The sequence below is a fragment of the Fringilla coelebs genome, assembly GCF_963513975.1.
Source record: "Fringilla coelebs genome assembly, chromosome: 5".
In the NCBI taxonomy this organism is placed as follows: Eukaryota; Metazoa; Chordata; class Aves; order Passeriformes; family Fringillidae; genus Fringilla; species Fringilla coelebs.
Window position 1 is genome coordinate 24,244,844 of NC_140033.1, and position 71,884 is coordinate 24,316,727.

At 40.9% G+C, this 71,884-nt stretch overlaps 3 protein-coding genes across 5 annotated transcripts in view; 2 read left to right on the forward strand and 1 right to left on the reverse strand.

Annotated features, from left to right (window-relative positions):
• Positions 1-528: 528 nt before the first annotated feature.
• On the forward strand, positions 529-31,956 carry ASZ1 (ankyrin repeat, SAM and basic leucine zipper domain containing 1; the record flags this gene model as incomplete). The annotated part of the gene is made up of 13 exons (XM_084205433.1): positions 529-633; positions 2,222-2,318; positions 4,947-5,069; positions 7,978-8,089; positions 12,915-13,026; positions 13,262-13,396; positions 15,708-15,820; positions 18,711-18,786; positions 19,137-19,193; positions 24,070-24,182; positions 29,366-29,471; positions 29,890-30,003; positions 31,810-31,956. The coding sequence occupies 13 exons, from the start codon at positions 529-531 to the stop codon at positions 31,954-31,956; spliced, it is 1,410 nt and encodes a 469-aa protein (XP_084061559.1).
• A 7,005-nt stretch (positions 31,957-38,961) lies between these two features.
• On the forward strand, positions 38,962-54,147 carry WNT2 (Wnt family member 2; the record flags this gene model as incomplete). Its single annotated transcript, XM_084205656.1, has 5 exons — positions 38,962-39,041; positions 40,399-40,622; positions 43,604-43,881; positions 46,710-46,974; positions 53,918-54,147. 5 exons carry the CDS (start codon positions 38,962-38,964, stop codon positions 54,145-54,147), a joined length of 1,077 nt encoding a protein of 358 aa, XP_084061782.1.
• Positions 54,148-60,921: 6,774 nt separating this feature from the next.
• Positions 60,922-71,884, reverse strand: part of ST7 (suppression of tumorigenicity 7) — a 136,122-nt gene continuing 125,159 nt past the window's right edge. For all 3 annotated transcript variants that reach the window (XM_084205589.1, XM_084205590.1, XM_084205591.1), the window contains exons 12-15: positions 70,821-70,971; positions 66,436-66,528; positions 63,357-63,496; positions 60,922-61,224 (exon numbers count right to left, since the gene is read on the reverse strand). In XM_084205589.1, the coding sequence (XP_084061715.1) occupies positions 61,129-61,224; positions 63,357-63,496; positions 66,436-66,528; positions 70,821-70,971 (480 nt within the window). In that variant the 3' untranslated portion in view covers positions 60,922-61,128. The remainder of the gene's footprint in view (positions 61,225-63,356; positions 63,497-66,435; positions 66,529-70,820; positions 70,972-71,884) is intronic.

Here is a 71,884-nt window from a genome sequence, read left to right on the forward strand (position 1 = left end):
CCCACAAAGCAGCGGAGCCACGAGTGAGCCATATCACAGCCCACGTGCTAAGCGCACCACTGTCACTGATTCCTTGTACCTGGAGGGCTGGGCTGGGCTGGGCTGGGCTGGGCTCGGCTGGGCTGGGCTGGGCTCGGCTGGGCTGGGCTGGGCTGGGCTGGGCTGGGCTGGGCTCGGCTGGGCTCGGCTGGGCTCGGCTGGGCTCGGCTGGGCTGGGCTGGGCTGGGCTGGGCTGGGCTCGGCTCGGCTCGGCTCGGCTCGGCTCGGCTCGGCTCGGCTCGGCTCGGCTCGGCTCGGCTCGGCTCGGCTCGGCTCGGCTCGGCTCGGCTCGGCTCGGCTCGGCTCGGCTCGGCTCGGCTCGGCTCGGCTCGGCTCGGCTCGGCTCGGCTCGGCTCGGCTCTCTCCCGTCCCTTTACCCGGGCCCGGCTCCGCCCACGGGGCGGGGCCGGGGGCGGAGCGCGGAAAAGCGGCCGGCTCGGCCACGTGCCCCGCCTGTGCTGAGGCGACGCGCGCGCGGGAAGGGCCGATATGGCCGCCGTGATGTGCTCGTTCCGTGTCGTGGCGGGCGGCGATGAGGGCAGCGACAGCGATGACGGCGACTGGGACATTGGCGTCGTGCGGCAGGAGCCGCAGGTGGGGCTGAGCCTCCCTGTGCCTGGGCCCGCCAGCCCCGGCCGGGCGGTCTCGGGTCGGGGGCGGCCTCAGCTTGGAACCGTGAGGGGAGCGGGGCGCTGTGGGTCGCAGGGGGGGTGCGGCTGGTGCTTCCTCTCAGGCTGTTTCCTGCCAAAGTAATGGTAGTGCACCCTCAATCCAGTCAATGAAACCTGGACTTTTGGGGTTTATCTTATTACCAAAACCCTTAATGTTTATTTGAAAACTCTTTCTCTGCTTAAGTAGCAGACCCTAGTACTCATGGTATTTCAGTATGAGAGTAAATTTGAAAGTTACCGGTAGCCTGTACAGCTGTTTTATATCTTAAATTTCTTAAGACTGTTTCTGGCTAATTTGAAGATTTCAGTAGTTTTATTGCATCTAACAGGTGTGAAGTATCCATCAGTGTGAGGTTGAGGAGAGAAACCCTCACCATCTGTGAGGGTTTTTAAGCATACGTTTGTCTCATGACCAGAATTGAAAAATGGAAGTATAACTGAATTCTTGAGGTCTTAGGCTAAAGGTTATAGCCAGTGTTTAAAAGGCCTTGACCTTTAGATAAATGTTCCTATACAAAGATGTGTGTTGTTTGAAAATTGTTGCCTGAGTAAAATAAAAAAAGGGCTAAATTGTTCTGTTGACTGTTTCTCACCTATGGTTCCCTAGACACTTTTGTTAGTCTTTACAAAAGTTATTGGAAAGATGGGCTACAATGTGCTGTAAAATTTGTATATTTCTAAGTTATAAATTGGGATTTTAAAACTTATGATAAAAGACAGTTTCATTTCATACCTACTTCTGTCTCTAAGGAAACTAGTGAATAATCCCTCCTCTGCTTGCCAGTGTATGGAAATGTTTTGTACACTTGATATAGCTCCAGCAGCAATCTTCAGCTGCATCCGCAGCTTTGGGACATTGGTGTCATAAATCTATGATGCTTTTGAAAACAAATTAGGCAGCTGTCTGATGCATAAACTAGTCTTTTGGTCAGTGCTTTTTTCAGCCAGAACTTTAATGATGCAGCATTACAAATCCTTCTGTCACCACAGATTTAGGGTGACTGAGGAGCTGTAACCCTTCACAGCACTGGGCTTGTGCTGTTAGGCCAGACAGTCACTGAGGTCCCTTGACTCAAGCTCAAAGTTTCATATCTGTTAGTTGTATTTTTTAATTTTGTACTTCACAATATGTGAAATGTACCAAAATAAAAAGGTACATAAATGCATTGCAATTTTTTTCTAGTGTCATAAGATGAAAAAGAATCTTAATTGAAATCAAATTATGGTAAGTAACACTGAGAGCAGCATGGGAGGATAGAAGGTCTGTTGAGAAAGACGATATTTCCATTTTCAGAGAATGGGACCTCTTAGAAAATTTGATTTTAAAGCCTAGGCTTTATAGTAGACCCAGGTCTATGGAAAGAACAAAAGTTACATGATGCTTTTCTCCCTCTTCTTCTGTGCTGTGTCCTTTCAGAGATTATCAGTGCTTTTATGCTGAAACCAAGCTATATTGTTATTGCCTTGAAACAGTCTCCAGATTTTGACTTAATTTTTCTTTGTTTATCTAGCAGTTGGATCAAATGTTGCAGGCAGACAAGAATGAGGCATTAAAGAAAGCTCTGTTTCGTGGTGATGTGGCGTTAATTGAAGAACTCTTAAACTCAGGTGAGGAAAAGTCAGTTACAAAGTTGAATATTTTATATTGAACTCAGCAAAAATTTCAATTCTCATTTAAAAAAAGACTTCATATCCTTTACTGGAAGCATTCACATGTTCCTACATGCATTCAGCACATTATTTTGAAAGATTATATTACTTTTTCAGTGACTCAGATTTGGTATTCCAGCACATTCCTTCTAATATATGTTCCTTGTGTCAGTCAGGAGACCTGAAAAATTAAGAAAACTGTGTTTGAAACATGTTTCTTTGTTTTCAGATGCATCTTTAACATGCAAATAGCAATTAGAAGCACTGAATTAGAGGTTTAAATTGAGGGGAAAAATTCAGTGGGTGGTCATTGGTGTTGAAAGTTGTACAGCATGGGGTAAGAAGGGGAGGCTAGGCTTTTTATTTTCATGTTTCCCCAATTTGGAAATTCCTTTTCCTCTTTCTTTTTTTTTTCCTTTCCTTCTCAGCACTGGTAAGTGTCTGGTATGTGCCCTATGTATAACTGCTGTCCTGGCAACATGAGCTGAACAAAGATTTTGTGATTCTGAAATGTCTAACAGACTTTTTGTGGCATTTGTCACTAAAAAGTAGTCTGTTTTAACACTGAAAGCCTTTTTCTGTGTTCTGTTACTCAGTATTTGTCTTTAATGTGTTTGTTAATCAGTGTTAGGAAGATTGGATCACTTATTCAAGCATCCAGGGCAATCAGAAACTGCATAGCTGAGTTGACCTGCCTAGTGATAATTGTCAGGAAGTTCTGCTTCAGCAAGCAAGGAGAATATAGTAACCAAGAGCTTGTTCTCTGAGAAAAATTTGTCTTAGGGAAGAAAGTAGTTTCTTGGTTAGCAATGGTCTTTTCTGAGTTTTGAAACAATGACATTATTTGCCCTTTTAGATGCCAACTGTTTCTCACCACAATGGGGGAATGGTTTTCTTTTTAAATTAAGCAAAATTACTGCACGGACTGAAACACAAGAAGTGCAGTACAGGCATGAAATACATCTGTCTTGCTTTTAGAAAATATATTCTTATTTATGACTAGAGTTCTAGTGATGTGTGCACCTCAGCTTGCTTATTTGTTTTGCTACACCATCCATTTAAAATTGTTGTATTGCAGTGAAACAGCAATAGTTCACTTTCTGTGCTGATGCCTGCTACACAGTGGACATGTTTGTGCTATTGGAAGATGATAATAGGTTTCTGTAAGAACAGAGATTTAGGCTGAGAATTCATGTAGTCTAGTTTCTTGCCTCCTGAAACAAGGCACTATTATAAAAGAATGTGTAATTCCCTTAAAATGGGACCAGCAGTATATTCTGACCCATCCAGTACTGTTCTGCAAAGCAGTAGAACACAGTGCCTATTATGGAGGTCTTCCTGAAGAAAGGTGGCATTATCCGTCTGGGGATCTGTGCTCAGTTTAAATCTTTGCTACCAGCAATACCTTTAGTATAGAAGAGCTTACTTATAGGAGGCTCACTACCAGCAGTCAGCCAAACTCAAGGTTTTTGTTGGAAGTGGATTTCCTAGCAAGAGTTGGGGCTGTTCCTTCAGGTAGAGTGAGACTGTGTTGTTTTCTGGCTTGGTTAGATGTTGCCTTAGTATTTTTGATGTTGAAGCAGTTTTACTGAGCTTCTTTAGGAGATGGATGAGCACTATGTTTTTCCTTACCACTGGTAAATGGCAACTCAGGAAAAGGTTTCTGAAGTACGTGTCACAAAAAGTAATGCAAGCAAGTAGCGCCTTCAAAGATGATTTGGACGTTTTGGTTTGCTTTAGAAGTAAAATGCTTAACACCATGTGTTCCATTTCCTAAAATGGAATTAGAAGTTACGACTCATGACAGTTTAGGCTGATCAAAGATATAACTACAGTTAAATCCTCCGTTTTCCTTCAGCAGTTTGTTCCGCTTATATCTTTGAATGAGTGCTGGAGCTCATCTCATATTTTGTGAGCCAGTTCAGGGAATTATAAGTAGTAGTAAACAACAGGAATGGGAGTGTGCCCAGTGTGTGAGAATAATTTTTCAGCTAGTTCAGGACATTGAACCCTGAATCAGGTGACCACCATAGCTGGCCCAGCAGAGGGAGACATCAGCAGCTCTAATAGGACTCAGCTTTAAGGTTGTGTGGGGACAGACCCTGCAGCTGTCTTGCAGGACACAGAATAAAAGGAGTTGTATAGCAGGAAATCCTAAATGTTGCGATCCTAATTGTCTGACAAGCAGTTTGCTTCCACAGCAGTCTTCCTGGCTTGGCAAGAGTCAAATTTTTTCATTTTGATTGAAGAAGGCTGTTGCAGAGAGGTAGAGAAAACAGATTCTGTGTGCTTATATGAAATTATTTTTGCAGCTAAATTTTTGAGGTTTTTACTGTAGTTTTTCTGTGGTACTTGACTCCTTGGGTTGAGAACTGGGCTACATTGATGTCAGTTTTAAAAGTTGTTTTCTGGTGTTCTAAATAAAGGTGTAGTATAAAAAAGAAAATGCCATAAGAGATTTCTCTCTCTTGTGCTAAATGCAAACAAAGTGTAACCTTTGTAATGATATATATTGAGAGTAAGTTTTATAAAAAGCATATTTGTAGTAATGCAGTTTGATGATTGTAATTTCTTCAATTGTGACAGGTATCAGCATTGAGACTAGCTTTCAGTTTGGGTGGACTCCCCTGATGTGTGCAGCCAGTGTGGCTAACTTTGCAGTGGTACGTCTTCTTCTGGACAGAGGTGCTAATGCATGTTTTGAAATAGGTAAGATGGGAATGAAAAATACTGGCTGGTAATGCTCAGTACCAGACATTGTTCTTATCCTTATTCCTTGTTTATATGTGTAGGGAAAACAAAAGTTCACAGCAGAACTGAGACCCACTCGACCTTTCATGGCTTTGAAGGAAAAGTAATAGTTTTAAAGTTAAAATTGTGTTCTTGGAATTGATCTGGAATCAGTTGCTGCTTTTTCTTGCACTTTCTCTCTCAATTCCACTTTCTCCCACAGCTCCAAATCCCAGGTACTTTTTAAAAAAGTGTTTGGAAGTACTTGTTCAAAAGTTGTAGGATAAAGTTGTACAGGTAAAACTTACTGTATTTGATCCTGTTATGAACTATGTTTGTGCAGAAACCAGATAACATCTCAAATAACATGACTTGCTCTCCAGTTCATGGGAAACTAATGTGGGCCTCTCTAAAACTATTTCTGTTAAGAAAACTGTTCTTCAGTGTGTTGCTAGATCACCTTTTTCTGCAAGAGTTCAGTGTAGCTTCTAAGTAGCATCAGTTCTTCTGTCAATTTTATTGGCATAATAATAACTCCTTTTCTACTTAAATTGGGGTTATTTTCAATCTCTTCCCTTGCACTGGAATATTTATCCCACAGTACTGCCAAGTATGCAAGAGCAGTAATCATATTTTCCAGTAACTTGACAGTAGTTGCAGTGGTAGTAGAGTGAAATGCAGATGGTACAAATCTGGTTCTGAAAATTTTCTCTAACCTCTTAGCAGTTGATCAGAGTATGAGTTCAGAGTAGATTGCCTACACCAAAAGCAATAGTGCCTTCTTCTAATCACTGTCCTTGTAGCCATTTTCAGAGAACTTCTATGTGTCTGCCTACAGCTTGTACCCATTCCTTTTTTATGGCTATGGAAAGCTATAAATGGGGCAGAAACTGCTATGGGCAGTAGTTTAGGCTGACCAGGTAGCCAAATGCATGGCATTTTTTCATGTGTGTGTTCAACTATCTTTGCCCAAAGTGGCACCTCACTAGGATCCTATTTCTTGGCTTGTTTCCCTGTTAGACTGTGTAGGGAAACTGTAACCTGGGCATATGGGCAGCAAAGTACTGTTTAGCCAGGAGCAGTCTTGTAAGTCATTGATTTGGGTCAGGTCATGTATGTTCAGTAAAGCTGTGCTATCCTAAGGGGTACTGAATCTCACCAGCCCTCCTGCTATTTTTCATGTCAGCAGGCAATCATACAAGTGATCCTATAAAAATAACCCTTTAATGCCTGTAATCCTAATAAACAGCTATACTGTTAATCACCTCGAGTCACGCTTCAGTCATTCTCTAACTAGTTACTTAATTTTACCCTTTTTGGTAGTCCACAAGAACTAATGTCATTCACTATGTGATGGGTTCAAAATGTTGCATCCTTGAGGAACAATTTCAGCAGAATTACTGGAGTTTTCATCTAGTCTGAACATAAACTTATATTTTTGCAGTCTTTTAGCAGTTATTCTCTGTAAAAGAGAACTCTAAGAATTCCAAGGTGTTTCTTTCCTTTCGACTCTTACTCACATTTATGAGCAATAGGTAGGCTGACTGAAATTAATTTTCCATTTTTCACTGCCTGAGATAATGAACACAAATACAACTGCAGGTCCCTCCCAAATACCATTCCCAGACTAACAGTGCTTTATTTAAAGTCCTGCCATCTTTCCATTCTTGTTGTAGTTGATAATCAGGTTAAACATTTTGAATAAAAATTTGTCAGCATATAAAGTAATTTCTTCATGAGGCAGTTGAAAATTAAACGATGGTATATTAAAAAACCAAGTGAATTTAAATGTAGAACTGAGTAGTAGAAGTGGAGGACAAGAGGTGATAAGAACAGTGGGGATAACATACATGACAAACTTTTAATGTCTAAATATAATGAAATCTGACCTCACTGAAGAATGAAGATGTTAATTATGCAGGTCTTAAAATTTCTAAAAGAACATTAGAAAATATGTTGTAACACTTGATAGGATATGTGGCTAATATTACACTTCTTAAATGGATGAAGGCATGTTGGAACTTGTGAACAAGTTTGTGCAATAAACAAAATGGGCAGTTACTCAAATGGCAGTCTTCTAAATGACACTGGGGCCAGCTAACTAAGATGTTATGTTTCCCAGATGGAAACATGGTAATCATGGGAAAGGAGGTCTCCTGTGTTCTGCGTGCAAACAGCAGTGGTACAGTTTTGATTTGTGAGCCAGGGTGGTATGTAACACTCAGCTGATTTCAGAGCTGGAGAAGTAAATATGCTGGTATTCCTATGGACTGTGTAGGTGCTATTTAAATCCACATCTATATGGATGTGGATTTTAATACTTCTAATACTTCTGCCACTGTTGGACCATAGTAAGTTAATAAATCTAATTCTTCCTTCTTAAAACCTATCATGAAGCCCTTTTGCTTCCAGTGTCTTTTGTATGGGCCTCTGTTCTCCCCAAAATTGGTGTCACTGTGTGTTCATAATGCATTTCATGTACCTTTTTCTACCCATTGCAGCTGTTACTTCCATTTACTGGAGGGGAGGAACAGGGAGTGACTCTACTGGTGTGGAATGTGTTTTAAGAAATAAGCATCTATAGTTAAGCTCCTATTGTAGCTTTGGGGTGCTTTCAAGCAATTTAAATTTCAGTAGGAATAGATGCTTTACTATTGTGATTCACTCTCATGTTTCTGAGTATCTCCTCAGGTGCCTTTTTCTTACCTGATCATTCTAGTGGTTTTCACAGACAGGAAAACAAAATTGTTAGCCTTTTCCAAACATCGTAGAGTATCAAAATCTCAGTAGCAACTCTAGCAAATATAAAGACTTTTAAAGGAGCTTCTGGATTAGCAGGGTATTTACCTTTACATATGTAATTCCCTAACTGCAAATTTCCAAACAGATAAATACACCGTGTTGATGGCAGCATGTACTGCACAAGCTTCAGAGGAGAACATCTTGAACACTGTTGAACTGCTTTTGTCAAGGAATGCTGACCCTAACCTTGCTTGCAGGTATTGAAAACCTCACAGCTGTGAATACAGTACAGAATTTAATATTATGATACAGAGATGTGTTTATAGACATAGCTGTTGGTGGTGGTTGACATGAAGTGTACATACTTTGTGTATAAGAAAATATTAGTACCCAGGAACTCATACCTGTTAGTACAGATGTTAATCTGAGTAAATAAGACTGTGATCAGCTTTATCAGATTTTAAGTATATTCTTCAGCTGAAAAAAATAAAAATTAATCCTAATTATTCACTTGACTGAAGTATAAGGTCAAGAAATATGTCCTCTGCCTTTCCTTAATCATGTTGCTTCTTCTGCAGAGGGATGGAAGTCAAATCAATTCATTCTTTATTTAAGTTCATACCCTACTTAGGAACTTTTTTGTGGATATCTGGCTATATTCTTTTCACAGAGTGCTTCCTGTGGAAAACAAAATTCTGTAAATAAAATACATTTATTCCACTGCAATATGGAATAATTTGGATTAAAGAGGTTAAGCTCCTTTTAGAAACAAGTGATAGTGTCCTTCTTCAATGACACTTTTGTGTCTCAGCAGTTTGATGCAGTGCATTGTGAGATGTCTGTAGTTTTACAGTCTGATGAAATGTTTCATTTTACATCAAAAAGAAGTAAATTCTGGACTGACCCCAGGACGCACTGTCTAGCCTCTGCTAAAAAAATACTGCTTAGGTCAACTAGTTTTTCATCTAACAGCATTTTTTTGTACTACACCTCTTTCATCGCATTACCTGGGATATACTGACTGAGTAGCTCTCTAGAAACAATAGAATTGAAGGCCTTTGATTTTTCTTAGTAGAATTCAATTATTCAAGGCCCTGAACCCTCACTATGAGTACAGTACTGATAGAAAAGGAGGAAACAGAGTTCTGCTGAAGTGCAACTGATGGCTGGTACCAAATTTAAATGCCATTCTTTTATCAGAGAGACTAGAAATTCTTCATGAGAGAAGAGAAAGCTACATACTCTGAAATAATTATATATTGTTGTTGTCAGATACCTGGGTGTTAGAATAAACATCCTGCCTTAAAAAGTAGGGGAAGGCTTTGCATTATTGACTTTGTCTTGGGTGTTGGAAATGGAAGCAAGAGTGCAGAGCTGCAGGTTTGCATTTGGACAGGCCTTTGGCTAAACTTTGGGGGAAGAGAGTGTGAAAGCTAACAGAAGAGGTAGGAATTCTAATTTTTAAATTTTATTTATAAACTTAGGGTGTGTTTTGCATGGTTGATCTTTATATACAAATATTTGTTTGCTGCCTTTTTTTGTCCTTAGACCTTGTGCTAACATGACCTATTCATGCATACAGCAGATATGGTTGTGGCTTTTTCACTTTTGCAGTAGTAGTCTTTCTCAAATTAAAAGATAAAATGAAAAGTGACAATCAGAAATGTCATATTTTTGCTAAATAAAGCAGATACTTGAAAAATCCAGACCTTGTAATCTCAAAGCTTTGAGCTGCCTTTATGCTTTTCCAGTATTTGACATATGTGCATGTCACTCCATTATTGGGTCTGCTCAGCCAACAGCTGCTGCTTCTCATGGACTTCTTGCTCTGTGTTCAGAAATGAGAACAAAATACAATAAACTGCCTTATGTGATGATAAGGGATCAAACAGCCCCTCTCTGTGGCACTGCTGTCCCATTCCACCTGTTTCATTAGAGCAAGCAGGATGTTCTGTGGGAGTGATCAAGAACTGTCAGTGAATTGAGGTTATAGTGAAAGTACTTCCTGTGTGATCAGCTTACAGCAGGTGAAGAACTAAGGTTTCTCATTAGTCTCATGGTTTTCTTAGCATGTAAGAACCAGAATGATTCTAGGAAGCTTCCCTTTTGTCCATCAGCCGCTGGAAGGTGTGTGAATGCAAAGCAGAGTAGTTAAAATTCATGTAAGCAGGGTTTAATGTTTATCCTTTCTCTTTTGCTCCCTCAGGGCAACCAGTAGGCTCTTTTATTTCATGTCATCTGGAGGTGATATACAGAAACTTGGAGGGAGTGGGTCTAATTTATGAAGTGTGTGTGGAGTAGGAAAGGACTAGTAGGAAAGATGTGTGATTTTTTGAAATGCAAAGAAAGGAGGAAAGGAGGTGAGTTTAGGAATGTATAGGTAGATTGTTTCTTTGCAGGGGGATATTGTTCTGAGCAGAAAGTATTTAGTAGCATAACTTCGGATATTTTTGTAAAATCAAAATTGGGAACTGGATACTGGTGGCTGTAAAAACAGTTTTGTTGATGAGAATGTAGTGTATCAAAGCATAAGGGGTAAAGGGTTTTGAAAGTCAAACAAGTAGAGTAATGGCTAGGTGAGAGAAGGCATTGTAAGACCTGCTCTGAATAGCCTGAATGCTTCATTTAAGTGATTGCTACCTTGAGAAATTTGTTTTACTTACCTTATGACATTCGCCTTCCTCTTGCTCCAAAATGTAAATGATATACTTTATCCCTTTGTAAGGCCTTGAAATCTTTAGGTAGTGTTTTTAAAAACCCCTTTTAACCTGCAGTGCTTTCCTAAAGTTATACTAAAGTATGTTCTTCCAATATTACAGGTTATATAGGATTTCCCACTTCATCATTAAATCCCACTAAGCCAGAAAATGGGCAAATAGAGTATGTTCTGTTGCTGTGAACACACTAATTAATTAATTAATTTCTTCATTCCAGGCTTAATGTGTAGCACTTGAGTGGGGAAACTGGCTCCAAAAGCTTCTGAAGATGTTTCCTGTATAGACAGCTCTATATAGAGTCCTGTAGAGATAGTGAGATATCTGGGTATCAGTTATTAAGTTGAAGATGGAGATTATAATCTATCTCTATTTTTATAGTAATCTCCATAGGGTAATTCATGTCAGAAGGGATTTCAGGAGGTTTCTAGTCCAACTTCTTTGAAGCTACGTCTGCTGTAAAATTGGGCTAGGTTGCCCTCTGGTCAATGAGATTGGAGAGTAAAAAATTCCTCTGAGCAGCCACTTCCACTGACTGGCTGTGCTCCATGGTGAAATGTCTCCTCACATACAGTCAGAACTTCTGCTTTTGTAGTGTTGATGAACTAAGTTAGAGACTAGTTCTAGAAAATAAGAAATAGAAAATAGAAAGAAATAGAAAATCTTATTTTCTGTTCTAGACTGATGCAAGTCTTTTTGCTTCATTACCAAGTTACTTTAAGTTGTTGACTGTATGTCTTGAAGGTCTGGTTACCTTTCATTTTGCCTGTCTGTTGGTGATTTTTTCCCCTAGCATAAGGTTGTTTCAAATTTGTAACATTACTGGGTTTCATTCAGTACAATTTTAACTCCGTTTGCGTAATACAAAACATTATCCTTGTATGAATGATCAAAACCAAAGAAAGATGTGCAAAGCCTTTGTTCTAGCAGTATTCTCTGGAAGGAGGCAGAAATTTTAAGGCAGTTGTTTTAAGACATATGAATTTGGGGATCCCTCTAGTGGCTGATGGACTTATTATTAAGAAACCCAGTATTGGGAAGAGCAGTCCTCCCATCAGGTACATCCTAGGAAAATAGAATAATCTTTAGAAAGCAGGTTTTCGACATGGAGCTATACATTACAAGCAATACATAATTTTCATTAAAACTATTGCTTTTTAAAATGCAATAGATTTTAATTAAAAAACAGTAGTAAAATATTTTACCTTAAATCTTATTACTTAGTAGCAACCAGAAACTCTACAATCTTTTTCCTCCAATACTGCCTTTTTTCCCCTTAATTCTGCTGTTTTGTTCCACCAAAAAATGTGTCAGGCATCTGGAAAGATACTTTGCAGACAGAAGCTTTTGAGCAATATTTCATAATGGCTTCATCTTGTAAGCATATATAGAAGTATAAGATCATGTCTTGGTTTGAGATACTTCAGAGGAGAACACTTTGAAATGAGTCCTCTCATTTCAGTATTCCAAAAATCCCTTCCCACCAATAAGAAATAAATAATAATAGATGAAAGAGAAAAAACAGTGGTTTATTAACAAACAGAGTGCTGAAAGGCATGGGGGAAAAAAGTAAATAACTGCTAAACCTCATACCCCGCAGCAAAAGAGAGACCCTGGAAGGCAGGAGCCTCACAGAATTGTTCCAGCAGCAGACAAAGAGCTTCCCCACAGCAAGGCACTGCAGAGTGGGCGCAACAGGTGAAACAGCTGGGCTGGAGCCACTCAGTGCATCCTCTCCCCAGCTCCATGCAGTCAACAGCGTCTTGGGCTGGGGCAGGGTGGCTCTGCTCCACTTCTGCCAGGATGGTGCCCACTTGGTTTTTCAGACAGGCAGCTGCAGAATTCACCCTCAAGGTGGCTCAAATATTGCTCCTGCAGCTTCTCTGAGCCAAAGGGGAAAACAACCAAACAGAATGGCCATTACCTGAGCAAAGATCAAGCAGGCAGCGATGCAAATACCACACTGGGAAGACACCCAAGGAAACCTTGCTGTAGAGCTTTGAAAAACTCTGGCATAAAAGCAACCTCCACACACACACTGACACACACACAAGGTCCCTTGCTGCAGGGTCTTAAAGATACAGATACGTTGCTTACACTAATTCTACTAGAGAGGGTTTTGCATGTATGAACATAGTTGTTGTTTTTAATAATCTTTCTCTTAAGTATTCAGTTGTAATTTACATCTTGCCCTCTATGAAACTGCACATTTTTTCCAAACTTTGGATTGAAATTGTTCTGCATGTAGAGCACATCACTTAGGCAGTGTATTTTAAAAATATTTTTTTAAATAAAAATAGAAGTGTGCCAACTTTTTTTTTTTTTCCATTTTGACATATTTGATTTCACCTGGCACCTTTTCTTTCAGGAAACAAATGACTGCACTGATGTACGCAGCTAGAAAAGGCTATCCTCGGGTTGTTGCTTTTCTTGTTGCTCATGGATCACACATAAATGCCCAAGATGAAAATGGATATACAGTAAGTGATTTGTGTGTTGTATTTAATGATAAAAATTTAAAAAGTGTGTACCCACTAGCTTGTTTCAAAGTACAGCTTTCTGAGAAATATTTTTCGGAATTTTCTCCTTTAGCACTGCTTTGAGATCCTCTTGCATTAATTGTCTTTGTTTCCATATTGGGCTGTATTTTATTGATTGAAAATGTTGGGTTTTGCTTCATTTGTAAGACTGATAAAACAAAGTTGTTCTTTTCAGGCATTAATATGGGCAGCACAGCATGGACATAAAAGTGTAATTTTGAAGTTGCTTGAGCTAGGAGCTGACAAAAATCTACAGACCAAGGATGAAAAAACAGCAGCAGACCTAGCAAAAATCAACAAACATTTAGAGGTATTTAATTTCTCTTAGAAATGCAAATTCTGTGTTCTGTGTCAAAAGTGTTTTCATTAATCATATAATTTTCTGTAGAAATATTATTTTAATAACTACATAATAGCAGGTAGTTGAATTCTAGTGCTGTTACATTTATGTTTATAACAGACTGTTTTCTGCTGTATCATGGCTTTTCGTGGTGCTGTAAAGGCTATATTGTAGTGTTTTGGAAACCTTTTTTCTTTATTCTTTCAGAATCATTAACTTTAGATGTAGAATACAAAACAAGGGATTATTCATGTTTGCAGTGTTGATACGAGAAGTAGAAAGTGTGTTTTAACCTATATGCCAAAGTATGTGAGAGAATGCAGATAACAAACTGATTTGTAGTGTATAGCTTCTCATTGAGTTTTGAAGTGAAAAGGATAAAGCCAAAAAAAAGAGTAGTTGGTAGTGGTCATTTTCAATGTCCATTTTCTGGAGTAAGGTGTGAAATAATGTAAATTTGCCGTCAGATCATGAAAAGAGCAGCTGCTAATTACCAATATAGAGAGCTACTGAAGATAACATGTATTCTCCTAAAATAAATGTTTACTGCTGTTATCAGATGATACATGGTGGATCAGTCAGCCCATATTCCTGTGTATTTTGAGTTGCTCTTGCCAGTGATGTGGCTTTTTACACAGGCTCTTCAAAGATGTATAATTCATTCTTATGAATTGTAATTTACAGCTTCTTACCTCTTTTTTTTTTTCCCCTGCCAGACTCAAGGGCTAGGCGGGAGCAAAAATGATAACTATGCACAGAGCTGTCAGTGGAAGCTAGCAAGATCTGTGTCTGAGGCTCAGTGATCTGCTAGCTCAGGTTACTAAGAAGGGTTACAAGTGCCTTCTGCCTTTGATAAACAACTTGTTCAACAGGTTGCAGCCATGTAATCTTATAACATGACTTTCTCTGACATGGAGGAATACAGGCTTGTCACACTTGAGAGATGGCTCTTGCCTCTTGACCTGAAGTGCTAACTTTCACACAATTGGTGCAAAGTCTTGCAGATGGTATTGGGCTATTTAATGGTCATGAGCTTCTTCCAGCTTCAGAGTCTGCCTTCAGGCTGTTGACAACCCACGGGGCTGTCATACTGACGATGTCTGCAGAAACTGTTTCTGGGAGGGAAAATATTTTTCTTTTGTACTATTCTGGATTTGACTGGGAATTATTTTTCTTCTAAACAGCCTGTATGGTGCTCTGTTTTAGGATTGTGACCAAAACAGGGTTGATAACATACCAGTGTTCTAGCTGTTGCTGAGCCGTGTTTGTGCAGAATCAAGGCTATCTTTATTTCTCACTCTGCTCTCCGTCTCTTGCAAGTAGGCTGAGAGCGAGCAAGAGGTTTGGAGGGGGAGCCGCCCTGGGCTGCGCACTCCAGCTGACACATGCCCTATAACATCATGCTCAGCAATAAAATTGGAGAGTGGCTGAGCATAGGTCTGGTGGTGGGAGGTGGGCAGTGCCTGCTTTTGCATCACTTAGCCTTTGGGTTTGTTTTTTTGTTCCCCTTCACGTATCAAATTGTATTATCTCAGCCCATGAAAAGTTTTCTCAATTTTACCCGTCTCATTCTCCTCCATCCTGCTAGCCTTAGTGGGGACTTCTTTTCCAGCCAGGTTCAAACCACATACTTGTATATGTGTATAAAACTGGCCAGTCCAGTTTTAAATTCTAGGCAAGTGATTTCACCATTCTTTTAGCTTTACTGAGGGTCTACTTCTTTTGCTGAATTTTGTTGTAACTATCTCAAAACCCACACAGAGGCAGTTCAATGTCTGCAATCCATCACCACTGCGTAGTGATGCCTACCAGAAGGCTTCTTCTTTAATCAGTTAAAAGAACCCCTGTGTGTCAGATATAGTTAACTTAGATTGTGGATTGGTGAATCTTATGTTAATATATGCACTGGAAGTGGAGATGTTTAAAAGAGTCATGTGTCTTTTGTTCTTTAGAGAACTTATTGCATAGAATTCTTGTCTACAAGCAGCAAAAAATACTATGTCGGTGTTTGGCTTTTTCTGTAGTGGCAGATGATTTTTTTAGACCATGTGATAGATACCACTGTGCTCAGTGTTCATTGGTGTGCTGGAATTTGGTTAATTCAGAAACGCTCTTGGTAAACTCTTAGTTTAGTCTTAACTTCTCATTATAGATGTATGCTTTAGAGAAGTGGCAGTTTTTCCATGTTCCCTGTAAGTAGTAATTGATTTAATCTTACTCCCATGTATTTTTTAATACATTTTGAGTTTTAATAATAATTAATTCATTTTGACTGTTCCAGATATTTAGTTTGCTCTCGTTGGCTGCAAATCACTTGCAAGGGAGATACTATAAAACGGCTGAGCAAGAGGCTATCTGCAAATTTCTGACAGCTGTCTCTGACCACAGTGTTGGGTAAATACACTTGTAGTGTAATTTTCACTTATAAGCATCCCTAAAATATTGTATTTGTCCATATCAATGATAAAGTTGTTCTGATACATAATGTGTCTTGTTTGGAGTGCTGCCAAGACTCCAACGTAAGTATATTAATGTACTATCAATTTTTTAAGATTGCAAAGTTCCTTGGCAGTATAAACAAAGAACACGTTCTAGATTTTTCTTCCCTCTCATTTAGTGTAAAGTGTAGGAGAGCCATGGTCCAATGTCACTTCAGTTCATTTCAGCTCTGTTAAATTTGTATGCTCCCCTGTTGCATACTTCTTGTTCTGTGCTTATCTTCCTTTGATGTCACATTTTTGATGCTTTCACTGAATGCCTGTGTTCAGCTTCATTGCCACCAAGACCTATGCCCTTCTATTTTTTCTTTAATCAGTTGGAGAGTCAAAATTAAGTTTGAACGCTAGTTAAACTCTGGAAGTTTTGGCAGAGTGTGCCCCTGACCCTGAGGCTTGAAGGTGCCCTGAAATCAGCACCTGCTTCAGCAACTTCAGAGATTTCTGATATGATTTTGTACAAGAACTTGGCTAAGAAGTCCTCAAAAAACCATCTGCTTGTGTCCTCCAGCTTGAGCTGTGTGGTCTTAAAAATACAGCCTGTAGTGCCCATAGTCTGTTCTGATTGGTCAGATTGCCCCTGCTCAGCCAGTCCTGCTGAATTTGGAATACTCTAGTTTTGTAGAGCAGCTCACAGGGTAGCAGTTCACAGTGAGGTAGTCTCAGACAGAGTACTTCAGGTAAAGCCTCATCAGATTCTGTTTTTAGAATCCTAGAATTAATTAGGTTGGAAAACACCTCCATAGAGGCTGACTCTTGACCAAACACTACCATGTCAACTAAACCTTAATACTAAGCACCATGCCCAGTCATTTCTTGAACTCTTCCAGGGATGGTGACTCAACCACTTCCCTGGGCAGCGTGTTCCAATGCTTGACCACCCTTTCAGTGAAGAAATTCCTTCTGATGTCCTGCCTGAACCTCCCTTGTGTCAGCTCTTGTTTTGTTGCTAGTTGCCTGGGAGAACAGGCCAACACCCCCACCTGGCTTCAGCGTCCTTTCAGGTATTTTTAGAGTGATGAGGTCTCCCCTGAGCTTCCTTTTCCCCATGCTAAAGAACCCCAGCTCCCTCAGCCACTCCTCATACAACACACTTTCTAGACCCTTCACCACCTCCATTGCCCTTCTCTGGACACACTTCAGCCCAGCCCCTCAATTTCTTTGTTGTAGTCAGGGGCCAAGAACTGGACCCAGAACTTGAGGTGTGGCTCACCAGTGCTGGGTGGAAGAGGACAATCTCTTCCCTAGTCATGCTGGCCACACAATTTCTGATCCAAGCCAGGATGTTATTAGCCTTCTTGGACACCTGGGCACATGTTGGCTTATATTCAGCTGTCAGTGAGCACCCCAAGGTCCTTTTCTGCTGGGCTGCCTTCCAGACATTGTTCCCCCAGCCTGCAGCATGCATGGGGTTGTTATGGCCAAAGGGCAGCACGCAACACTTTGCCTTTTTGAACCTGATACATTTGGTCTTTGCCCATTGCTCCAACCTGTCCAGATCCCTCTGCAGAGCCTTGTAACCCTCCCAACATTCTCACCCTGCTTGGTGTCATGTGTGAACTCACTCAGGGTACCCCCGATCCCCTCATCCTGATCATTGGTAAACTATTAAACAGGACTGGCCCCAACACAGAGCCCTGGGAAATACCAACAGTGACTGGCCACCAATGGATGTAACTCCATTGGCCACCACTCTCTGGGCCTGGGCATGCAGCCAATTTTTAACCCAGTGGGCTGCCAGCTTTCTCCAGGAGAATGCTCATGAAGACAGTATTGGAAGCTTTACTGAAGTCCAGATAGACAACACCCACAACCTTTCTCTCATCTGCTAGGTGGGTCACCTTGTCTAAAAAGGAGGTAATGTTGGTCTAGCAGCACTCATCTCTCCTAAACCCATGCTGGCTGGGCCCAATTCCCCAGCTGCCCTGCATGTGCCATGTGATGGCACTGAAGATGCTCCTTCAGTCTTTGAGGGGAAGAAGAGGCAGACCTTCCTTTCAGGGCCTGCACCAAGACAGAGCAAAGTATGTCATAACTCAGGATTTTGGCAAAAGATTTGTTGTAGCCAATACAGTACTCCTTTCAGGATTTTGTAAGATTTGCTCTTCCGTTTAATTCTTTACATTACAGTTCATCTGATTGTTCAAAGCTGTTTAGTTATTTTTCCTGTTATATTTTTATATCCCTTGGTAGAGTAGGGTATCAAATTTGATATTTTATATTTGTTTATAAATGTTAAACTCTGAACTTATAGTTCAGGGTTAACTACTTCCTCAGTCTACCTTCTGAACAGTAGTCTTCTGACAAGTTTCTTGATGGAGTAATTTCCACTATTTTTAATTACACGCAGTCCTGTTTTCTTGAGAACCTCTTTTGGCTTAACTGGAATGGGAAAGGTACCAGTTGTGGACTGAGTCCAGTTAATATGAATATTATGTACATAGTTGTCTTCCTTAACCCCACTTCCACATTTTTCAGGCTTTTGTGACCCAACTTTAGGGTTCATTTGGAATGTTTTGTTACTTAAAATTACCTTTATGTATGAAAGTCATCCCCCTTTGGTCTCAATTCAACTTATTAGACAGAAAAGACATCTAAAAATTTTTGATAGATTAAGTTGTATGTGTATGTTTGTAAGGTACTTCTGTCATCAGCAGGTGTGTGCAACTCCAGGTTCCTCGCAAGTGCTGTGTCTGGGGAGCTTTTCTGTAATATTTTGTTATGGATGTATTTTTTTTTTTTATAATTTCCACTGTTTCTAACTTCAATCTCATTAATTATATTTACAGTTCCTATTCAACTTTTCATGACATGGAAGTGTTTTTACATGGTCTTGGTCTAGAACACATTAGAGAATTATTGCAGGTAATTTTGTGGTATATTTTCTACCTGTGAAGTAATGAATGAAAGTAAAATGAACCTACTGCATTAAAAAAAAAGTTATATTACCATTAATATATTCAGATAAATGCCTTAAACAGATTTTTTTTTTAACTTAGTCCACTGCAGTGGGCTAAATTGGTTTTCTTGATTACATGCATTTGTCGCAACATTTGATGTTTCTAAACTAGACAGATCTTTCATTGCTTCAATAATGATGTTTAGTAGCTGGTTTTGTTCCTGAAAACTGAAGTAAAATGGGGAAGAAAATCAAGTTTGAAACTGTTTTATTCTGAAATTCTTTTTCATGGCAGAAACCCCTTTGTTTTATGCAGGAACAAGATATAGCTTTAAGACAACTTCTGACCATGCAAAAAGATGACTTAATACAGGTCAGTTTGCAACTTAGAATATAATTTAATTTTGTCCTCTTTTTCTTAAAGTGTTTTTAATGTCTTCTCATTATAAATGTCTAACTTTGCAAGAATTCTTTCAACATCTTCTGCAACTTCTTGAATTTTAATGTGAATATAGACAGGCTTTTTCTGAAGTATGTAATCTCACAGATCAGTAAGTGATCAGGGATAAGCAGAAAATAGTTCTAGTTTAAATGTTAGTTGTTACCATTTTTAGTTTTTAATTGTGATTTCTCTGGAGGGAAGTCAGTGCTAGGATAAGCAGTAGATAATACTAAACAACTACTTTAGATGTGGTCCTCCTTTGTGAGGTGGTAATTTTTGGTGGAGAAGGAAGAGCTCTCTTACATTACAATTGCTGAAATTGTAGAATCTTGTATCCCAAACAGGTTTGTAAAATCTTTTCCACCCCCAAAAAAGGGAGGAAAGAGAAGATTTGGTTTCTTACAGTTTACTGCAGCTTGGAAGGTTGGTCTTTTGCTGTTTGCAAAGGTTGGTCTTCTGACTAAATGATGCATTATTACAAGGCTTCAGTTCTCAGCTGATATGTGGTGGTTGGTTTTCTTTATTCTTGCTGGAATTTTTCCTGTGGGAAGTGAAAGGACCTTCTGTGCTTACTGGAGGATGCTGTAATAAAATGCAATTATAGGAGCCTCATTGGAACAATGTAAGTACTTCAGGCTGCAGGATTCTTCTGAGCACTCTGTACTGGGGAATTTTGGAATCTCTGATCTGGGATTCCAAAGACACTTCATAAAAACAGCTTCTTCAAGCTGCTCCCTGTACTGGAGCTAGCCGTGTCCTTAGTGTCAGGTTTTTTTCTCCTAATCCTGGTACCAGGGAGGTGTGTGTTCTGGCAGCTGGATCCAACATTGTATTCCTTTAGAGTGGATGTCAACTAGGATTGATTTGCTTGATGTTTTGTCTTGTAACTGAGTAGTTAATTTTTCTGACAGAACTTGCAAGTAATTCTGTATTCTCAGGGGATGTTCATATAGGGAGCTTTGTCAATGAAGAGACTTTCAAGAGTTCATCAAGAGCAAAATATTGTAAGACATGTCAGTGTGTTTTGATGTTACTGCTTTTCTGAAGCCTCAGGATCATTGGACAACATCCTGATGTCCTAGAATTTTTAGAGCTCTAAAGCCCCTGTTTTGTCCTTTAAGGAGATTCTTGTGGATTTCCTCTCATTACTGTGTGAGCTGCTGTGTTGGGTATGATTGCATTAAACTGTAAATCTGTCTGAGTGTATGATCATACTGATCACTTGCTTTGGTATTGTAGTTACTGCTTGTTTTTGTCCAGGGAACACTGGGGAAAGAGGAGAGAATTGTGGACTTCAGTGGATGGCTAAGCTTTATGGTTCCCTCTCCAAAGAGGTGGAATTTCACTCAAAATCAAAGCTTCTGTGTCATTGTTCTAAATTGTTCGAGGCTCGCTATTATAAAAGCAAAAAAGCTTTTAACAAACTGAAGTAACTACAGGGATCAGCTGCTTCTACACAGGAAGATAATATCTGTAAGAATTTAATTGTTTTGTCTGTTAACTTTGCAACAGCAGGAAACAGTTCCTGAAAAATAAGTCATGCTTTGTGCATGCACATAAATTAATTAGTGAGTCTTCAGTTGAGAAGTTAAAAAATAGCATAACACTTCTGGCCTATTAGCTCTTCATAAGTTATCCAAAATTCTTTATGCAGTCTTGTTTTAGAGCTCTGCTAACGGATTCTCCCCACGCTGCTGATAGAAGAAATCTAATCTGTTTCCGTGCAGCTTCAGAGTTGAAAGTTTTTACTGTGATGGCAGACTTTCAACTAACAGCCAGCTGTTTTAAAGAGCCTGGATCTTATTACTACAAAGATTAATGATGACCTTTGATGGATGCCTCTGAACCAAGCTGCTTTGTATCCAGAGAACTGGGGAGAAATGCTGTCATTAACATGATAAGCTTTCCTCCATCAAACAATATAGGAAGATATTTTCTCTGTAAATACCTTTATCTGTATTCTACAACAGAGCCTAAACAATGAGTCTTTCAAGCTGAAATCCTTGCATTCCTTAAGCTTATAAACTGTTCAATTCTGGAAAAAATGTGTTCAATATACTGCGACATGTCTTTTCAACATTTGGAGGTATTTCTCTGCACTACTTATGGCACATTTTTTTATTTTGTTTTAAGCATTTTTCTGATAAGATAGGAACAGAAGTAATTTAGCTTCTGGATGCATTTAGGACTAAAACGGTTTCTTTCTTAGATTTCATTTAATTTAGAATAAGAGAAATTGGCATCTTGTTTTGGATTTGAGGCTGTGTAATGAAAAGTTGATACATCAAAATTCAGAATATAATCCAGAACTTTACATAATTGGATAATTAATTATCTGGTCTATGTGCTTCTATATCACAGTTCCAGGACTCATTCCTCTGCCCCCTCTCCCTGAAAAAAGCATTTAATATTTGACAGAAACGTGTCATATTTTTAAAATTAGTGGTTACTTGGGCAAAGTGGCATTGTTGTAAGAGTTTATACATAGCTTCACTGGTTTTATCTGTGCAGTATATCATCTTTCATGGGTTGAGGCCATCTTATTCATCTCTTGTCACATTCATGCTGGAGTCAACTTGGGGCTTGGATTTTGAAGGGCTGCCATGTATATATTTGAACAAAGAATCAAATAGATGTTCCTAGAGTTGATTTGGCTAAAATTGAGAGTGCATATAGTCTGTTTTACAGATATAAGCAAATCATTGTACAGCACTTGCACATTCTTAAACGTGGTCATTTCTCAATAATACTTGCATAATTTGGACTGCAGAACACAAGTGAACCAACATCAACTTAAAAATTCACTTATCCATCAAGAAGGGCTTATTGCACTGTGGTTGTTCCATGCATTCATTATTGCATGAAAAGTCAGGTTCTGGGTGACTTCATGTTCTTGCAGAGATGATCTAGAAATTGGGAAGTAGTTTGGATTGATCTGTCAACCTTCCATCTCAAAGTTCTGCACCTTTTACCACTAAATGCAGAATCAGTGTGATGGTAGAAGACTTTATCTATGGTGACATTTATTACTTTCTTTACTTCTTGAAAAATATTTTCAAGATGTGGTAGTGCTCAGTGATCCATTTGCAGAAGAACAAAATGGTGTTTTATTTCCAGGGGAACATAGTGCATCTTCCTGATATGCTGGTCAGAAAGCTGCATCCTGATTTGCTGGTTTCAGGAATGAGAAAGTGGAGTCAAAAGCAAAGGCAGTCTTCACAGTAGTTCCTACTTCAAGCAAGATAGTTTTAATTCCTCAAAAGTAACTGCTGTTGTAGAAATCTGCTTACTTATTCATGACAAAATGACTGCTGTAATGCTTTGTAAGCTTTAAGAAAATATTAGTTCATACCAGATAGGGCTCCACAAGGCAAACCTGAAATCTAATGAATTGAGCAGTCTTACAGCTCAACACAAGTGGAGCAGATTATTCAAACAAAACTCAGATCTTTCTATCTTAAGGCTGCTAGTGATATTTGCTAAAAAGACTTCAGTATAATTCATTCAGGGACCCATGGACACCTATTAAAAAGTTCAAAAGTTCTTGACACCTGTAGTTAAATTCCCAATTAATCTTGTTGGGATTTTTCATTACTGAAGAACTTACTTGTCTATAAACTTAACATGGTTTTGATATACTTATGGGCTCACAAGTGTACCTTTAATTATTTTTTAGCTCTGATTGGTGGAGAACCTGGAGGACAGTTTTATGCAGTCACAATGAACAATGAGTGTCATAACATTGGGTCTCGGAAAAAAGCAAGTCTTGCCCTAGGCACAGTCTCTTCCCTAGAATGTCAGTCTAATGTGGGTTATCAGCTGTTCATTCAAAATTCTTTCCGACAGAAATCTGGGAGACTGCAAACACTAAGATCTTCCAGATTTCTGAGGGTGCAGAAGGTAACTTCAAGTCCACAGAATATCAGTGAGCGTCCCATATAGTCTAGGTTTGGAGACTCGGAGATCCTTGCAGTCTCAAATGCAGGAGTGGTCTACTCCTGTTGAGTCAGGTACTGACTGGTGCCTTAGGAGCAAAGTCAAGAGGTTTTTCACTTGTGTGGGGGAGCATGTTAGGGCTCTTAACACCAGAAGTCCTATTTTGCACAGCAGCCTGTCAGATGAGCAAGGGAAATACTGAATGTGGCACAGAAGCATTTATTTTTAAAAACTGAACTATTCTTTTTCACTAAGTGTTCTGCAAGAAAACTCCTAGTCTAGGATTTAAATACGACTTAAAATTTAATCTGAGATGCTTGATGGATAGCGCAGCTGCCAGTGTTTTCTGCTCCAGGCATCACTTGGAAAATCTGTTACATAGTATGTATATTTTCTGTTTTCCTTCCCTTAAAAAGATGTCTTCCTCTAAAATACTCCATTTGATGCTGATTTGATAATTTCCACCCTTTCTTTCTGATTTAATGCTGTATCACAATCATGATGATTCGTTATCATGCTATCAGAGATGACTCAGATCATTCTGAAGTGGAAAGCCTAACATCCTAACAAGACAGGGGTACTTAGGCAAACTATTATTTTTTTTAATAAACCCTACGCAGATTTTCTGAGTATCCTGTGCCATTTCAGTTCAGCAGTTCCTCATCTCTTGTCATTTTGTTCTGCATAATTGAATATTTTCTGTGGTTTTATTTTTTCCTTTGTCACTGACATACATTGTAGCTGGTTGCAATAACTTAAAAAGAATTTTTTTTAAATCTTATTATTTAGAAGCTAGTGAAATGTGTTACTGTACTGTTATGTCTAGTAAGTTTAAAATTAAATAATATTTAGAATTACTCTTTAAATTTAGATTGGCATTACAAATCCTGGAGATCAACAGAAACTCCTAGATGCTATTAATGATCTGCAAGTGGAAGAAAAAAAATTTGAAGACGTCTCTGAAATTATGAAGCTGGAATTGAGGTATTAACAGTATATCTAAGGAAATGGAAATGAAATGTTTACCGTTTAAGGTGACCCTGTTATTTTCTGTGGCTCAAAGGTAAAATTGTGTCACCTTACCTTAATGCATAGCATTCATGAGATTATGCAAGTTAGTAGATTATGAGAGTTGGTGGTGGGTGTATTTTGCACAAAGTTGGAAGCTTAGACAAGGTAGGCTGTGTTAGTCTTCCAGTCAAATCTGTCTGATTTTAAGATGCAATAAAAAAAAAGGTGGGAGGGAGAGATGCATGTAAGTTCTGCATAGGCCCTTAATTTTCAACTCATAAAATAATCTTTTACATGTGTATCTTAAATCATAAATGCTACTTCTTTTTAGATTCCAGATTTTTTCATTGTTTTTCTCTTCCATTGGAAGCTTAACTGGCTTCTGAAATATCTCTTTTTTTATCTTACAGTTAAGCAAGTTTAGATGCTATTTTCCTTATAATAGATTATATATATATCAGTAGGTTTATGAGAAGAATTTTTTTCAGAAAGTGTTACTCTTTCAGACTCCCATTCCAACTTGATATTTTTTCCCATTTCAGTATTAAGGCATCAGCTCTGCAACACCTCTCATACTTTTAGTATAGTCTTGTGCAGTACCGTAGAAGCCAGGCCCGAGCTGAGAGGTGTGTTCCTTAGCAACCTTGTTAAACTTAATAAGTTCCCTAAGCCCTGCTAGAGCACTCCACATCCAGCACAAAATGAAGTATATAGTAAGTACAAGGGATTTAAGATTTCTAAAATCTCTTATCCTTTATGTGTAAGTAATTTTTTTTCCTGGAAGACACACCTAGACCTCAGTTTAAATTCCATGCTCACATCTTTCCTCTTTCTTGTTCTCCGACTTACAGAAGTACTGCTACTAAAAATGGATTAGACAGTAAAGGTTCAGTTCCTCTTTGAAGTGTGTATGTTTCCCTCTTAACTAGTGATGTGACAGCTTTGCTGGTACTCTCACAGATATCCCTTCCCTCTCCAAAATACTGGGGAGAGCTGTCTGTACTACTTGAATGCTGTAAGGCTAAAGTCCCTGTTAGTTATGTTGTTAATCGGCCCAAAGCATATGCTTGGCTTCCAATTCAGTCTGTACATGTCTCTGTGCTTTGGGAGAAACTGAATTGCTCTGGCACATTAGCAGTCAGTTCACCATGTGATCTTGCCATTGTGTTGCCTTTAGAGTCCCAGTTCCATGGAAACTGTCCAGTGTGTATTCCACTACCAACCAATCATTCAAACACTGATTGCTCCCAGTGCTGGTGCTCTGCTGGTATCTTTATCCATTATATGTGGATATCTTATCTTTATCTGTGTTTATGAAAAAGAGACTTTGTGGCACTTGAGGAACATTTTTGCATCACAATGCAAAGCTGTCAAGCTTGGGACTTGGGAGATGTGCAAGGCATTTGAGGAAGCTCTTGAACAGCTGAGGTGGGCTGCAAGAGCAGAGAGTTCATGTCCTGATAGAGGACTTTGATGTTTCTTCTGGCCTGTGAGGAGATTTCATTCAGATACCGCTCAGAGATAAGGAATTGGCTGAATAATCACACTGGGCAAGAGTTGTGGACAATGGCTCAATGTCCAGATGAGGACTAGTAACAAGTGACACTCCTCAGGGGTTGCTGTTGGGACTGGTGCTGTTTAATATCTCTGCTGGAAACATGGAGACTGGGATTGAGTACACCCTCAGTATGTGTACCAGTGACACAGAGCTGTGTGCTGTGTTGGAGGGAAGGGATACCACCTAGGGCAGACCTTGACATCCTTGAGTGGTGGGTGCATGAAATTCAGCAAGGCCAAGTATAAGTGTCCTGGGTCAGGGCAATCCCAAGCACAGTTACAGGCTGGACAGAGAGTGGATTGAGAGCAGCCTGGAGGAGATGGACTTGGGAGTGTTGGTTGACAAGAATTACAAAAACAGAATATCATGAGCTGGCAGGGACCCACAGGATCATCAAATTCAGCTCCTGGAAGAAGTTCTACATGACACAACAATTGTGCACTTGCAGCTGGAGTGGCCAGCAGGTTGAGAGGGATTCTCCCTGTCTGTTTGCTCTCATGATATTCCACTTGGGCTTGCAACCAGCTCTAAGACCCCCAACATAAGAAGGACATCAGCCTGGAGGGAGTTCAGGAGAGGGCCACAAAGATGAACAAGAGGGCTGGAGCACCAGTCCTATGAAGACAGGCTGAGAGATTTGGGGGTGTTCAGCCTGGAGGAGAGAGGACTTAAAAGGGGTCTGCCAGAGAGCTGGAGAAAGACTTTTTACAAGGGCATGTAGCGGTAGGGCAAGAGGAATGGCTTCAGACTGATGGAGGGCAGGTTTAGATGAGATGTAATAAAGAAATTCTCTGCTGTGAAGGTAGTGAGGTGTTAGAATACGTTGCCCAGAAAAGCTGTGGATGTCCCATTCCTAGAAGTGTTGAAGGCCAGCTTGGATGGGACTTTGAGCAAGCCGGTCTAGTGAAAGGTGTCCCTGTCTATGGCAGAGGGATTGGAATTAAATCATCTGTAAGGTCCCTTCCAACCCAGATATTCTATGGTTCTGTAATTCTCCATCAAAACAACTGTGTGTTTTTCAGAAGAGAATCCTGAAAATGTGTACATGTGCTGCACTACTGAAGAACTAAACTTCCAGCATGCAGGAGGATATGAACCAGTATGATACAGATACACCATAAATGTTTTAACAGCATCTGAGCCATTTGCATTAAAATAGGGGCTTTGCTGCTGAGCTGAGGTGGTAGACCAGGGATCTGTTGGATGCCTTTGGAAATGCTTCAGCAAGCAAAAATTAGCTACAGTTTTGTAAGGGGGCTTTTCCCAGTTTAAGCTTTAGGCATTTTTATGTTAAAGTGTATGCTTTTTTTCAGATTATTCCACAGTAGTGTTTAGTGCATACATTCAAGCAGAGCAGCTTAAAAATCTGAACAGAGGGAGTAAGTAGAGAAATAGAAAAAAATTATCCATTCACTTTGTGTGGCCAAATACAGTGAAATACCCATGCAGTGTCTGGTGCAGTCTCACACACTAGTGACATATCTTATTCCTAGTATAGTGTGGGTTTGGAACATATGTAGTTCTCAAAACCAGGAAATAATTGATTAATTAAAAATTGAAGTACACAAAATATGACAGCACTTCAGTTATAGCAAGCACTGCATATTTTTCTAGAAAATTGCCTGACATGTATTCTAGGCATCTGACCTTTAGACTAAAATCTTAGGTTATGTTTACATGCTATTATATAAAGATTTTACTTCCCACTTGTTCAAAGTCATTCTGTGAGAAGGAGAATCAGTCATTAAGTCATAGAAAAACTAACATAGCAGAAAATCTTGAACTGATTGATTATAAACTTAGGGAGTGTCCACACTGTGTAGTCACTGAGGTTTTGACAGCCATTAATTCTTATTTAAAGTGATAATTTTTGAAAACATTATTTCTATTTCTAAATATAAGAGCATGTCACCAGAACAGGTATAAAATTCTATAAAAATGGGGAGTTTTTCTAAGAACTATGGTGTAGTGAAGTAGTATAATAGAATAAATGTTTTTCATTTTTCCCCCTCCCTAATTCAAGCCTATGACATAGTTTGTATTTGCCAAGAATCCTTCCAGAATTCCGAAAGATAATTTCCTTTGTAATGAAACACAAAAGATGCCAGCTAAAAAGTTATCTAAGTAGAATAAAGTATTTATGATTATGGCTTGACTATAGTAATGTGGGAGAAGCTTTTAGACTATCTCCAGATGTTTAATGTTTGGGCTCTTTACCTAAAATACTCAGTTCAGTTACATTGTTCTGAAACAAGCAATAGTTTATTTTATAAAAACAAACTAATAGGCATTTGTACTTCTCCATCTTCATGTCCAGTACTGGTTTTAAACCTCTACCATACCAATTAATGTTTCTTTCTATTTCTGTGTTAAATGTTAAAGTCTTAACAGTTCAGCACTATTGCAAATCACAGATGTCCTGAGCAGTGACAGAAATTATACTCACTAATGATCCTGTGCCCAAAGTTGAAGGAAAGCACTCTATGGCACTCAATGGCTTAAATTCCATCTCCACTTGGATACACACACTGCATTGGCGTGTAGCTTAGTTTAGCTGTTTGACAAATTTTGTGGATACCTTTTTGACTTCAGAAGAAAGAAGCAGGTGGTGTGAGTATGTTGCATTTAGTTATATGTCTGCATTTAATAGCTGATGCCTAGGGAATGGAGGAATGTTGGAGTCTGAGTTAGTTTATTCAGATACTATGGCTCTGCAGAACAAGAAGTTCTGCAGTAGCAACTTGTAATTGTCTCTTGTTTTGGCCCTGCCTGTTATTGACCCAAATATCTTAGAGTTAGCAGACACTTTCCTACTGGAGATACACATACTTCTCAGGAGTTTCACAGTTTGAGAGCTCACTCAGTAAAAGCAATTGGATGATATCGTTCCTTGCCCTCTTTCCCTCTTCCTGGTGAACAGCAACAAGTTTCTGGCCGGCACCATGACTTATGACTAAAATTCTCTGACATTCCAGTAAAGTTGAGTCAGTGTCATGTGGAAGCTCTAGAAACTTAAAGCTGAAAATAATCTGTTAATTTTTTCTACCCTTCACTCCACTTTTCGGAGACATGGGTCAAGACTAATTTTGAGAGTTGACTTCCTGCTTGTGTTTGAGCACCAAGTAAAAATTTTCTTTAAAATAGATAACATCAGATACTTTAGGCTCAGAGGTATATGTTTCCAGATCCAAGGGCCAAGCCAATATTACTGAATTCTTATTTTGTAATAATCTCTGTTGAGATTATGGGAGACTATGTTACCCTAAACCTAGTCATTTCAGTCCTAGCTCCAAAGTAGAAACCAGATTTTTTTCCTCACATCTACCTCAAAAATGTAAGCTGTAGGTCAGAAATATTGTCATTCAAAATAGGACAGGAGAGGGAGGGAATGGGACAAACAAGGGAAAAAAAAAACCCCAATAACTTGCTAAGATGTTAAATGTCTCACACCTCTTTACTTTTAATATGATACTGGGTTTCTTATATGTTATGAAACTGCATGTCTAACTCACTAGCCAGTGTTGAAAATTCGTATGCGATATTCAGCTTGCAAGACGTTACAGCATTTGACAAATAATAAAATATTTTCTTTTTCTAGTGAAGATGAATTGCTCAAGTTTCTTCAGAAACTGAATAAAGAGTGCAGTAAGCTGATCATTCCTGTGCAGACCATGAATAACCATTTCCTCAAAAATTCTCACAAGGTATTCAACCAAACAGAAGATTGATTTAGAGTGCATTATTCCACCTTGTAAAATAAAAACTATGAATATTCATCAACCATCTTGGTTGTTACATAGTTATAGAAAGTTGTCCAGTGCTCTTTCTCTAAAAGACACTTCTTTAAACTATTATATTTCAAAGAATTAGGCCTTGCTACTAAATGAGATAAATTTGTTTCTTCATGTTTCTACTGATGGGAGAGTCAAGGTAACAAAAGTTTCCAACCAAGGCTGCTAGGGAGTAGTAGCTTATTGTGCATAAATCATACAATTACAACCCAGCATAAATGCAGTTATAGACCTTTCCTGGCGTTGTCTTTTGTGATATACATGAACTGTAGAATACTAAATTAATATCTATAATTATGTAATTATGGCAAATACCTGTAATTATTAACAGATGGTACTGCAATGGGCACCAACTGAATGTTATATTGAAGTCTGCAAAGATGTGATTTGCAATGTTAAAAAGTTGGGAGAAGAAGTTGGCAAACTGAAGGACCTCGTGGTGGAGGTGGGTGTGTGTGAGTGAGGCTCTTAAGTACTGTGTACAAGTTTCTGATGCAACCTCAAATGTGACATATGTCAGGGAAATGTTTCATACCTTGCTCTGCCAAAGACTGTTTAGCCTTAGCTTGGACATTGCATTGATCTCTCCCCCTTCCACCTTTTCATGGACAGAAAGACAAATAATCTAATATTCCACAGAAGTGTGGAGAATCTCCAAAAGAAAACATAATCTCCTTTTTTCTTTCTACTGCACGAACGAATTAATTGGAATGTATCCCTGTACTCTTGGACAACCACTGTGGCATAGAGGCCATGCTGGATACTTACACTCTTACTTTTTCATTAAGGAATCTTTTGTTTGGAAGTATTGACTCACAAGGAAGATACTAAGGTTTTATGGATTGAATGGGAGGCATCCCAGATAACTCTGCAGAGTGACAAAAGAAGAGGGTGGGAGAGGTCAAGGCTAGATGTTAGCACCACATCAGTCATTCTCAAGCCAACACAGTGACACTCTCTTGTCAGATGGGGTCATTTTAAGTAACAGGCTGGTAAAATGAAGGGCCGCTGGGGTAGGGTAAATGGAGCATCAGTGTCAGAAAGGAATCTGTTGCTGAACGAAGCCATGTGGAACTCAGACCTGAGTATAATGCTACTAATGCAATTTCCTGTAGTTTAAGTAAATTAAATGTAATGTAACAGCCTTCTCCCAATAAATCACTTAACACCAAATATATTAAGAGGTAGCAACTGTGGCAAATAACTTATTAGCTATTTATTCCTTTTTTTTGCATATGCAGTCATCAGTTGTGTATGTATTTGCCTCCTATAAATGCAGGCCAGTTATAAGGGCTGGGAGGGCTCCAGGTTTGGTGCCACTTGACTTTATCTGTGCATAAGGTTTTACAGCTGTCATGACGAAGCATGGTGTCTTTGTATCCTGTGTGAAACAGCCTTCTAATTACTTCAAGAAAGAAAATCCTTCTTTTTAAAATCCTGTTATGTTTTATGAATTTCACTTATGAATACTTTAATACAAGACAGTTTTGTGCTACTTAATTTATGATGGAGCACTTTTGAATGTAGAGCACCCAAGCATTTATTGTGAACCTGTGAATCTAAGTGACACAGTTTAACCTCTTACATAAAATGTTTGTATAAATTCCCTTGAAGTTTCAGTACTGTTTGCTGAGCTTAGTCATGACAAGACTTTGCCAGCAGTAAATGTCTTAGCATATAAGTTTTGAAAGTACAGTAAATGGGACAGCCTTCTAAACATTGTAAACTAAGGTAGGAAATCAGAACCTAATCCTGCTGTCCTTTATGACGAGGCTCTACTCATATTCAACATGTATCTGAGAAGGCACTTGTTAAGTACTTACCCCTCTCCCTTTAATTTTGAGTAAGTCTAATCTGTTACCTATATAACTTTCTTTTTAAATAAACAGGGGTTTTTTAGTAATTAAATGGCAGAAGTGCTAGTTAAAACATTTGACAGTCAGGGTTCAATTGTTTAATTATTAGATTTTTGTAGCATCTAATAGTAGCACTTACTACTTACTCCTCAGTAAGTTTGTAAATGAACAGTTTGTTTTTCTCATATATGTTACAGAATAATTGAACATCAGATAAGATGAACATTTACACACATTTATTTCAAATTAAGTAGGACAGAGACAGAAAGAAGTAATATCAATCCTAGATGTATGCAAATTCTTACGACTGGGTACTTTATAATCTACTTAAGAAGCTTTCACACTAACTTTTTTTTTTCCCTGCACTTTTTACATGGATTTAACATCTGTCTCAGTATGAAGAGAAGAATAAACCTAACCAAGTGAAACTTCCAGAAAAAGCAGCCACCTTGGAAAACAGATTAGTAAAAATGGGAGTGGTAACATTGCTTGGATTTGGTTTTCTCTTATGTGTAATTAAATTAGTAGCAAAGAGAACCTGAATTTAAGTTTAGTGTTGTTTCTCATCATATCTGTAGTAATTGTATCTAGTATGTACTTTGATCTAAAAATAAAGTTATTAAAAATTAAAACCGTTACTTAAGAGCATCTTAGGGTTTTGTTTTGAAATTCATTGTTGGTACAGAATGTAGGTCTAAAATCTTGTCAAAGCTGTTTTTCATTTTGTGGCATAGAACTGTGGTTATTGCTTACTAATTACTAGTTTTGTTTTTTTATTTTTACTTGTTCAGAGGTGAATATAAGCAAATTCTGATTACTTATCACATGTTTGTATTTAAAATTATAATGCAGATGTGTTTTGGGGGTTGGCAGGGTTTAAAATATTTTAAGTAGCACTTTCAGTTTTATGTTGATAAAGATCTTTTCTCTTGCAGAGGTGCATGTATTTTTTTCTTTTCACAATCAATAGAATTGTGGAGATCTTGTTGCATTTTGTCTAGAAAGTCATTTCCCATTGAACTATGATACTTAAATTATGCCTGAAATCTGCTTCCTTAGGGATACTCACCTCTATTAAGAGTTTCATCACATCTATGAAAAGGATTATAGTAGTACTTTGCTGTAAGAATGCGGACAACTTAGAAGTCATAGGAGCTTGGTTTTTCTTGGTTTGGTCTTTCGCTACAATTTTTTTCTTAATATTTTCTCCACTTAAAAAGGTGTTTGTAATCCCACAGTGAAACATTTGTAACTGGTTTTGATCTACTTACTAAACCAGGTATGTTGGAAGAAAAGGAAGTTGGTGTAAGTGAATTCAAACTAGTTATATTTTTGTGGGTTTCAGTTAACATTTGTAAAAATGCTGAATATTTTGGAAGGAAAACTTTTATTTCAAAATGAAACAAAAGAGTGTAAAAAGCATAAACCTGAATGGATGTGTGAAACTTGGTCTCTGAGTTTTCAGAATATTGTCTAGAGTCTTGACCTTTGGTATTCCCTCTAGAGACTAGTAAGGAGAAGATAAAAACTTGGGTGCTATTCTAATCATTGTTACTGCTGTTTTCTGCTTTATTTAGAGAATTGCATTGGGTGTTTGTGTGTTTCTTTGTTACTGCAATTGTTTTACCTCCTTTCGTCCTTCAATGCCAGGAACATCCTACAGAGTGATGAGGCCAGAGGCAAAAACAACATAAGTTGGGTTGTTTTTTTTCTGTTCTGCTCCCAAAGTAGTGTCAGAGGGGATAAGCTATATTCAGCACCACCATCTTCCAGAAGTGGAAATGAAGACTTCGTCAGCATGAACAAAGTATATTGAAGAAAATACTTAAAGAATAGTTCTCTGGTTCTTCATATTACCTTAGAATTAATCCTCAACTAACAGGGTACGTATTGTGGAAGGAACATCACCTTTTATATACACACTACTCCTCCTCTAATCAGCTCAAAATGCAGTTCAAACACAGTTGCTTAGTGATGGGTTGGCTCACAGGTAGTACTAGAACTTTGACACCTAATGTCTTTTGGGAGTTTCTGTTGGGTGAAGGTGTTTGGGGTTTCTGGGGTTGGTAGCGGAGGGGGAGTGGCCAGGCATGTTGTACAGACTGTTTCCTACATGTACTTTTGCATTAGTTAAATGGAATTATTTCAACTGCTCGTAGGGTTTCTGCCCTTCAAACAATTCTGCTTCTTAGCCCTTACTTCCCCACTTAAGTGACAAATTGCATTAACAAGTCCACTTCAAAGGACACTGAATATAGTTTTCATTTCAAGAGATGCATTTCCTGCTGCTAGTAGGTCTTGACATTTGAGACAACAAAAATTCAAACTCTTTTTCCATCAATTTGAAGATCTGGTCAGCTGGAGGCCTTTTAAGCTTAACTTGGAGCTCTTGCAGTTGAACTGAAAATCTGCTTCAGGAAAGGTTTTCCAGTATTTAACTAAATTATTATGCTTTTGGTGTAAAATACTTAGCAGAGAAAAAAGTAATGCATGATAGTTTCTGGTAATTTTTTTTCAAGTGTGAGCGTTATAATATAGTGTTTTTTGGAGAAGAGAGTCAGAGGTCTGAACTTCAGGAGATGATGTCCAAAATACATTTGGAAGAAGCTGGTCTTTTTGAATTATCTTATGAATCACCTGTTTCTGATGCTTATAGTCATAATTGCAAACACACATGTGAACATCATTTGAGTTAAGCGTAGGCTTTATGCCAGCAGCATCCTCAGCATCCTGTACTGTTCAAGTAGAGTGTTCAAAATTCCATAAACCAGTCACTCAAGAAGCAAGGGTCTTGAAGTAACCAGTTTAAGTTTTCATTAATTGGTCAATCAGAAACTGCATTCCATGAGGAGGACATTTTAAGAGGCAAATGAACAAAGAATATTTTAACATACCATATAATTTAAAAAAATTAAATTGCCTTCACCCTCTTGGATTCTGAACTCGGGCTTAGATGCTGCATTTCAATATTCTTTATTCAATTTCATGTTGTTGCAGAGCCTCTTTCAAATTCTCTGACAAGGTGTCACAATATGGTAGTGATAGGGCAGGAAGCAAAGAAAAAGATTGCTTTAGCATCTGGCCCTTGAGCTACACTTTCAGAATTCTTACCCCCACCAGCACCTCCTAAGGGAGCCTTCATAGGAAAATGTCCCTGCTGAGAGGCCTCCTTCTGCAAGTCATCAAATTGCAGTCATTATCCCAGAAGAGTAAGAATACAATGATTTGCACATCTATGAGGGGATTGGAGGAGAATCCTAAAGAGCTTTGCATGTATTAAGCAGGTAAAGCAGCCCTGCTGCTGCTGTTCTCCTCCTACAGTAGTGCAAATTGGGATGCTGAGGATTGAGTGAATTGGACCTTGGGCCAAATCCTGTGGGATACCTGGTTGTTTAAAGATGCAGTGAGGTTCCTACTTGCAACTATCATTGGATACCTAACTTGTCTTCATAGGGATGATTATTCATACCATGGCCTTTTCTGAATCTATAGGCTGTTGTGTAAAATTAGGGCCTTGGGTGATCCTGTGGAGATCTGAAGGAACTGCAAAATTTATTTTTTTAGTTTTCCTGTCTAAGGCTGTTTACTGTGTCTCTTCTGTACTTTGGGATTTGCCCTGCTCTTTAAATTTGGCTTGTGCAGTACCTGGCCTTTTGTAAGGCATCACCCTTAATTATTCCTGCTAGCTAATTGCAAGTAATAAAGAGCATTTTGGGGTATGTGTATTCTTAAATTGAGAACGAGTGAGGGTGTATTTCTATTCTCATCTACCCTCAGCATGTGTTTGGTTTATCTTTTTATTTCATCCAAGTGCCTTGTTGAGGATAAGACTTAAAATGTACAATTTATTCTTCTATCTTTTGTTGTCTTTGAACCCTTACAGGTGTTTCCCAAAGCTATCACTTCCTCATGAGCAGCTGATTGTTTGCATTTGCCTTCTGTTTCACCGGTTCTGCAAAAGCTACAGGTTGTCTTTCTCAAATAAAACTCCTGTGTTACTACAAATGTAGTGAGTGATACAGACTGTAAAGTACTACAAATGTTGTTTTGGATCTTTACGTGCAGAGACTACAGTTTTGATATCTCTTAGTAGGTAGCAGGGCTACAAAGCCTTGAAGGCCTAGCAGGTATCTGAACTGCAGATTTCTGCTTTTAAAGACATGTGCTGTCATTTCTTTGTTCTGGAGGTGGGGGGAAAGTGTGTATTTGAAAATTTTAATTCCCCTATTCCAGAAATAGGAATTTTCTGGTAATGGGGCTGTATTGAGATCTGAGTGAGATATGACAATGGGGTATCACTGACATGAAATGAATTATGTGATCTCAGCAGGTGTAATACCTGATAAATTACTTCTAGTTTTTATCCTGATCCAAATGATGTAGTTTCATACAATGTAGAGCAATAGTTCCTGGAAGTGGGACTTGCAGAGATACCTCTGGGAAAGGATTTTTAGTTCTTTTAAGATATGCTACTGGCTGTAGTATCTACTTAAGAGTTTGGTGGGGGTTTTCTTAAAAAAAAAATCAGATGAGCCTTCCATGCCTTCATCTTTCCTGAAAATAGTCTTTTTTAATGTAGAAATACAGGTTTAACTACATTATTTTCATTACTGTATTGAAAAATCTCAGCTTGATTTCAGAAGGTATGCAGAAACTGGGGCTTTTTGTGCTCTGGCTACTCCACTGTCACCTGTTTTGCATATGGCACGATTTCTTAACTGTATGAGAAACTGTGCACATAATACTTTTTGAAGACACCTACAGATTTCTAGATTCAGTCTTTTCTTGCAGCAAGGGAGGCTAGCAGTCTCTCCATGCTGCATCAGGAACCAGCACTCCCTCTCAAGAGAGGCAGTCGTCCGTGAACTTTTTCAACGTGAATCCTTTCCACAGGCTGCAGTTCTTCATGAACTGCTCCACTGTGGGTCCCTGTAGGGCACAAGTCCTTCTGCAACCCTGCTCTAGCATGGGCTTCCCACAGGGTCACACCCTCATTCAACCCAGCGTGGGGTTCTCTATGAACTGCAGGTGGATCTCTGCTTCACCATGGGCCTCTGTCGGCTGCAGGAGGACAGCCTGACTCACTGTGGTCTGCTTGGGAATTTCTGCCCTGGCAGCTGGAGCTTGTTTCTTCACTGACCTGGGTGTCTCCACAGCTGTTTCTCTTATGTTGTCTAACACACTCTTCAGCACAATTGCTGTTGCAGAGGGTTTTTTTTTTTGCATGATCAAATAGTGGTCCCATAGGTGCAACTGCCATCCCTGATGGGCTTGACCTTAGCCAGTGGCAGGTTCATCTTGGCGCTGGCTGACATTGGCTCTGTCAGACATGTGGGAAGCTTCTGGCACCTTTGCACAGAAACCACTCCTGTGACCCCCTGCTACCTAAATGTGGCCATGCAAAACCAATGTGGTCCCCCAGGTTCCTTTCCAAACTTGCCTGTTTTGTCATTCTCTATAGTGAGAGTGTGGTTGTTAGTAAAAATAATGGATCCGAGGTAAGCTTCTCTAGGGCCAGCACAAAGTGCAGGGGTTGGAGAGAAAGAATCTGAATAGCAATAAAGCTGGAATGCAGATGAGACAAATGACTAATGGAGAGGAAAAGGATATAATTGATAAGCCATTAATGCAGTAGCCACAGGTAGAGGAGCTCCTGTTAATACAGAAGGGTGTGAGAAACTCGGAGAAGTCAGCTTTTTACTGCAAGCCTGAGAAAGCTGGCAGCAGGGATTGTAGCCTCCCTTTGTATGGGTCTAAAATACTGCTGTAATTTGCTGTCCTCACTTGTGTTTTTCTGCCCCAGTAATTGATCCAAAGTGTATTGTAAATGTAAGAAATAAGTTGGCCAGAAGCTAAAAATTTGTGTTTTTACACTGATGGCATATTATCAAATAGATACTAAATGCTCATCTGTTGCTTTTGAGACCTGCTGGAGTTAGTAAGAGGAGCTGTAGTTGCCTCTGGGCAAGTGCAGTTGTAGAAGCATTCATGTGTCCCAAGCTTCAATTATTCTTACTTGGAAGTCTTTGCAGGCAAAAGATTTTGACATTGCAGTTGTAGGTAGTAGTTTGGTGTTGATTTCTGAGGATTATTTGGGGTACTTCCTTCAGGTTAAGTTAGTAGTGGGTGAGTGTTAGCGCCTCAAAACTTCCCATAATTCTACATTTTCCATTTTCTTTCTAAAACGGTGCCTACATCTAGTTCAGTGTCTGGAATCTTGAGAAGTTGTACCGAGAAACACGAGAATAGCTGTAATGCACAGCCTGAAGAACAGCTCTTAAAGGGTGCTTCCTTGGTTGCTCTTCCAGGATTTTCACCTGGAGTTAACAACTGCAGGCTTCTTTTAGTAACAAGAGCTGTGTAGTCCCTAACTTACTTAGCAACCTTGGGCATTTATTTGTCTTTTTTTTAGCCAACGAATGCTGTCTTGGAAGTGGGGCATCTCCAGATGGATAATGAGGGTTTTCTGTTTGAAATACGTGTTACCCTGTATTTGCTGTGCAGAGATGATAGGAAGTGAAAAACTTGCTAAATCGCTTCTTCTTGTCTTTGCTTCCAGCCCCGGCCACATCTCCCCTCTCTCGGGCGGGGGCCGCTAGTCGCCTCTCGGGCCGGGGGGCGGTGCGGTGGCGGCGGATTCCCCCATCCCGGGATTCAAGCGCGATGGGGCGCGTAGCCCGTCCCGCTGTCGGAGCCCATGGGCCGGGAGTCCCCACGATGCGGGGCTGCGCGGGGACGCTCGGGGCGGGGGCGCCCCGGCGCCGGTGCCCGCGGAGAAGCCGGCCCGGCTTTGCGGGGCCCGTGGCGAGGGGAGGCGGCCGGGCGGTGTCCACCCTATACCGGGACTGCTCTGGTTCTCCTCTGCTTGCACCGGATCGCGGTTCCGTTCCGTATTCGGTGTTCGCGGGTGCACGTACCGAGCCATGAATTGCCGTCGTGCCAAACCCCGAGAGGTGCCAAGTGCTGCCGGTCTGTAACAGCCTGCCGGGGCCACCGCCGGCTCCGCAGCAGGTCGCGTAGCATCTCCTGGCGGGTTTGAACTCACTGTCTGCTTGTAGGGTTATTGGAAAGCAACTGGCTCCTCGGGATTCCTTGCCTAATCAGAGGTGTTACCTCCTCCTCTTCCCCCAGTGTCTCTTGACATCATTTCATCCATCAGAGTTTCAGAGGAAAAAAAAACACCAACCAAAGCAGAACCCACCCAGTCTGAGAGCAGCCCACACCAGCCCCTCAGTTTCGCCGTGACTGCAGGGAAGAGCTGGATTGGGGCAAAGATGAAGGATGGGAGCGGGGCTGAACTCTGTGTCCTGAGGGATTTGGTGCAGGGCGAACCGAGAGGAATCCAGAGCGGTGCACCGACTGGCATCCTCCGTATCCCGGCAGAGGATCAGTAAGCCCCGCGATCGCGCGTAGGGATGCGACGGTGCTTTTGACCCCCGGGAAAGAAGTAGCCCTCAAGCTGCGTTTGCCCCTGCTCGTCCTTGTTACTCCATGGGATTTCTTCTGCCCCCCGCAACTGACCTGATGTGGACCGAAGCGTTTCTAACATGAACTTTCTCCCTGGGATCTGGTGGTCTCTTCCCTTGGTCTTGGTCTGGGCTACCCCACCAGTCACCTCCTCATGGTGGTAAGCTGTGCAATTCCAGAAATTTTTATTTGCTCTTGGGGAAGGTGGGGTCGGATTAATTGTGATTTAGGGAAGGTGGGGGAAGCCTCTCCGTCTTAGTCTCGCAGAAGCGGAGCTCGCTGCTCCAGAAAGTCCGGCCTTAAAACGAGCGGATTTAGACGGTCCCGGCACCTCCTTCCACACCCCGTCCCGGCTCTGCGACCTCCTCCCCCTCCGCATAAGCACAGCGCAACTGCGGGGGCTACCCGGGGTCTCGGCAGCGGTGCGGAGGGACCCGGCCCGGCGGGGGCAGCGGGCACCGCCCGGGGCCGCGGAGGGAGCGGGAGGAGGGCAGGGAGGCGGGAGGAGAATCCGCCCGAGGGGCGCGGGCGCGGGTTGCCGCCCGCCGCTGCTGGCAGCCGCCCATCCGCGCCCCGGCGGCGCTGGGAATTGGCTACAGCGGCGCTTCTTTTTTATTATTAATTTATATTTTCCTTCTTCCTCGCCCTTCCCCGCCCCTCCCTCCTCCACAGTCCTCGCTGAACTGCGGACTGCCAGAGCAGAGGGCTGAGACCCGGCGGGCAGCGTAGGGCCCGGCTTCAAGTGATAGTTGATGTCGGCGTGGGGCGTCTCAGGCAGCTCGCTGCAAAACGCGTTAGAATGGAAACATAAACCTGCCCTTCAAACTGAGGACCCCAAACAAGCCCAGGCTGGAAAGTCTTGGTATAGGAGAGGAATTAAACCCCTTCTTGTAATTCTGGGGAACACACTTAACCTTGACTCTGGCTGATCAAAGCCCGATTTGTCAGACTGGGCATGTTTCAATAAAATGACTATCTGTGTCCTTAGTCGTATAAACGTTATTTACTGTGATGGCTTTCTGTCATGGTGTCTTCTAAATGCGACTTAACTGTATATTTTTAGGAAGTTACGGCATTAACGATTTCATGATCGTATAAAATAATGAAAATTCAAGAAAAGAACATTTTCTTCTGTTTGATCCCTTCAAAAGACACCTATAGAAGTTTGGATTTTATGAAAGGTACCATTCGAAACATTTCAGGACTAATAGAGACCATCTGGATACAGATGATGTAATTTAATTTTTTCAAGGTTTGGTTTTTTTATTTTTTTTTTTAAAGTACTGCACGGAGCTGCAGTTGCTGGGCTTGGGGTTCTCCTGAATGCTTCACGTTATTAAAAAAACACAGGGTCGATGACTAATTGTAAAGGATTTCCAGCAAAAAGGCAGAGGTAGCTGCAGCTCGGGAGCCGCCAAAGGAAGGCTCCGGGGCGCTGAGGACCCTGCTTCCCTCGGAGTCGGTGCACGGGGGTCGGCGCGGGCCCCCGGTGCTGCCCTGCCCCTTCCCTCCCGCAGGTACATGGGCGCCGTGAGCTCGTCGCGGGTGATGTGCGACAACGTGCCGGGCCTGGTGAGCCGGCAGCGGCAGCTGTGCCGGCGGTACCCCGAGGCGATGCTCTCCATCGGCCGCGGCGTGGCCGCCTGGACGGCCGAGTGCCAGCACCAGTTCCGCCGGCACCGCTGGGACTGCAACGCCCTGGAGCGGGGGCAGCGCCTGCTCGGCCGCGTCCTGCTGCGCAGTGAGTCCCGGGGCCGCGCTGAGGGAGGGGCTGCCCGCCTTGGGTGGGGCGTGCAGCCCCCGCGCCCACGGCCCGAGGGTAAAATGGGCTTTGGAGAGTCGGCCTGAGGGTACAAGTGTTCCTCATAAGGGTGACAGTGGCTGTTGTGGGGCTGGCACCCCTCGGGCAGTGTGCGGGAAGGATGAGAAGAGGTGGCCATCCTGTATCCTTCACCCTTAGCAAGGGTGAAGCTTAGTTTGACGTTTCGGGAGGAAAGGAAGAGGACATATAAAGTTATTTTAGGGTCTCACAGACAGCAGAACTGCATATATGATAACACGAACATCTGTATTGCTTAAAAACCTGTATCAAATCAGGGAGATAGTGTGGGGTTTTGGCATATTAGGAGCTAGCTCTGCAGCTCCCAACTTCTCTTTTTTGGTGTATAATGGATATAAAACCCACATATTAAGGCCTATGGGAAATTGAGGCATCAGCATGTGGCAACAGGACAGAAGACTTTCCATCACAGCCCGGCCTCAGGATACCAGGACTCGGGATGGGGCCTGCTGAGATGGGCAGCTCAAGTGCAAACAGGAGCCCAGTGCATTGGGATGGCAGGAGACAATTCCTCCTGCAGGCCGGTTCCCGCTGGAGCGTTTCGCCGGGAAAGCGCAGCCCCAGGGTGCAGTGCCTCCAGGGCTGTGCTGCCTGCGGGGTGAGCAGTCTGTGCCCATGCCGGGCAGCACTGCCCTCCAGGCACTGCGGCATTTCGGGTCAGGCTCCCAGAGAGAGAGAGAGAGAGAGAGGCACACACATGTGGTAGAGGTGAGCCAGGCTTGTGCAACCCCAAGCAACTGAGGGCTCAATGTTGTGCTTCCCACCCTGAGGGAGCATGGTTAAACAGGGAGGTCTTGTCATCTAAAGGTCGGAGTAAGGCATTTAGTGAGTCTTCAGATCTCATATGTGGCCCTTTGACCCTAAGAAATGGCTGAGATTTGTTACTGTGTTAGAATGTCCTTAGCCCAAGGGATAAACCTGCTGAGACTTAGTGACTGCAGCTCTTCTCACCAAGTGCCACACCCTGTGCACATGGCCCTCCTGGTGCACAGCCAGTGCGGCTGACCCTGCCCTGGCACTTGTGTCCCTGGAATGTGCCTGGCATCATTCTAAACTGTGAGCAGCCTGGCACCTGCAAGGAGGGGAGTAGGAAAGTACCCTGGGACTATTGCCCCACTGGTGGGGACGGAGAGGAGGATGGCAGACACTGACCCAGGCAGGGGGATTTTCATTCCATGCTCGGTTCTGCTGCTGGCGAGCCATTGGTTCCTGTAACCAGCTTCATGTTCCCTTAGTAATTATTTGTGAGTAACCAGCAACGTCACCCATAGGCTGAAGTTTTCAGTGAGGTTTGTCTGATACTCAGGAAAACATGTCTGGGAGAATAGCCTAATAATGATGAGGCTGTGTAATAAAAAAAGTAAAAATGCAGTTTTTCCAAAAGTGAAGTTTTCATTCACTGTTGGCTCATGTGAGAGAATGATAGCATCAGGCTTTTGAGCTCTGCACTGAGCCTGATCAGGCTGTGATTGCTATGGAAATGTGGCTTTATAGTGCTCTAATAAAATTGATTAGTTCAATAAACTCATGTAAACCTTTTCTCTTTCAACAATATCAAGTGTTTCTTTTTAATTAACACTTTGCAAATTTTTGATATTTCTGAATAAGTTTTCTCAGAAATAAGTCTTCCAAAGAGCGTGATTTCTAACAAGCCATGGCAACTTCTGCCTGATTTTGAAGGCGGTGTAGGGAAGGCATGGTTTGGCCAGTTGCCATTTGCAAAAGACTTGCACAGCATGTGGAGGTTTAGGGTTAACTTCCTCATAAGTTAAACATATTGGTGCTACTGCAATTGAAATACTAAATATTAAGTTCTATGGTGTAATTCTGCCTCTACCAAAAAAGTCACTGTTAGCATTTGTCTTTGGGATCCTCTCTTACTGTGCTAACATTACTTAAGGCTCACAAGCCATGCAAAGAAGTCTCTCTCACTGCAAGTTGTCTTAGATATTGCACAAAAAAAATTCACTTGTTGTTCTTCCTATGCTAAAAACTTTAAAAGTAGGAAAATATTCCATTACCATAAATAGAGTTGTGGCAGTGTAATGTAGCTCTGTATTGTAAACTACTGCATCTTAAAATAAAAGCAATTATTACATTGAAATAGGTACCCAATTGCATTGAAATAGGTACCTAATTGCCAATGAGTAGATATAGTCTAGAAATTTAGATAATCTTTGGTAAAATAAAGTATCTTGGTTAGGAGATGGGAAAGCTGCCAGAGCAGCTGGCATGAAGAAGTCACAGCTGCCAGACCAAATCCTGCCTCAAGCATGACACAAGTGGTGCCATTGATTTAATGGAACTTATTTGTGTGAATTACAGTTACAGGCTTGATTCTAGGCAGAAAACATAATATTAACTTATTTTTCAGAAAATAACACTCAAGTTTTCTCCCTAGCACATTTTAAGCAGGAAAGTCTCTTCCAAGAGCTTCAGGAGAGGAAAATCTAGCTTCAAGAGTTACTTGCAGTATTTTGCAATATGCGTGTTGTTTTAGTGTCCCTATTTAATAATTTCTTAAACTTATCTCTCACACAGCACTTCATATATTCTTCCAAATTCGTGAAACACGATAGGAATACCAGCTGTCCTATTCACATATCTGTACAAAATAACTGATCCATGAAAGTATATGAATCAATATCAGAAGCAAATGTTTAATGTTTTCCAGCTCTAACACTATATTGATGAGCTTTTACCAGGGAGGGGTCCAAGCTTAAGCCATGACTAATTCTGGCTCCAGGGAATGTGTATTTGTGTGATTTCAGCCTAGTTTATCTTTTGCTCTGCAAAAAAGTCCAGCCTAACTGTCTTGGATATAGGACAGCCACTCAAAGTAGCTACCCCAGTGATATTTAATGTGACTTTTTTTGTTTCAGGTAGTCGAGAATCTGCTTTTGTACACGCCATCTCCTCTGCTGGAGTTGTTTTTGCCATCACCAGGGCATGTAGCCAAGGGGAGCTGAAATCCTGCTCCTGTGATGCCAAGAAGAAGGGCTCTGCCAAGGACAGCAAGGGCCATTTTGACTGGGGTGGCTGCAGTGATAACATTGACTATGGCATTAAATTTGCCAGAGCCTTTGTGGATGCCAAAGAACGGAGAGGAAAAGATGCCAGGGCACTGATGAACCTTCACAACAACAGAGCTGGAAGGAAGGTGGGTGTCTGTGCAATAGATGCCTAGAGACATTCTTGGACAGCTCTCTTGTGTCTGGGGCAGTTAATGCTTGGCCCTTGCTGTCTGGTCTCAGCAGTTATGAACAAATACAGGAAGAGCAGGAGCCTGAGCTGCTGTTCCTATCTTCCTTGGAGGTTCAGTGTGACAGAGATCTAGAAACAGACTGAATTCAACTACCTTACAGTATTCTTGTCATAGTCACTTCAGTCATTCCTTCTATGGGAAGTTAAGCAGGAGTCTAAGCTGCAGGATCAGTTTGGATGGAGGTTTTGCTTTAAGCCTGGTTCTTATATAAGCAGGAGTTTTATTTTTTCATTAATACAGAATAAAAATTCCCAAGAGAGGTTGAAGATCACACTGAAGAACAGGCTTGACAAAGAGCAAATCCTAAATAACTCTTGAGAAAAAAACCCATTCTGTCAATTTCTGTATGTATATGGTTAACTTAATCACAAAGTGAGCAGAGATAAAAGGTAACTGCTTCACTTTTAAAGAAAAAAAACCCAAAATACATGTCCGTCCAAAAGGGAATGGCCTCGGAGCATGACCTGCAACCCCTTTCCTAAACATTGAAAATACCATTCCTGATTTTCAACTAAAAAAGTCTTTACCTTCACATCATAGGTGAGTAGGAGGAGCAGTTGCCAGGTGTATTGCCCACCTCTGGTGCAATGGCTGAGGAATATCTGCACTAACATTTTGTGGTGGTAGCTATAAAAAGTAAGAATAGTGCATGAAACTGGAATATGCTGTTTCATTTTTTAATGCATGTTAAAACTTTGCTGCTCCCATGACATCTGAAATACAGAAAAAACCTTTTTATTATGCTAGACCAAGAACTTCTGGAATTATTTGTAGAGGCTTTCATGTCTTATCTTTATGTACATTTAATACATAAAATCTTCCTTAATGTCTTCCTTAATGTATATTTAATAGGAATTAAGTTTGTATTCTGATTGATTTTTGTACTGCAAGTAGATGATTTTCCTGAAAAATTTTTGTTCTTCAGCATCTTTCTTCCACCTGCTTATTGCCAGTAGGTGTAATTAACATGTCATGTAGGCAGATGAGGCTTTTCAGATCAGTGATAGGCACATGCAGTACTGTGGTCATGTTTCTGCTACAACACAAAGATTTTTTTTAGGGGTGAATAAGTTCCATGATGGGGAGTACTTTTTGTAGTATTTGAGCATCTTATTATTTTTAAGTTTTGAAAAAACACCTCTGCCAAATGCTAAGGTTGTACTGGTAAGGTAGATTTTTAGAAAAAGAAATTTTACTAAATATATTCAAGTAAAAATAATGAATATGTTCTCATATGCTCTAGGACCTGCTTTGTGGACAGAGACATTGTTTTGTATTTGCAGTGCAGTTGTGTAGGTTTAGCTTTGCAGGGATCTCACCACCTCAGCTGCCCACAACCCTGGCATTTTGACCTGGGTAAGACCATGTGTGTCCTTGGTTTTTTCTTTCCCCCAAAAGGGGGGTTGATATATCTCTTTTAAAACGAGACTATTCCAACTGTGCTAATTAAAAAATAAATAGAACAAATATTTTTAATATTCCCATATGAATCATAGAACATAATATGCTGTATATCAGTGTAGGAACATTACTGAAAAAATAGAGTCCATATTCCTATGTGCTTCTTCCACTATTCCAGAAAGTTGTTTTAAACATACAAGTAATTAAATTGATTTCTGCTCAGATAATTAAAACCAAGCATCTGCTTAAATCCCAGATTTGTGATATGGCAATGAAATGGGGCTGTGGGAATGCCAGTGACTTCTTTGAAGTAGTCATATCATTTACAAGTTGGAAAGAAAATTGAAAGTCCTTTGGTTTTATAATACATTCTCACTTTATTACTAAGTGCTTGACTGAAAAAGGCTGCCCCACTGTGCATCAGTCTCACTTCTAATCATGGAGCTTTCCTCTCTCTTACCTTCCTCCCATGATGACATTCCTCTTGTACAAACTCTAAAAAGTTCATATTTCATGAACCCTCAAGGCATAATATTTATAGATCAAATATCCATATCTACATAATTAGGAATGAATTATTTACTGTCTATGAACCTATCTGTTGTCCTCCAACATCATACAGATAGCTTAAATGTCTGAGATGAAGCTGAAATGGCTTTAATACTATCCAGATGTTAAATTAATGATAAGGGTGATCTCTCCAATGCACACTAATGAAGGTCTTATCCTGAAATGTTTGTTAAAATCTGTATAAGCATTTTAAGTATACTATATTTTAAAATTCTGCATAGATCTGTTGCCTAGCACAGGTACAGTGCTTTACACAGTCTTTTAAAAAGAATTTAAATACGAATTTCTGGGCAATATTTGAAATGCTGCTCAGGGTTAAGGGCAACCTCATGGAGATGAGCTGGAGAGGCTCAGCGTGGTCAGCACGGTGATCCTGCAGCTGGAACGATGGGGAAAGGGGGCACCTTCCCCTCCCAAGGGCTGAATGATTCTGGCCATTTCTGATTATTTGCTCCTGTCCAGTCTGTGTCCTAGCACTAGAGACCCCGCGATCCTTGGGATGACTAGCAGGAGCAGGAAGGTAAGCTCAGCAGCCGCAGGATTTTTGTGTGTGCGGTGACTCAAGCAACCAGAGCAGAGCAACCACATGGGGATGACTTGATGCTACCAGTGGGTGTCACTACAGACCGTAATTTGGAGACCCATCGCAGGCCTGGCACTACAGGATGGATGGAAAAGGGCTGAGAAGCAATTAATTATTACACTTTGTTTTACCTGTGTGTATTTATATTTACCTGTGCATTTCTAAACAGGCCGTGAAGCGGTTTTTGAAACAGGAGTGCAAATGTCACGGTGTGAGTGGATCCTGCACCCTAAGGACCTGCTGGCTGGCCATGGCAGACTTCAGGAAAACAGGAGATTATCTGTGGAAGAAATATAATGGAGCAATTCAGGTGGTCATGAATCAAGATGGCACGGGTTTCACTGTGGCTAATAAGAAATTTAAGAAGCCGACTAAGAATGACCTGGTATACTTTGAGAGCTCTCCAGACTACTGTATCAGGGACAGGGATGTAGGTAAGCCTCTCTCATTACATGTGAATGCTTTTATTAAAGACATTTGTACTTCAAAGGTCAAAAATTATAATTTCATCGAGTGTGTGTGTGTATATATGCACACACACACACACACAAAAAAATATACATATATATATATATATATATAAAAATCCATGCATTTAACCAGGAGGAAAGAGGAAAGAAGATGTGTTCCTAAGGACTCAGTACAAGAACAATAGTTCCTTCTTGGTGTCTCTAGGTGTACAACAGCTAGTTGTTCTCATATAATTCAGCAGTTTCTGCCAGGTGCTATGGAGCCCTGGAGATGCTGTAAGGCAAAGCTGCTTCAGTACAGGTTTGAGTTATGCTCTGGAGGCAGGTCCACGCTGGGCACAGCCACACTCACTCTTGTGCCACACAACTCACTCCAGAGCTGCCCCAGGTCCCGTTGAGGCCACCTCCTGTTGCACTGCTTCCTTTCCACGTGGTTATGCTTCCACTGTGGGCCCCTCCTTTGTCTGCACCTTCCCACAGCTCACTGTGGCTGTGGAGCCTGGTCACAGACACTCCTGTCCCCATCTAATGTGGGAGGTACAGCCAGTGACAATCCAGCCTTGCTTGCACCAGTCAGGGCAGCTGTGGGTACATGGAGTGAGGCAGCTGAGGATGTGCAGGTGGATGGAAGGGTAGAGGTGGGTGGGACACAGCAGGCTTGGCTGAATGACACAGCTGTTTATTCCTCTTTTTGAGGCAGTGTTGGCTCTGTCCATGACAACCATCACATTTTCTGGAGAGTTGTGCCAGCCCCCGTGGGAAGAGATAAAGTATTGGTGCTGCTGTTAACGCTGCACCACTTACACACTTAGCAATGTTACAGAATTCAAGGCACTGCCAAGCACCAAGAAACCTGCTAACTGCTCTTGACCCATGTACAGTATTTCCTGATACGGCAATTAAAAACTAGCAACTAGAAAAACAGAAATTTGGAAAAGAGAGGCAGACTGAGTAATGTATGAGAGAAGTTGTGGAACTAATTAATAGGTTGTATAACAGACCAGATTGCACCCCATATGACAAATCTGTAAGTGTCTGGATAGCAATGCAGCTCAACTCTTTTTGGCACTGCTGCATGTTTACCATCCAAGTTTGCTTGGAATAAACATTGCAAAACAGCTGTACTTAAATAAGAACAATATGTGAATTCCTGGTCATGTACTATTGACTTCAGTGAATGCAGAATTTCATCCAGTACAATTACATTGTACAGTGTTTCTGGTTAGTTGAGTCGTCAGCATAATTTTAAATGTTATTTATTATTTTGGCAGGTGATGTTTATTACCTGCACGAGCCCATGCCATTCCTTGAATAGTGGCTGATACTGTAAAGTCTAATCCAAGTGAATAAATGGACATATTGTGGCATCATGCAGAGATTAACTTTGCAGACTAGGATTTTTTCAAAACACTTATCTCTTGATGTTGCCTCATTCATTGTAAAAAACATCATTTTTTTCCCCCTGGAAGAAGAACTTGTACGCTACCCAATTCTATGTCAAGAAGCCATTTAATAATGTCTTTGTACTAAGCCTAATCTCATCTGTCAGTCTTGTTATTATGGAGGAGAGTGGGCATTTTTCACCACAGTGTATTACATGCATTTGCCAGACATTGACAAGCCTGCCCAGAGATGGCAAAGTCTGATATGTTTTTTTGGCTCAGCTCAGTATAATGCTGCACCTGAGGTGGTGTTTCTTTGCTGCTCAGAATTCAGAGAATGTGGTTGTTTGGAAGAGCATATTCTTAGAAAAATGCAGTAAACCTTTGTTGGGATGTGGGATGCCCTGCTGCTTGCATGGAGCAAAGAGCCACACAAACAAAACCTGGTCTGGTTTTGGAGGGAGATGATTTTGGCAGCTGCGCCACATTTTTTTCATTTTTTTGTTTGCCCTGTTGAGCATTGCAGAGTGCCAGTCTCGTTAAATGACTGCAAATGAAATGAGATTATGGAAGTCAGAGTCTGGAAATAGGTGGGGAGCATCTCAGTGTCAGCTGAATGTAATGCCACAATGTTGTAGTATGTCATTGAATACAGTTCTGCCTATCATTCTCCAGGGAATTCAAGTGATTTAGGGCTTCAGGGAAAAAAAAAATTGTCTGGAGGTTGGTTAGTGTTGGAGCTGAATGAAGGATTCACAGAGAAAACCTTATGAAGCATCATGACTTTACCAGGATACAACTTCCCAAACTAAAATGTCCAAGCCAGTGTGCTCTGTGGCTTGATTGTGCTAACACATAGGAGCCAGTGAGTTAAAAGTGCTCAAGGATTCTGCCATCAGCAGCCTACCCAGGAAAAAAGCAGATACCTTATCTTCCCCCACTGGAGCTTCCACCCTGGGTCAGGCATTCTGTCTGAGGGGGCAGCTGGACATACATACATGGAGCACCCCAAAATGGAGTTTGTTGGATTTTTTTTTTTCTCCAGAAAGGAAAACAGGAGTAATTGATTTCAGGAGGGGTATCATATGGGAAATCACTAATAGTAGCTCAATAGCAAGATAATCTTATAACCTGACCACCTCTTTCCTTGCCTTAGGATTTCACAAAGGACCAAATGAAGATTTTTCACAAGTGTTCAGAATTCATTTCACCCTGCCCATATGACTCTGCTGAAATAATTTTTGCCCAAAATTTCATACTCAAAATTTGATAGAAACAGAGATAGAACATCCCAGAGAGCTTTTAAAAGTCATCCTAGGTAAACTGTTGTTTTTATCAACACATGGCCATCTCTTCAGTGCTGGCCTGGGAAATCCCAGCCCCTCCAGACAAATCTGCCTCCAATGTGTACTGCCTGTTCTCTCCAGCCCTTCTCTACTGGGTGTTGTCTATAAGATCCAGTAGGTCCAGAGCTATTTTTCTGTGAACATTTCCTTCAATTGTTTTTTCCCCAAGAATACGTGTGAGGAAACTATCATTGGGGATTTCACTGGTTTTGCACTGGTTTTTTTTTGCTTTTGTTTGTGTATATGTGTGTGTGAAAGTCTAATAATGGATGCTCTTGCTTGACACCAGATTTTAATAAATAGAAATAGAAGGAAAAAGCTCTCATTATATACTAATAAATATATTTTAGGGCTTAAGGAATGGAAAGAAAATATTTTGCAACATAACACATGTTGATTTCCAAAAATAACTGTGCAAACTAAAAAGAAAGGACTTGATGTACAGGCTGTGAACTTGGCAGTATGAAAAGCTGTGGATGTTTTGGCAGGTAAAATGTGTGTAGGCATGGCAGTTCCAACATTTGAAATAAAAACAAAGAGGTTGTACAAAAACTTTTTACAAGTTAGAACTTACTCCTGCCTCGTAAGTGATGAGGAAGTGCATTGCAGGTAGCAGGCAGAAAACTCTGCCTTATATTGTGCAGTCTTCTGCTGCCTTCATCACTCAGGCCTGCCAAGGAATGCAGTGATTTGTCTGGCTCCTCCCTGCTGGTTATTGTTCCTTTTCCTTCTCACTAGAGAAGCTGCAGAGAATCTGAAGGTTCTTTTTGAACTTTAAAAAAGAGGTTGGTTTTGCTCAAAAACTAAGCCATTGTATGAGCTTGTTTTCACTTTTGTCACAATCTGTGACAATTAAGTCCCCCGTTGCAGTCAGGTAGTAAATGTTGATGTTTTGTGGTCAGCTTTAGATGACACCAGTTTCTGACTGTCTGTTAGTGGCTGAAATAGTTTTGGTTTTGAAGCTGGTGGCAAAACTCCTGTTGAAATCAGTGGGTGCATCCTGCTTAGGTTGTCCTTTAGTGCTGTGTGATTTCTCCTTACATCTGGAAATAAGAACATTGGACTTGGAAACGAACTTGTATGTCAGCTGAGGAATGTGGCCAAACCTTTCTGGACAGCTCCTGATGGATGTGGGGGAATGTGGGTCTTCCTTCACCCCAGCAGCCAAATACCACAGCCCCACTCTGCTCCTGGCTGGGAGTTGTGCTGAGGTGGAGGGCAGCTTTGCTTTTCCTCCACTGGTGTGAATTCCTGATACAGAATGTTAATCATGTGGGTCACAAGCTTGGCCTTTGTAATGTTTTTTTGGTCTGAAAAGAGAGAGCAGGACAAGTGCCTTTCAAAGTTCTTCATAGAATCAATTAGGTTGGGAAAGACCTCTGAGGTCATCACATCCAACCTTTGATCAAACTAGATCATTCCCTAAGGGCTACACCAAGTCTTTCCTTAAACATGTCCAGGGCCAGTGATTCCACCCCCTCCCTGGGAAATCCATTCTGATGTCTGATAACCCTTTCTGTGAATTTGGTTGTATTTTCCACAGTCTGGGATGTGATGGATATTGCTATGGGCTGACACAAACAGCAGAAATTACATTCAGGCATCCCAGCTGTTTGCTCAGCATCATGGATGGAGGAGAGTGTGATGGCTGGGAAGCAGGATCTGGCTTTTTTTCTGCCACAGGCTTGCTGTGGTACCCTATGTGCATCATGTAGTTCTGCATCCCCCTGGCTCCTCAGCCTTGCCTAGACTGGGGGCACTGGGGGCCACTGGAAGTCTCTCTTCCCCCATCATGGAATGATTGCTGAAAAAAAGATCTGGGAGAGGCCTCTTGGCATCCCTGCTGTGCCTGTTATGCCAGTTCCCCCAGTGCAGCTGGCTCTGCAGGGAGAGCTGCACGGCTGAGGGCTTGCTGGGAGCAGTGTGTGCCCATGTGAGTCACTGCTGGGGACACCTCTCCCCCCTCCTGCAGGGGATCCAGGTGCCAGCACTGGCTACAGGGGCACTGGGCCAGGAGCAGGAGTTACTGCTGGTCTCCTGGTGCAGGGAGTGCCTGATGCACCACACGGTTGGTTGTTACAGCCAGCGGAGATGCTCCCCCAAATATCAGAGGTTTACTTTAAAGTGGTGTTCAAGGATTGTGCAGAGCATTGGTCCATAGGCAGCAGCATGAACATGCTCAGACCCCAAGGAGATTTGGGATTTATCAGGCTGCAGGTGCAGGAGCCTGTTTCTGGCTCCATTCAGAGGGTTTTCTCTTCCCTCTGCCAGTTCCCTCTGGGGTGGCTCAGCACATCTCTGGTGCAGCAGCACCTTTGCAGCTCAGGAGCCCTGTGGCAGGGCTGGGGGCTCAGCAGCTGGGAGTGGCTCTGGGATGGGCTGGGGACCCTGTGCTCAGCCTTTTGCTCTGCCTGCAGCAGACATGAACCAGCTGGTCCATGGTGAAGCTCTCCAGGTGTATACCTCTACCCAATGAATATTTAAATAAGTACAAGAATCTAGGCCGTGGGAGAGGGAAGCTGTGTTCTAGGGGCTGAAGTACTTCTCCAGGACAGCAGCTGAAGACTGTCCCAAGTTTGATACAAAAAGAGGAAAATTTGCACCCCCATGGCTGAGAGGCTGGATCATGTGTTGGTGCCATGAAAAAACATACTTTGAGGTGACTTTGGTCCAGTTCCTGAGATCCCTCATTGCATTAGTGGTTTGGGGTCAGCCCCCATATAATAGGAAGTCTTCCTGATGCTGGGGGAGCAGCAAGGAATGGAGAGACAGTGAAGACTTGTATCTTATAAACTGCTTTGAGACAGCAGCATCACTGCATACAACCATAAATTCACCATAGGGGGGAAAACCTGAAAGTTAGAAATTATTCACCCTAAATTATTAATAATTACAATTTAACTGCAGTTTACATTTTATTAATTAAGATCGGTTTGCTATCCTAGCTTATGCAAATTTTAATTAATGTTTGCATGTATTAGTTTTCCTTAAGAAGGTAAATTGTTCATGTTCGGTGTGCAGATGCAAATACGCTTTGTAAAATAATTCCAGTTAATTTACTGACCACAGCCATTACTTAGGGAATATCACCTTGCCCAAGAAGAGAATGGAGTTGTAATCAGGTCTATGGAAAATGTCAGAAGAATGTTAAGTTTTGGATATATCTGCATTTGATTCATAATAGCAATACATAGGAAATTAGGTGAGGCAATTAATTTTTATGACGTTTTCAGTTTGGTGATAATAACCTGTCAGCAGCTGTGGTATTGATCCTAAAATGTACCCTAAAATCAGTTTGTGTTAGATGAACGGTGGCTCCTGTGTGGTACAGTCCCTGTTCAGACTCAGACATGCCTTACAGAGCCATTTTGTGCCATGTGGATATAGGCACAGGCATTTCAGCCACTCCTCCTGAGTGTTTGAAGAATGCAAGAAGGTATGGTGTGGTTCCTCTCCCTCTTTCTGTCCACAGCAGGCTATAATTTAGTTTCTTCTAATCTTATCATGAAAGGGGAGAGGAACCCTTGGTGTCACCCACCAGAGATGAAAGAGCAGCACAGAGCAGCAGCTCTTCAGCTGCCACCTGAACTGGTGGAACGGGGCCTGTGAGTGGACACAGCAGCAATGCTGAATGCCTGGGGTGCTTCTGCACTCACTTCTGCAAGACTTTAATCACAGGCAGCACAGTTACTTCACCCACTGAGTCCCTTGCAGCCACCAAATTCTGTGGTCTTCTCTCCAAGCCCTCTCCTGCACACCCAGAGCTCCTCAGCAAAGCTCGTGAGATCCTGAGCACCATGAAGAGGCTCCACCTGGGCATTCCATTTCAGATAGTCCTGGGGGACTGGGTGCAGGGCTGCCTTGGGAAGGGTGTCTGCTCCCTGGGAGAAGAAAGTTCCAGGGAAAGGTGAAGCAAAGCATGATAATATTAACAGAATCAAGCAGACCCTTAAGTATTTCATCCATTTTATTCCTCCTCATCTCCAGGCCTGATTCCTAAGGGAAATATGGGAGCAATTTTACCTTTATAGGCATTTTCCTGGCTTGATATTGAATCCTGGGTGATGTGATGTTAAAGCATCAACTGCATCGCAAATTATGTCTCCCATACCTATTTTCACATGCTTGCTGTCTTCCCTTAAAACCTGGCTGCTGACTTGTGCTGCGCTCCCTTTGCAGGCTCCCTTGGCACAGCCGGCCGAGTGTGCAACCAGACCTCGCGTGGCATGGACAGCTGTGAGGTGATGTGCTGCGGGCGGGGCTACGACACCTCCCGCGTCAGCAGGATGACCAAATGCGAGTGCAAGTTCCACTGGTGCTGCGCCGTGCGCTGCCAGGACTGCCTGGAAGTGGTGGACATTCACACCTGCAAGGCGCCAAAGGGCGCTGCCTGGATGTCCCGGACATGACACGCAGGCTGCTGATGCTGGGGACCACGGCCTTTGCCCTTCCTGGTCCATGCAGGGAATGCAGCAGAGATCTTTTTTATTTCTGTGCCCGCTTTGCCTTTGTTGTTCGTTGCAGAGATGCTGCTGAAAAATTGATATAAACCCTGCAGCATTTACTGCGCATTTCTGCATGACAGTGTTGCTGCAGTTGTCTCTGCATAAACTGATGCAGCTCTGGAAGGATCTATTTATGCCAGGACTCTTCCAACCACCGTGTAACTCTCACCCAGAACGCTTGTGGCAATTCATTCCTGCCATCAGGAACCAGAGAAGATACAAAATATGGCACTTTTACAAGATCACCACCACCAACAGCGTGGGCTGGGCTTGCTCAAGCATCTTCTGAAGGATCTTGGGCAGGTCACAATTGGGCCCTGGATACTGAATGGCTCAGGAGTTTGAGCACTGGTTGGTGATTTCCCCATGAAAGAAAATTTGCAGCCAGATTGGTGAAAAACTTTACTGGAAGGGTGTTAGTTCATCCCTGGCGGACAGGCGTTTCTAGTAAGGTAGCCACTTGAGGCCACCCTGGCCACCATTAGCACACTTTGGCTTCCTATGGGGCAGGAATTGACCCATGACCTAAAGCAAAGGAAATTGCAGGAGATAAATTCAGCCACAACACTTTGATGAACTATTAGAGTCAAAAGCAAATGTCTTAGTTATATGTTTGTGAAAACTTGCCTTAAAAGCTTCTAAAAAATAATTAATATTAACTGCTGAGGTTTTGGGGTTTTTTTCTGACCCGAAGGATTGAAGAGAGTGGTTTTTCACCCTAGTGAAAGCTGGATACAGGACACTCAACTACCTAAGGACAGGGTTTCCTCTTTTTTCACATACACAATAGTGGAAAAATGTTTGCAAACAGTGATGGAGAAGGAAATGCCTTGCCTCAGTAATGACTTGGGTTCTAAAGAAGTTATCAACATCTATGTTCTTTTAAAGTTAATAAATCCATGAAATGTGCTCAAAATGATACTTTCCACTCAGATGGGGACATCCAAATTAGATTTTTTCTGCATGTTTTCTGCAAAACCGTGTATCTATGATTTGGAGTGTATCAGCTTGTAACAGAGGCAGTTACAGGTTGTGCTAGGTCCATATGCTGAGCTGGGATCAGCACAAAACTACAAGTTGCTGTAAAAATGTGCAGGCATATGAGGCCCAGAAATTGCAGCCTTGGTGGAGAGGAACTGGGTCAGAGAGGGACCAGCTGCCTCTCCTCAGGGCAGAGATCAGCAATATGAACTAAGAGAAAAATGTGTTCTGTGCCAGTAAGTATAATAAGGCTCTGAAAAAGTACCCAAGAAGAGTAAAGACAGGCAAGATAATGAAAAAATAACATATGAAAAAGGAGGTTGAATGAGTGATAGAACACACTGTAGATGAAAGCACAATTTCCATATGAAAATGAAATAGACTGAAGAATTCTAGCAGGTACAAACAGTGCAGGAAAAAGTAATATCCAAGTAGCTAACCAAAGCAATAAAGTGAATACTCTGGGTATGTTATGGTTTTGGAACTTTCTTGAAAGACTATTTAAAAAGAAGGGGGTTTGGCATTAAGTGGTCTTGAGGGAGCAGTCATTTACATCTGCAAGGCTTTCAAAAAAGTTTGTATTATTGAAATGGGTAATTCATCTCCAGAAGGCACAGCTGGTGTTAAAAGATTAGGAGGCTCCAGAAAGTTCTTTATTTGGACAATAAGATAATGTTTCAGTTACTGTATATGGAAATGATCATGGCTAGAGGTAACAATAATCACACTTCTGTCTATAAACCAACTGCTGGTGGGGACAGCCCTGCCCATGTGTCCATGCAGATGCAGTGTATGTATGAGATGCATTTATGTACCCATAGGCAGCTCAGGGGTTATACTGCTGGCGTCTTCATTGCTGCCAATTCTGGCTCTGGGCTGGATAAGGAAAATTTCATACATAATTGTATTTAAAGGTGAGCTCCAAGGAGAATTTTTATTGGGATTTCACTGTGAAATTAAATCCACATGTAGTTCGTAGCCTCAGCAATATCATACTTTAAGCCTTAAAGAATTTAAAAGCAGTATAATAATTGTTAACCTTTTAGAGCCATTTCTTTTTTTAAGATTTAAGGAGCCTGAGTAGTCTAAATGATTATCTATTTAATAAAGCTTAAAATATTTCAATGTTCTGGAAAAAAGAAAAAAGGCTCATTCTTATAAGAGAACTTGTTCTGGGTAGTTGAATGAAAGGTAATGAAATCAGATCTCTTCTTAAATTTGTTATTTGTGTATTATTCCAGCAAATCAACTCACCTGAATTCTGCAGTCCCAGATAAAGTGTTTTGGAGTCACTGTGTTAAAAGTGTATCAACTTTTATTCCCCAACTTGGTCCTCCTCCGCTAAGGCACATCTTCATCTTCCTGTTCCAAACCTTCCTCTGGGTCAGAGGCCTGTGGTTCCTGAAGGCTGGTTTTCCCAGTAAGACCAGGAAGATGGGGGCATTGAGTCCCTTGGCCTTTTCAGTGTCCTTGTCACCCTGTCCAGCAGCAAGGCCACCCAGGTGTGCACAGCAGGCTGATCCCATTTTGGGCACATGCCATAGTGATCAGCTGTGATGCAATGCCTGCCACTTCAGTGGATGAAACACAGAATATTTCACAGCATGACAAATGGGTAAGTGCTGAGCTGCCCACTTACTTGATGACAGTTTTTTCTGCATTTATGGGGTTTTCTTGTTTTTTTTTTTTAAGAGCTCAAGGTAGACTTCTCACAGTTGTAGACATTTCTGCTGCCTCTTCCACAAAGAAATGCACTCCCAGAAACTTTTGCTATTTCTTAGTGACAAAAGACACTCAGAGATGGAAATGTTGCTAGGAAAGGCACCTCCATGATCTCCAGCAAATCCAAAAAAGAATATAAGAAGGGGAAAAATAAAACAACAACAAGAAAAAAACCAGAAATAGGCATGGCAAATGAAATAATACTGTAGTTTTGTTCTATGGAATAAATTTACTCATGTACTTAGTCATGAAGAGGAAACAGCTGTCTCTAGGTAGACATTTTACTGTCAGAATAATGTTTGCTGAGGCTAAAGGTTGTAGGATTATTTTTTTAAATACACAGTCCAATTTTCTTGAGGGAGTTCCCTTTAATTTGCTGCATGAACTCAGGATCTAGCAGCGCCCTGAAACACCGCTAGCCTGCCAAGCTTTTTGGGATTGCTTCCTCCTCACTATTTTCAACAAACTTTACCCTCAAAAGTGTGTTGCACTGTTTTAGGTGAAATCTCATAAAAAAAAGTTTAATTTTCTTTTACCACATGGAAAATGAGGAATGACTTAGGAATGGTGGTGGGCATGTGGGCATTGAAGCTTGAGAGATTGCTGCTTTTTCTGGAAAAATATCTAAAACCAATTTGTGCATCTCATCCTGCCTCCCATCCCTGTGTGCACTTCTTTGCAGATGTGGATTAGAAGTAAAATGCTTCATTTCTGGTACTGTGCTGCACAGCTGCTGAAGGGTGTCCAGCCTGCATGCCCAAACCACAGCTGCTGGTCACTGCCTGCCAACATGCCCAGCTTCTTGTGGGGCTCAGTGCATGGTGGCAAGGGGGAAAGGAATGTTCAGGGATTAGTGAAGAGCTGGGGCTGGGGAGGATGCTTCTTCTAAGAAAAACCAGCTCTTACTCCAGTGTGGCAGCACAAAGTGTAGCAAGGCTCTCTCTTCTCCATGGCGTGTGCCCTGCACTCTTTGGAAGGGCTGCATGCAGGTGGTGGCTGCCTCCAAGGGCAGAAGTGGTTTTGTGGTCACATGTCACAGCCTGCAGGTTTTACCTGCCCCTTCAAATGATAGAAATGAACTAATGTTATTATCAGAGAGACAGAGACAGCTCGTGGACTGTAACTACAAACGTGATTTTGGGTTGTTACTTTTGTGTAAAAGCTCATTTGCCTGGGGAAATGGACGCAACTTCATAAAGTTAAGATCTCTTGTGAGAAAGAAGCAAATGCGTATGAGTCAATACATTGACAGCTCCCTCTGTTGCGGGAGCTGGGCAGGAGCCCAGCTGGAAGCTGGGTGGAGCCAGGGGCTATCTTTTACAATCTGCTGTAACTAGAGCCACTGAGGTTTTCAGGGCCACCACAGGGTGACAGCCACTTGCTGAGGTGACTTGCTGGGTGTCAAGAGGTGTGTGTGGCATGTGCAAGAGGTGCAGCTTCCTTTGGATGGTCACCTTCTGCAGTTTCTTCAAAATGGCAAAACTCCTGATAATTTCCCTCCTTTCTGCTAGGGTAGGGACTTCCATGCTCTGAAAAAACGATATGTATGTTCAACACGCACACCAAAGGATAACAAAGAGAAAGCAGCAGCCCACCCCTTGGTGTAGCACTCACCTCCCTGAGCGCAGTTCCTGCAGGGAGCAGCTGTTACTCTACCCAGTGGGAGGGAGGGACAGAAGGGGGCAGCTTGACTTGACCCTCCTGGGGGGGATCCTCTCCTTTTTTGTTCTATGCAGGTTGTAGTGTAAAGAGATAATGAGCATACAAATTCTATTAAGTTGTCTTTAAAGAAAAAAAAAAAAACAAACAACAAAAACAAAACAGGAACTGCTAGCATTTGGAGTTAAAAAGCTTCCTCCACCCTTAAAACTGAAGATGAGTTATTATCTGAAGCAGATTTCCACAGGGCTCATCTCTGCACTAAGCCAGAGGCTTTCCATCATTATAATCATGGGCTTTGTTTGCTTTTTGATCTAAGCCATACTGAACTTCACAGGAAACATGTCAGAGGCAGCAAAGCCTAAGGCAATAAACTCTGCCCGATGAAAAAGAAAATTCTTTTGTCTTATTTGCCTACTCTTCCAGATGCCTAGAATTATAATTAAAGAGAGATTTTCCAGTTAAAAAAAAACCATGGCCCATTACTGCTTATTAGGGAGATAGATATTAGAAATAGTAGAAATAAAATTGCCTAAAGTTTTGTTTGAATTCCTAAATATTCCCCATAGTTCAAGGAAAGGAAGTGATTCTTCTAGGAGTTAAGCAATCCTTTTTATCAGAGTAATACAGATAGTAATTCCCACAGAGATCATAATATCTTCAAATAGAAGGCCAAACTACTACCTCAGCTGCTGACAAACATGCAGATTTGTATGTAGCTGGTATACCCTAATGTGCAAATGCAAGCACATTTGCATTTAGGACTGAATCAAAACAATTTATTCTTTTGAAATGGAGGATATGGGTGGCTGGGAATAAGTGATACAAAGCAGCACAGGACAAGAGCTGACTATGCCTGATCCTTCTGATTTTCAGCAGCTGAAACGATTTTTAAACGATTCTGACAGTGCTGTTTTGAGGCAAACAAATCAGTATGGTTATCCCTAGTTTTTCAGCTGGAGATACACAGCAGCTCGTGCCGTGAGGGTGTTTTCTGTGGCTGCTCTAGCGATTCAGATGAAAACAGGAGAACTCAAACACTGGTCTATTTCATACTTATGAATAGACAATAGACTTACCAATAGACATGCTTATCCACTAGCAATCCATTACCTCCAATCTTATGCCACATCCTACATTGACTGCAACCCAGACTAATTTCAACATTACAGTGAATTGTTTTGCAGGAGTAATAGCCAGGCATGACAAACCTGTATGGAAACCCCCAACAACCACACCAGGTCCAACATTTGTCTGCGGGGCTCTCTGGTCCTCTAGACCCTGGGGCTTGCCCAGGTCTCACTCTTACAGCTGATTTCTCCTGGCTGGGGCTGCTTTTTTAATCTCGTTGCATAGCAGTGTTTGCATGGTACTTCTGCTCACTTGAACAAACATCTGTCTTCTACTAGACTAATGTGTCTGTGATCAAGTGAAAGAATGTCATGCATCTTCTATTGTTAAGAAACACTTTCCTTTTATACCAGTTCTAGTACTGGGAGTTTTGTCTCTGCTCACTCATTGATAAACAAACTTATCTGCTAGTGATCACAGTCCCTTAAACTGCTCACCATTTTAAGAGCAACAGTGAAGTTGAAATGGTAAAATGACATTTTTGATCCACTGCATTAGGGTTATGCTTCCTTATCTGGAAGTGAGCTGAAAAAAAAAAAAAAAAATCCTTGAGGCATCTGTAAAGATGCACTTCAAATTCTTGACAGAGAGGACTACTTCCTTCCACTTCCAGATCAAAATCTTCATTTTAGAGCTGGCCTCAGAAGTTTCCATCAACTGTGGCTTAGTCATAAATGAATACTTAGTCTAAACAGTCACAGCACAAGGATAAGATTTCCTGAGGTGAGCACTAATAGTGAAACACCAGCCTATTAATTGTGCATGAACTAACACCCATTCTGCTAATGAGCCTTCAGAAGGTACCTAAAACACCAAGGGTGTGAAGAAAATCTGTCAAGTATGTGGGCTGCTTGAAAATTCAAATGAGGATATGGTGGTCTCTGTGCAGGGAAGGGACTCAGGAGCCCAGCTGCCATCCAAACTGCCTGGAGAGCCTAAAGCTGCTGAAAGCAGAGCCTTAACTGTCTAGAAGCCTCACCTAGACTGCAGAAGCGAGGGCCTCACCGTAATTGAACTCCATAAGAAAAGGCAGTGACAATGTTGTTTAGTTGTAACATTGTGTTTCATTACCTGACCGTGCAGGTAGCCCTAGCTATGGGCAAACAGATACCACAGGTTTAAAAGACAAAACCTAGGATCTGGGTTCTGAAAAAGTCAAAAGACAGCAATGCTACAATACACAAAAGTTTATTTTTTTCTTTTCTGAAGGCAAAATATAATAGAACCTAACATCAATGTATTCTGTACAACAAAACAGTTTTTATATGAGAACAGACAATCCATGAAGTTTTTAAGTCTTATAACTGCTTCCCTTTTTTATCATGCTTTCTTGTGGTCAACAAAAAGTTGGCACAGAAGATGTCATAGCAGTCAGTCAGCAGGCATGCTCCCTCAGATCCTTGTCAGCTGGTGCCACAGGCTGGAGGGCAGGATACTTTCTACTTTTTCCATCACAAAATTTAAAGGGGCGAAGAGGGTGCTGAGAAACTGCAAAGAAATCAGATGTACATTCAGATCAAAATCCGGGAGACAATACACCTCAAGAGAAAGCTGTGCAATAAGATAAGATATTCTTGCTGTGTTCCTCCTGTAAAATCCTATGTAATGATAAAAATTACATGATTCACACATAAAGACTTTCAAATTCTTGAGCCTTGCACATACAGAGATTTATGGATTTTGCAGTAAAGAAAGGAAGAACCCCATCTTTACAGAGATCAAAGTGATGAACTACAAAAGTTTCCACACATCTCACATCCTAGATTGAAGCTCATACTGAAGCCACTAAAAGCTCAACCCAAAACCTAGTGAAGAGAAAGAGGCTCTTTCATAACAGGGGTATGCCAGACCATCTCACAGAGACAAACATCGTGTCTTGAGATCAGGTTTAAAATGGTTCAGGGTTATCTCTAGATCTGCTCTATACACTGAGGCATCACTAACTGTAATTTATCCTAACATACTCTGCATCACTGACTAAAATTTATCTTAACATCTTCTCTCTAGTACAGAACACAACATTCAAAGAGTCTTCAATATATTAGTGTTCAGACAGGCATATGAAAAAAATCAAGATGGAGGACATTTTATCACAGGAAAAAACCACTGGCAGCTACATGTCACAAAAATCAGGTATTCAAAGCACTTCTGAAACACACAGTGAAATATATATTAATTTTAATTAATTATTAATACTTTTGAGAAATACATATTAATTTCTTCTGTGGCAGAAGAACTAAGTACAAGATTTCATTATACTGCCAGCATATAGTCTTTGTTCAGGATACAAGGCTGATAAACACAGGAACAAGGCTAACAGGGACAGATTTGGGATCTACAGCTGTGACAGTATCAGAAAACTAAAGATTTGATTGAAAGATCCAAACAAGGGTCATATATTTCAGTAACTTCAGTAACTAAGGAACAGAAAAAACCCACTGAATTCAAGAAAAGCCTTACAGAGAAGTTCATGATCATATGCCCAAGTTAAACACTTACTGTCTGCCTAACACTCACATACACACTCAAGAAACAAGAATGAATAATAATATTTCAGGTATATTTCAGCACTTTTTGCTGAAGGAAGAGGCATCTTCTGCTACAACTGATCTTACTTTGTGTCTTCTAGAGCTAATGAAAAAAATCCTTGTTGCATGAACTGTTGCTGTACCAGACCCTACTCGCAGGCCTGCGTTAACACAAGACCCAGCTCACCTGCAAAGGGAGTCTCTTGCCCTTTGCAAAAGGGTTTCAAAGAGTACTGACAATCTGCAAGTTGCCAAAACCTTTCATCCTGGTCTCCTCCCCCCCACAAATCAAAAGTACCACAGACATTAAAAACAAAGGCAATGAGGCCAGTTTGGAAACATGAGACCTAAACCAGAGACAAATATATTTGACAAAATGTATTACAATGGAAGATACTCAGTATTTACTGGAGAAGGAATTTTTTACTGTCCTAGAGCTTTTCTGTTAGTGGATTTTTCATCTCCTAGCATGCTGGAGATGTTTTTGCAAAGAAGAAAGTTTGGTTTAGAATAATTCATGGCTCTTCCCCCTCATACTCCAAAATTTATTAATCCTTGGTGGATTAAAAAAGCAGAATTAGGAGAGACTTCTCTGGACGTAGTTCAGGAAAGTTATGGGGGAAATATTGAGACTTCTTCCTCCTTGGCAGTTCAGGGAAAAAACACAGAAATTTGTCCTGGTTAACAGCAGACTATTTCTGCTCATACTGAGAGCTTCTATAGGAAATCACATCAGCCATTATGATTCCACACAAAATAGAGGGGTTCTAATAACTAAGAACTAACTGTTATTAGTTTATTTTAGTGGATGATATATGAAAATACAAATACTCACTTCTCCCACCAAGCCCTTGTTTCTTTTTGCGACATCACAAGACATCAAACCAACAACAGAGCCATATAAACCAGAGAGGACAAACAGGCAGGTCTTACTGATTAGCAACCTTGACAGCTGTGCATATATCCCCTGCTCAGATATGGACTGATACTTCTGAGTAGGCAGATATTTAATACCTGGATGTATTTTAGTTCAGCCTTTTCTGCACTGGTGTCTTTATTTACCAGAAGGGAGCAGCAGCAGAGAATACTCACAGCTTTTGCGAAGACCCCCATGAGCTCTGGGAACTGATGTGTCAGGAGGGCAAGCATGGCTGTGAAAGAACAGAGTCCAGCAGTGAAGAGGATGAAGAAGGGAAGCTCTTTCTTGGGATAAACTGAAACCTCATGAAATGCTGTAGAGAAAGATATGAGAAGGGGAAGACATTATACTTTGAAAAAAAAAAATCAAAACACAACACCAAGCAAAACCAAACCAATGTTCTTACACAGTCTGCACAACCTGAGACACACAAAGGTGTTTTGAAGGAAGAAGAAGATAGAAGGTCTGATACATCTGAGGACATAATTGTGTCAGTTGTCTCTGCCAAATAATTGTCTCTAAATATCATATTTCTGGTTTGCTCTGGTGCTATGTACACATCACTTTTGTCTTCCTTGTGTCAGCAGTAACTATAATGCCACTCTGCAACAGCTAATCCCAGAAAACAGACTTAGAAATAAAACATTTTAATTTTTTTTTTGTGTACATCATTAACTAACCCCATGGCTGCATGTTTGCTAATGCTGATACACAGAGAGGAGAGTGCAGAACCATGTGCCTGGGAGCAGCAGTGAGCCCAACCATATGGAAGCATTGCTGCAGTCCAGTTAAAGCAGGCTGTAAAACTACAGCCTTTGTAGCTGTAAATTCTGAGGGTTTTATCTGCAGAGCAAGAAAAATTATCCTAACAGCAGGACATTTAGGCATGTATTTTAAAACCTGGAAATTAAATGAACAGTGAATTTTTAAGATGTTTGTTAATATACACTAATAGGAATACAGAAATTTCCTTGACTCTGGTATAAAAAACCCTTCACTGGACTTCAGAAAAAACAGCACTGAGATGACTGAAAGGGTTAGAAAAGGATAATGAATATTTTACCAGAGGGATATATCCCTTGAACTTTTATGGCAGCTCAGACTCAAGGTGAAAATTCCTCTAGGTTGGCAAAAGGTCGGGTGGACTCTTACCTTCAGTCTGTAGTTCAGAGCTACAGTCAGCATAAATGCAAAATTGGAAACATTTTTTTCTCATATAGGATCAACCTCAAGGCTTCCCATATACTCAAATCCTATGGCTATTCATATATATGAAACATTACTCATCCATTTTGCCTGCTTTGTTTGCTTCAGTGATCAGCTCTCATCTCTTTTTACTCGCAGATGACATAAACACAGGGTAATCCAGCAACATTCATGACTGCATTCATCCAAAGTGCAGTGGTTCTTAAAACCAAAAGCAGGAATTTGTAAGAGTTTAAATTAGAATATTAAAAACTAAAAATATGTATGACTCTTGAGTCTGCTAGTTTGACCAGTTAAAAAAAAAAAAAAAAAGTAGGGATAGATTACAACTTCTCTTTGATTTAAAATAAATGTAGAGATCAGAAATACCAGAACATGGACTTTGTAAGTCTAGGATCTCTTGCACTTTTCTTGCACTACCTTTTCACACAGGCTCAACCCTGCTGTCCTACTCTGTTATCCAGTCAGGGCAAAAGTTTTGGAATTGACATTTTTAATTTGGAGAGCCTATCAGATTGTTGTGTTCTGATATAATTCCAGCTGGCTCTCCCATACAACATGCACAATTAAAGGGTGTGGACAGGTATGCAAAACCTCTCTAACCCACCTGTGTCTGTCAGGCATTCTAAACCCTTCCCTCCTCTAACCCAGGAGATTTTGCAGTGAAAGGCATTTCCCATAGCAGAACACACTGCCTGCATGTGCTGTTAGAGATCCCGCTATCCGCTTGTAACATTTGACAAGAACAATTAGTTTTGCATCTAAAAAGAGAATGCTGAGCTATTCTGCATGACTTTGTCATTCCTAAATCTCCTGACACTCCACCCTCCCCAGCTCAGCATCCCTCTGAGTAAAGCAAGCAGAGCACTCTGAGAGGTGTTGTTATAATTAGGATGATTATAATGGGGTGGGGAGATTCTGTCAGTTGCCAAGGATTTCTGCGTAATATCAGCAAGAATGTGCTGTGAAGGAGAGACTTGCAATGAGTGGATTTTCGCTGTATTATTCTCACCTAATGTTTACTCTTGTAGGCTTATAAAAAGAGGAAACATCTTTTTCAGCCCAAACCAGAAAAGTTCTGAATGAAAGACTATAAAGGATGCAAATGCCCTTAAAGCGGCCTTCGCAGCAGAAGCAGGCTTCATTTTAGTTGTTCCAGAACAAATTTTTCTTTATTCCTTCTTTGGGATAAAGAAGGTAAGAGAAAAATCTTCCTAGGATCAACTTTTATTTCCCTCCTCTGCCCTGACCCTGCAAACTTGTGTGTGTTCCACTTATGCTCACACAAAGTCCCACAGAGAGAACACGTGGGAATGAAGTGTAACTGCAACACTGGCTGCTTTGGCTCTTCCTCTGCATTCTTGTGCTTCACTGCATGCACTGCAATGAGTCTCATTAGCTTGGACTGTAATGCTTCTTGAGGGCTGGATCTCTCTTTATATCTGTATCTGGGAACACTGCTGGCACTTTCCTAATATGTGCTATAAATGCACATAAAAGTGACTGAGATGACTTCACATCAATCTCTTCATAATAGTGCACACGCCATAACATGAAGAAAACCCTTTCTTGCTATTTAAACTGCTTTTTGGAAAATGTAAGCCCAGCCTGTCATGAGTACTGGCTGCAGGAATGATCCAGCTGTCCTCAAGCAAGTTGGATCCTGCCTCGGAATTCAAGTAGCTCGTGCGTCTACCAAGGATTAAGAAGGCTGTGACACTGTGCTTTTGGTTTGAGGGGGTGTTAACCCAGATGAAAGATCAGTGTTTTGGCAAGAGAGAATAGCAAGATCTAACTAATTTGGATCTCTTTGGTAATCTCTATCCCTGTCTGTAAGCTGTCAAAAATAATAAATACAGCTAATTGTTATGAACTATGCTGAGGACCTGCCTCTGGAACCATCGCAGGAGCTCCAGAGGCTCACTGTCAATCTGGTTACTCTAATCCAGTGCGCTCAATTTAAAAGGCATCAAAGGAGACGGTGCTGCAAGACTCAGGCAAACAATTCTTAGGTGTCAATCATAAGAAGAAAAGCGTTGAACATACATGGTAGTAGTTCTCTATCTGCAGTTTCTGTACAAATAGGGTAAGGGTAGAAAAGGTGTCCTTTTTCCAGTGGATAGGGGATCATTCTGAAAGCTGAAAAGAAAACACAGTGCATTAGTTACTGTGAATGTGGCAGTCATACTTGAGAATACTTGCAGTTCTGAAAAACAAACATAGCCAAAACAATTATATTTGGTTGCAAATAGCATATAAACTGCTTAATGAAATGCCAAAATAGAAATCTACATTGAGCTTTTAATCACAAGACTTCTATGTTTATTTTTATCCTTGAGACAATGTTCATGAATGTCAGGTGAGACCACATTACAAGGACATACAAAACTGTTTGCATAATCAAAGCCCATTATGCTTCCAATTCCATAGCCAAATTTACACATTTTGTCTTAGCCTTTTAGGCTGCAGTATTTTTAAATTTCAGGGAAAAGAAGTGTATCTGATATAACGGGTATAGCCTACAAAACTAAGCAGCCAAGCCTGTAAATGCAGACCAATACTCACAGTCCCTGTGCATCAAGAATAGTTTTTTCATGGAAAAAATACACTACTCTTTTTCCATCACACTCCAGCAAGCCAGGTAACACTGATGACATGAGCTCTGAGGATCAGTTTTCCAACACAGTCATGTTTTCATTTTCTATTTGGCAATCAAAGACTAATACTAAATTATTAAACCCAGTTTCCTCTCATGCATTCTTTCTAAATGCAGCAGATCAAGTCAGGTTTCCAATATAAATCTTCAGGTCATGGATTAAATAATACTTAATCTTATGAATTTTTAAAATTGAAAATAATAACAGAGAGGGAGGGAAACGGATTACTAAATCTTAGTGCTGATGTCATAGGCCATCTGAGTGTGGTTTGTGGAAACATCAGAATACTTGACTGAAATATAGCTTTGCATCAAGGCATCCTTTTCCATTATCCTGTATATTATTTTCACTGTTAAAATGTCATCAACATGTTATTCTCACTAGTCCTATGAACACCAGTCACTGCAGCAGTATTTCCCCCACAGATGTCCTAGAAGCACTGTACACTTAAGTTGTTAGGTACAGCCCACTGCCACACAGTAACACTCCATTATCTCTTGCTCACAAGGCCACTCAAGGATTTGTTTAAATACACAGTCCCCCAATATTTTCAGCTGTGCACACTGCATTTGAAATGATGCTAGCTGTGGTTTTTTGTGAAATTATATTACTGTATTTTTTTCTTGATTGCTGTATTTAAACCAATAGTAAAGAAGGCAGAGATCCTAAAAGATTGTAAACCAACCTGAGCTGTAATGTTCTTCCAGCATTAACCATCCCTCTCCATAGCAACCCAAAAAGCCAAGCACAAATACAACAATCCAAGCTGTGTATGATCTTAACACACAACAAACTTGAGTGGCTGTACAAAAACATATGTGGAATGCATTCAATGCTCATTTCTTCAAAATCCCTAAGACAAGTTTTCCCTTCCAATTTGGCTTAATATTGAAACAGACAATCAAGCCTCTTCTGCCTTACCCTAAGCCACAGTAATATTAAGATTTTAGTAAAAGTAAAATGTGAGGTGAAGATGTTGCTTTTACAAAGCAAGAGAAAAGTGTCTGGATAGATGTTACTCAATTTAAGCAATCATGCTTGACATGAGACTAACTATGGGATATTTACAGCAAACCAGCTTTATTTAGCAATGTTATCAGCCATGGAAGGAAGTGCTCTGGTTCATCTGGATGTTTGTGTCTATGTAGGTGCATGTAGGTGCTCCTCTGCCTCACTCCTACGGTATTAGCTGATCCTATTTTACATTAATTGGCTCAGGCAGCACAGAGCAAGTTTGCCACTCACCATGTACAGTAGCTGCAAGAGCTACAGGAACATTTGGGAACCCCTAGGTTTCTTTTCCTCATGCAAACAGGAAGAATTTTGACACAAGTTTAGAAACCAGTAGTGACAAACCATTACCCCAGACACTTTTGACACTTGGTTACACTTGAAACCACAGACCTCCTGTACAGAGAACCTGGCCCAAACACAGTGGAGGCACTTGGGCTTTTATAGTTGTACTACAAATAAAATACCTACAAACACATAGAAGGAAAGCAAGGGCAACTGACTGTATTATATATAGACTGTTGGTTAAAACTAGAATTTAATTACATTTAACTCCTCTGCCATGTCTTCACTGGTTTTCACTTAGTTATGCAAAGATGCCAAGATATGGACTAAACATTATGATTATTGGACTAGACACTGTGAAACCATTAAAACCCCTGGTTGTATTCATGTGTGAGCAAAATTTGAACAAAAATTTTGAGGACTCGTGCACTGTTTGTATTTTTCTGAAGTCACTGTACAAAATGAATTATGGATTTTTCTGCAGAAGATATGCAATGATATTCATTTACATCTTTACAGGCTATTATACAGCTATTAGCTAATAAATTACATGTTCAGATTGCTGAATGTGGAGATAATAAGAAGGGAAATGTAGTTAGATGAGAATTCCCTATGTTGCCTTCAGGCAGAGATAACTTGTTTCCTAAGTGGCAGGAGGACTGCAGGGCAGCCAGCCTCCTGTGCCAAACCTGGTCCTGGTACAAAGCCCTTTAGGGGCTCCCCAGCCTGACAAAGCAAAAGAAGATCTGTTCAGGATTCCCTCCAAAACACTGCTTTTACTGATGGAATAATGAACCCTGAGCTAAAGGACTTCTGCAACAATCCAGAAGAGAAGGAACACAGCATAAAAGCAAATCACTGAAAATAAGCCATTGGGAATGAACCTATGACAGAGAAAATAATAGACTGGGAGAAATAATGGGAAAAGAGCTAGCAGATCTGACAGAGAACAATGCAGCAGAGCAAACCCCAGGCAGCACTGGTATGGATTACTGAGCAAGGTGTTCTATACACCTAGAAATAAAACCAGTGGATCCTCAGGGAGCCTACACTGCAAATTAGGCAAGTTCAGGTCATTTCATACTGTAACTGAGATAGTAAGTCACTTTTACACTGAAGGTATTATGTGCATTTCTATAGGAATTATCATGGTAACAAGAATCTTTTCTATCAAAGCTAAATGAGGACAAAAAATGGTGAAACACACCCATACAAACAAGTTGGTGTAATAACATACACAGAGGATGAAAAAGAACAGATTAAAGTAGAGCAGAAACAGGGAACTAAATTACACTAAATCAGAAAAAAGGCCAACAAAGGCTGATTATAATTTGTACTTTTAAATTCTCAGAAACCTGATAAAAAACACATCTCAAAGACAGGGTAAGATATATTAGAAGGTCAGTATATGACCTTTGGAAGTCATATACTCCAACCTCCTACTCAGGGTCATTTCCAAGTTACGTTGGATTGCTCAGAACTATGTCAAGCTGAGCTTTGAGTGTCTCTGGGGCAGGAGATCCCACAGATCCCTCCCTGATTCTTAGGTCTGGATTAAATTGATCTGGTTTGAACTGCTGTGCATTGCTTCCTGTCTTTATGCTGAGCTGTTCTGTGAGGACTGTGACTCGCTCATCCATATCATCTCTCTGTTGGGTGGTGGCAGACGGCAACTGGATCATCTCTTCACCCACCATAAGACTTCTCCAAGTTGAACAAAACCAGCTTCCTCAGCATTTTGTCCTGTATAACATAGTCCAGTCCCCTATGCATCCCAGCAATCCTTCACTGAATTCACTTCAGTTTGTCAGCTTAAAAAAAGTCATAAAAATACAGCATTGCTTTATATTTCACATTAATATATACCTGTCTAAAAGGCACACTCATAATTCCCAAATATCAAAGCATTCACAGAATCACAAAATGGGGTGGGTTGGAAGAGACCTTTAAAGATAATCTAGTTCCAACTCCACTGCCATGAACAGGGACACCTTTCACTAGACCAAGTTGCTTGAATCCCCATCCAACCTGGTCCTGAACACTTGGAGGGATGGAACACCCACAGCTTCTCTGGGCAATCTGTTCCAGTGCCTCACCACTCTTATTGCAAAATATTTTTTGTTTATGTCCAATCTGAATATACTCTCAGTTTGAAACTATTCATTCAAATAACGACAAACAAATCTCTGGAATTAAATAAGTTAAATTATTATCTCCTTATCCATGAGCAGGAAAATATGTCTCAAGAAGTTGGGAAATTTTGTTCAGTATTAAACAGCAAACACAAGACTTCAAACCCCTCTCACTCATTAAATGAAGTTTGTGTTTTCAGTTCCAATTTCAAATAGTTCAATGCTGGTGAGGATCTAACAGGTGTCCTAAATTCTCACATACTATACTTGACAAAAACAATTACTTTTTCATGAAATTCAATAAAAATATTTTATTAGCTCCTTTGTAAGAAAGAGGATTACTTACTGCCTTCCCATGTACAGTGTAAGAGGTTCAATGCCCCCTCTACTCTTTTCCAGTGTTGAAGATGAAAGAAAGCATATGCTATTGCTTCACTGTCCCCTCTCTTCAGAATATGTTCAGGGGGCAGAATTAGGCTTTTCATTTCTAGTAGATACTGAAATAAAAAGCAGAGCACAATTATTGCAGAGGTAATACAAAGCACAGAAAGCTGGCTGCAATTCTATAATGCACATTGAAAGGTCTATTTCCCTAAAATACTTTTTCTCATAAGATTTCATCAAATGTGTAACACCATCAATTGCACTTGAAGACAACTATTGAATTATTCCCAAAATTAAGATCTGCTATCAGATGGTTCTGATATACAGCAGTGGTATTGGGACTACACAGAAATTCAAAATTAAACATCTCTCTTATTGAAGGAGGTGAAAAAAAGGGCTCAAACCAGAACATGGAATTTAATTACAAGAGCTTTTTAATTAAAAGTGTTTATAATAAAATGAAGAAGACTTTAAGCATTTGATGCACAAAGTCTTTCTATAAGGAAACATATAGCGTTCCTAGTTTGCACACAGGTTGCTGCATTTACTGCATTGACATTCACTGGTTGTGAGGTCTATGAACATGCAAGCTTGGCAGCCACCTAAGTAGCTAAGAACAAGTTACAAGGTAAAAATGTTACAAAACACAACAAGTGCCTGATTTTCAGGGGTGAGGTGGGGGTAAAAGTATAGAACCTTTAAGCTTGCTACTTGTAACAGTTATTGAATGTGTCATTAAAATGAAAAGTACAACTGACTAAACCCACAAGCGATTGGCACAGAAAATTTCCCCATAACTGGCTCCCCCCACCCAGCTGAAGCAGATGAAACATACAGAGGTCTCAGACATTATTCAAGCAAGATTTTTCTCCCTCCTCAATCCCAATCCATGAACTAGACTAACAGGTAACTAGACAGACAACTAACACCAGTTCAGCAGACACCACTGGTGTTACTACGGTCCAGCTACTGGGGGAGGAAGAAACCGCAGAGTTTGGTAAAGATGAATCCTTTCCTGTAAAGGAT